We start from the raw sequence: 65835 nt of genomic DNA on the forward strand, positions 1-65835 counted from the left end.
ATTTAATTTCTGCCACTTTAGCATTAAAATAAGAAATAGACATCCCCCTCCCCCACCGTAGACATGTCACAACTCTAGCTGTATTCTGGCTGTTGCTTGTTGATTTACTGGAGACAGAAGGGACTCTGCCTGTTAAGATAGGCAAGAGTTCTATGTAGTTTAAGATCCAGAAGGAATCCACTTAGCACTGATCCCTAAAGTTACTTTACCCTTTAAGTGGCTTTATTTGCTCTCCAGAGCTAGCTTCCCCCTTTAAGAATCCATCAGTGACAGTGGTGGCCGTGAGAATTACTTTCACCTTTACCATATCATAATTTCCAGTACTGATCCCAGGAGTATTGACCTCTTTAAGAGCCCATTAGTGACCCAATTGATGCTGAGATGCATTCCTCTTTAAGAAGCCACCATGGGCTGGATGACCAAATGTTACCTTTTCCTTTAAGGGGTTATTGCTAACCTTCCCTTCAATGTCAGGTTAATATCAACCATTCCTTCAAGAAAAAAGAAACCATGCAGATGTTAGAAAAAGCTCAGGAATTCTCCCATCAACAATCTTCTTTCCTTTTCCTTTCTCTCAATTTTTTTCTTAAGCAACTATTTGTTTTAAATTAAATATCATTCTAAGTTACTTTTCACCAATGTTGCATTTTTCAGAGAGCTTTCAATTGGCATGGACTTTGACACTATTTTTATCTCACTCTCTCAAAAGACACTGCAACATGGGTTCGCGCAGTCCCAGTTGTACAAAATAAGCATTGACAATTCTTAGAAGGCATGCAAAGTGAGACTGCGCTGTCCCTTTAAATAAAGGAGGTTGTATTCCCCTCCCCCTCCACCTCCACCCCCTCACCTACCCGCGACACTTGCTTTCCCTTTGTCCTTCTCACTTTCATTAAAAATGTTTACACGCTCACATCAAGTAGTTCAGTAGGAAATGACACAACGAAGAAGCCTTCAGAGGTAATAAGTCCAACAAAGCGGTGAGGGGACCTTCAAATATTAACAAAAAGTCACCAGTCAGCTACCCACATCCCCTCTCCTATAAACTACCTCTGACCCCAGCTCTAATACCAACCCGTTTGCAGACCACAGGCACCTTTCCCTATGAATCAAAAATAAATATCTGTCAAAATCAGAATTATGTTTTTTTGTTTTAAACACAATCTTCTTTATAGTTAATATTTTGTTTATTTGTAAATACTTTTGAATCAAAAAATGTTTGGAGTTTCTCTATAAATATTGGGTTCGAGGAGGACACAGTTGGACCAGACTTGCTCCAAGAGTTCAATATTCAAATGACCCCTAAAGCTCATAGACTCAGAGAGTTTTACAGCATGGAAAGAGGCCATTCAGCCCATCATGTATGCACTGGTCAACAAAGATCTGGCTACGCTAATCCCATTTTCCAGCGTTTGGCCCATAGCCCTGGAGGCTATGGCAACGCAAGTGAATATCTAAATACTTCTTAAATGTTATGAGAGTTTCTGATTCAACCACCCTTTCAGGCAGTGAGTTCAAGACTTCCACCACCCTCAGGGTGAAAAAGTTTCCCCTCAACTCCCTTCTTAGCCTTCTATCTCTTACCTTAAATCTCTGCCCCCTCGTTATTGACCCCTCTACTAATGGAAAAAGTACCTTCCTATCCACCCTATCTATGGCCCTCATAATCATACACACCTCTATCAATTCCCCTCTCAACCTCCGTTGCTCCAAGGAAAACAACCCCAGCCATATCCAATCTTTCCTCATAGCTCAGACCCTCCAGCCCAGGCAACATCCTGGTAAATCTCCTCTGCACCCCCTCCAGTGCAATCACATCCTTCCTATAATGTGGTGACCAGAACTGCACACAGTACTCCAGTTGTGGCCTAATCAGCTACCAGTTGAAATCCAAATTGAGGCCGCCCTATTTATTTTTAATCTCGAATATTAAGTCATACTTCCTGTTTATGTCCTTTCAAACATTGCAACCCAAGTCATATCTCCCATTGATCTGTGAGGTTCAGTGAGCAGTACATACGGCAGCTATATTCATGCACACCATCCTCAAACGGAATTGTTAAACGGGCCTCATTAAATAAATGACATGGGAAGTGGCTGACACAGAGAGGCTGGTATTTATCACCCATGCCTTAGTAATAGGCAGTGGAGTGACGTGTAAACCAAATCAGGGAAGAGGAATTAACAGAAAATGCTGGAAAAATCTCAGCAGGTCTGGCAGCATCTGTGGAGAGAAACAGACTCCGTATGACCCTTATTCAGACTCGAAACGTTCACTCTGTTTCTCTCCCTCCACAGACGCTGCCAGACCTGCTGAGTTTTCCCAGCATTTTCTGTTTTTGTTTCCGATTTCCAGCTTCCGTGGCGCCGAATTTCAGCGGGGAAGAGGAATTTGGTAGGTTTTCCCCGCACGACCGGTTTTAGCTTTAGTTCTTTAAAGAGAAAATGTCAAACCGACGGCTCTTTAGGGTCACTTACTGCTGGCCCAATGATGACGAGATTTACCGAATTAAATTTCGCAAGTTTACAGCAGTGGCCGGAGTAGAAGTTTGCAACCTCCACACTGGCCGACCCCTTCCCACTCTGTAAACACTGGCAGCCAAGGTAAACAAGGCAAGGTTCTCCTCTCCACCCCATACCCTCTCTGCCCAAGATATATATATATATATTTTTTTTAAACTTATAAAATTTTTTTTTAATAATAAAGTGTGAAAATTACATACAGGTTTTAAGAAACGAACAAGCAAAAATAATTCGCCTAGAAACCTCCGTTAGCGACAGTGGCGATTTAATGCATCTTATCATCATCCTCTGCACCCTCCCCTCTCTCAGTGACCCGTTTAAAATAAAGACAGATGAGGGGGCAATTCCCCTGCCGATTACACCAAGAGCCCACACTGCTGTAAATCACTTGGGATCGCACTGTGTAGGCTGTCTCCCATTCACTGTTCTAGTTCTGGGCGTGAATTTGGAGACTTTTTTTTGCTGTAGTTTAAGAGTAAATTGAAACCACAAGTCCCAGCCTAACCCCACCCCCCCCGGCCCCCTCCCATCTCATTGGCTGTCACAGCGGATACATTCGAAACTAAATGGATTGGCGGCTGTGTTAGAGAGATGGATAGAGGAATGTCAGAGAAATGCAAACGTTCACTCAGTAAAAATCAAACTGGGCAACGGAGATTCCCGAGTTTTTACTCACTAATATCGACATATTTTGCAATCACTTTCAAGGTAAATAAATATGGTCCCCATTTCTTAAAACGATCGGAATTACTGACGCTGAAAATGTCCAACGCCCTCCCCGCAACACCACCCCCCCCCCCAACCCCCCACCTCCCCAAACAATATTCTACATTTTAATGTTTTGTGCTTATTAAAATTCATGAAATCCTGCCGACAGCCATAAAGAAATAAAGACGTAACTAATCTGCCTGCAGATACCCTGGGAAGTCCCAAAACGCTTTACATTACTTCATTGAGCTGTAGTCGTGAGTTCACTGTCACGCTGCCGAATCCTGCACAGAGGTAAAGTTTCACTGAACAATCTCGCCCTGGTACTCGGTCCAGCCAAATGCTCTTTGGCCCATTGGATCAGCGCTTGGTCCTTCAGGGGCTGGCAGGCACGTACAGTATTTACCTATTCTAACAATGGCAAACTTAGCATCTTGCTGTTGCTGCAGGGACATCTTGGCAAAATAACAAAACACTTATATGTCTGTAAATTGAACAAACATTCTTGTTTTTTTGTGTGGTTGTAACTGAGGCAGTAAGCAAAAATTTTTATTCCAATCGTTTCATAATATATATATATTTTTTCTTCTTTTAAAAGTGAGCTCAATATTCAATTTGTCAGTACACCCTGAATAAAGCTAAACCGGGATCTTCAGGAAGCAAGCTTCAGGGTTTTACACTGCTTTCTTTTTAATCATTATTATTTCCGCACTTGTGTATGTTGGTGTGCGCGCACAAGTGTGATGGTGTGTTTATATACAGGTGTCAGCATCTGTAAGTGCAGTTTGAGAATGCACAGGTGTATGCAAATGTGAATGTGCTTTCATATATGCATGCACGTGTGTATGTTAGGGAATGATTATGCAAGTATGTTCACGTGTGTGTATAATTGTGTGTACATTTGGGCACATGTGTATATGGCTGTGTACATGTACACATGTATGTGACTGCATCTGTAAGTGTGTATGTGACTGAGATTGTGAAAACATCTGAGTGTGCAAGTACAAATGTGAGTGTGCAGCTGTGTTCAAAATTCCATTATTCCATTTCCTTGTGCTTTTAGGAGGTCCAAGATTAGCTTTCAACATCAGGGCTAGTGTCAGGGGAAGTCTTAGGCTTTTCAATGAGAGACTTGTACATCTCAGAGTTCAAGAACCTAGGGAAGGAATCCCTGTGCATTAGGCTGTATATCTGTAGCTGAGCGTCCTCAAACATAAGAGGGCATGGATTCATCAAATTCCTGTTGACTATTTCTCGCACACGAGAGTCAAGACTCACCTGCAAATAGCACAAAGAAAAAATAACTGAAGTGCACATTTAATTATTACACAATCTCACTCGAGACTATTCAGCATTGATCTGATGCAGACTTTATACTTCATTTCAGCCCTTTCACAGCCATTCTCATAATTGCCTCTGTCCTAAAGGACATGATGACCTGTATGTAGAAAGTGGACACTGACTGATGGTTGAATACTCATCTGTAAAGGCATCACTATCATCACACACTTGAGCTTCCCTGCAGAGGCCTTGAGTCACTGCTGAGAAGTGAGGCTGAGCTGCCTCAGTCACTGTTTGACACAAACACCCTCCAATGCCCGGTGATTAAAAGCAGTGTCCAACGATGAAATTGAGCCATTCAGATCAGGAAAGCCTCAATCCAGTTCCAACCACAATGGCCAGTCTCATTAATGGTCATCAAAAGACATGGCCAATGGCCAGTGCTATTAATGGTCAGTTACATTAGTGGTGTAAATTGGCAATGATGTTACTATTCAATATCATCAAGTTGTCCCCATAACCAACAGTGCAAAGTACACCATGCCAATGATCACTGCTGTCTGTCATCAGCACTATGAAAGGTTAATATCAATGGTCATCCATTTCGGCAGTGTTAACAAAGATCAGTGTTGTGAATGAACAATATAATGAATGCGCATTGGTCAGTATTATGAATGTCCAGTTCTATGAAAATCTAGTGGTCAGTATGATAGTTCCATCAGTGGTCAGTATTAATAATTAGCCCATAGTCAGTATGAATGGCAATTGCTAGGACTGGTCGGTATTATGAATGGCCAGTGGTCAGTGTTATGGTGAATGCTGACAGAGCAGGTGGTCAGTATTATTAATTGCCAATACTAGTGTTATGAATGACCAATGGTGTCAGTGGTCAGCACTGTTAATGCTAAGTTCTGCCAAAGCTCACTATTATCAATTACCAACTTAGAAAGCATCCTCCATTTACTGTGGTTGTGTGTACCTCCATCTTGATTACAGCATCTGAGTGCTGCAATTAAAGGGATCAGATTTAATTGGCCTCAATGTACCCAGTCTTTGTTTTCTAAAACATGGAAGTTCAGGAATGCAAGCATTTACAAATTTAAAATCTAAAACAGTATCGCATCTTTAGCCAATAGATTATTCCTTATCATTGGCAGGGCGATCCCTGGGAGGGGGATGGGGTGGTGGAATCCTGGCTATTAACAGTCCCAGGGCTAACCATAGGCTGTGCTAGTCATGGTTGGTCCTGATCACTGGCACTATTGTGAAATTATTCATATTTGTATCACTGACAATATTCCTCATTAACAGTCCAGGCAGAAAATAATCACAGATAGCACTCACATCTGTGACAATAATACGAACAAGAGTACTAAATATCAGCAATACTAATTATAGACAGTATTAATCATACACAGTACAAACTTAAACACTAATCCTTTACAGTACTAATTATTGACTGTAATCACATGGTACAAATTGATCAAAACTAATTTATCAATTAAATTTATAACCAATGAGAGTACTCATTAATACAATCAATTATTAACAATAGTATTCATTAATATAACTAATCATAGACAATACTAAATCTTAATCACTAACTGTATAACTCAGTAACATTACTAATTGGCATCAGTAATTATTGATAGTATTAATCTTTGACGGTACTAATCATTGACAGTACTTACCTATACTCACCTTCTCCTTTCAAAATAGAATATATCAGAAGGAAAAGAAATAGCACAATCTCTAACGTTATCTGAGTGCCTTAGTCTTGTGTTTGCCTGCAGGAATTCTCTCACCTCTCTTGGAGACAGTATTGAAATGTAATCTTCGTATATTGTCCTTGCTCTTTCTGCAACCACCTTCGTGTTCTTTTCCTTTTTGAAGTCTTCACATGCTAGCCAAAAGAGCATGTTCTCCTCACTGTACTCCGTCCGCAGAAACTCACGGAAAACGTTTCTGCCGGCTTCAGTCCTCATCACCTTGTCGAAACCCTGAGTCCAGGATGTGATTTCCTCCAGTGAGGGCAGTGGATTGCTAGTTAATAAAAGGAAACAAATGGTTTGGTAAATCGATCCACTCCCACTAAAATTTACCAGTGTAAAGATTGAACTTGGGAATGCCTTAAAATCCTTACTTATTTAAACCATAGAGGTCTCGAGCATCAAAAGAGGCCATTTTGATCCATCATGTCTGTGTTGGCTCTCTGCAAGATCAATCCAACACCCTTTCTACAATCCTGTATATTCCTGTTTCAAGTAATGATCCAGTTGTCTCTTAAGAGATGCAATGATCTCTCCTTTGAACACACCCTGCGGCAAAGCATTTCATACCACTACAGCCCTGTAAAGAAACACTTTGACCTCATTTTCTTTATGATAATGCCTCTTCACTGACTGCCCAAGGGTGAGGAGATGTCTTTGACATTCACTATCAAGACCCTTCCTTATTTTAAAAGTCTCAATTAAATCGCTCCTAGGCCTTCTCTGTGTCAATGGAAATAGTCCCAGGCTCTGAAGTCTCTCCTGATAGCTATAGTTTCCCATCATTAGCATCATCCCAATAAAACTTCACTGTTTGCTCTCTGTAACTTCTGTCCTTTCTGCATTGCGTCCCCAAAACTGCACAAAGTACCCTGCCTGTTACCTAACTAACTACTACTTCTTTACTCTCGTATGTTTTTGCCTCTATTAATGGAACCAAACACACTGCAGACTCTTTAAAAATACTTTCTCTACTTGCATGAGAAACCACAGGGAATTCTACATTTGCACCGCTAGATCTCTCTCTTCAACTCTCCCAGGAGTCACCAACATGACTTCCTGTTGAGTACACACACCCCTTTCTTGTTTTTCTTCCCAAAAGTGCATTATCTCACACTTGCATTTTCCATCTTCCTGCCCATTCTGCCAACCTGTTTACATCTCCCTAAGGTCTTTCACAAATCTCGTGGCTGTTTGTCCAATCTGCTACCTTAGTGTTGTCAACAAGTTGAGATTGTGTGCCCTGCGCTCAAACCCTGATCATCTGTGGATGCAGAGAACAAATGTGGCCTTAGCGTGGCCTCTTGGGTCCATGCCAGTTACTTACCCTAAATCTTCATCTCTGATCCAATGAGCAATGTTTTATCAAAGCTGCTACTGTCTTATACAATCTAAAAGCCTTTCATGAGGCACCTTATTGAATACCCTCTGAAAATCTAAGCACCTACACTAACTCTTTATCTGTTCACCCACATAATAACTTTCAAAGACATTTGCCAAACATAGACAAAAGCAAAATACAGCAGATGCTGGAACTCAGAAAACCAGCAGGTCTGGCAGCCTCCGTGGAGATAGGAACAGAGTTGCCATTTTGGGTCTGTGACCAACTGATTAAAGTTCTGGTGAAAGATCACAGACCTGAAATATTAACTCCAGTTTTCTCTCTCCACATATGCTTCCAAGCCTGCTGCGTATTTCCAGTACTTCCTATTTTTATTTGACAAACACAGCTTGCATTTGACAAACCCATGTTGACTGCCCTTAGTTAACTGATGCATTTCTACATACTCATGCATTTTATCTCTCATTACAGATTCTAAGATTTTGCCCACAATTTGACATCAGAGTAATTGGTATATTGTTAGGGGTTTATCCATCACTCTCTTTTTGAATATATTGCTTCAACCTTTGAGAAGAGAGCTTGTTCTGACGCACAGCACCATGATCAAAGGTTTCTCTATTTAGAACAAAATCAAACATGCTTTTCATATGCTGTATACAATTTCACTACAAATACAAAGCAGAACATTTCTCCCTCTGATTTATACAACACAGATGCTCATTTGGTTTTACATGGTTGAGATTTAGGAGGCAGAATATCTACTAAGTGGCACCATCAAATCATACAGAGTCAACATCCGGGGGGGAGGGCGGGGGTTGAAACCAGTGGCCAGAAGCTTAACTTGGACCAGTCACATCAACACCTTGAGTACAATAGCAGACAGAGGTTAAGTACTCAAGCGGATTCCCTCCTCACCCCTCAAAGCCATGTATACATGTCAAGTCAGGTATGAAAATAAATGCTCTCTGCTTGCCGGGACGGGTGTAACCAATGCAACCACTCAAGAACTCAACACCATCCAGGACAGAGCAGCCCATTTGGTCAGTGCCTCTAGACTCCATATCCACTCCTTTCACTCTAAGCTGTAGTATGTACCAAAAAGAAGAGCTCACTAAACTGATTTTTCCAACATCTCCCAGCCCCATGACCTGTACTCCCAAGAAGGATGAGAACAGCACCACTGCCTTTACGTGCCCCTCTAAATTCCCCTCTTGAGTTGAGTGTACATGGCCATTCCTTCATTGTCCTTAGGTCAATATTCTGGAACTCCCTACCCACCAACGTGGAGGGAGCAGCAGCATCACACGGCTACAGGGATTCAAGGAGAAAGCCCACCATCACTTTCTCAGGGCAACAAGGGGTGGACAATAAATACCTATTTTGCCCACATTCAGCCAACAAATGACAAAAAGACTCCACTTTGAAACAATGAGAGTATTTTGCCTTGAGGGAGTCCATTTCCCTCATCTTTTAGCTCCATGGGGTCCATCCAGCTGTCTGCTTGCCAACAGAGATAATTGGGATCAGGTTGTTGAAGGCTGACACATGCACAATAGCCAGGGTAAGTGATGTATTCCAATGCACGATAAATTATTGCTTGACAGGTAACTTGGCAAGTGGAGGATTTGTAGCAGGTCTTCAGATCTGAGCATTTAGAAAACAATGTGCGAGATCTTAAAACAGCAAAAAGATTTAGCATTTGGGTACACATGACTTTTACCTGTTGATATCCTCTTGTTCCTTCTTTTTCATGAACTGGGTAAGGCCGTTTGTTTCCATTTCTCTCTCAGTTCTGACAAAGGATCACAACCTGAATCGTTAACCTGTCCCTCTTTCCTTCAGGCACTGTCAGGTTTGCTTTACTCCCAGCCCCTTTCCTCTTTTTATATCACCCCTGTTGCTGTTGCTGTGAGGGTGCTTTGATTGGCCAGGCTGGCTCGCCTGTTTATTGAGTGACATACTTGTTTTTGTAATGTGTATGTGGACAAGGGAAAAACAATGATGGGATGTACTCTTGTACAGAACACAAACAAGTCTATAAACAGGTACATAGCTCCACAACTCAACAACACTGCCACTGTTGGAAAGATAATTCCCCAAAGGGGAACTAAATTCAACTGACAGAAACACACTGGAAAGTGGAAAATGTTAAAGAGCTCATCACCAAAGAGCACATGGGACACACTCTCCACTTTAAAATAAGGTTGGTTTTACTTGATGCGCAGTCACTTCAATATGCTTGTGAAAAAAACTTCCCATATTTACTCTTCCTCAAATTGGCCTGGGCTTTTCTTTTTAAAAACAGTTCATTTTTTTGCCTCTCCCTTGCAGGAGATCACATAGTTTTTGTAATGTGTATGTGGACAAGCATGTGGTGGGATGAGCCTTGGGTAGGGGGGACATATATATTCTGACACACGAGGTACTATGAGACAATTGTGCGGGACAGGCTGAGATGGACCAAAGGGTTACTTCCTGTCTATTATGAACCCCATGTTTGTGAAAGGGCTACTCTGACAGCACACTCACCCAAGTCAGAAGGTGTGCATTCAAGCCCCACTCCAGAGACAGGAGCACAAACCCAAGCTGACTCTCCAGTGCCAAACTGAAGGAGGGCTGCACTGTCAGAGGTGTCATATTTTCAATGAGACGTTAAACCCTGACTTTGTCTTCCTCTCGGATTATAGTGTCACGTGGTGAGTATAGCACAGAAGGAGGCCATTCAGCCCATTGGATTGCTCTACAGAGAGCCAGCATGGACTCAGTCAGCCTGCTCCCCGGCTCTATTCCCAGCAAGTTTATTTCCCTCAAGCCTCCATACAATTTCCTTTAGGAATCAGTCATCAGCCCCACTTCCACCACCCTCTTAGGCAGCGAATTCCAGGTCATTACCACTCGCTCCATAAAACAAGTCCTTCCTCACATCCCGCCCATGTCTCTTGCCTAAAACTTTAAAGTTGCATCCCCCTAGTTATTCTACCACCAGCTAAAGAGAACGACTTTTCTTTGTACCTTATCGAAACCTGTCATAATTTTGTGCACTTCTATCAAATCTCCCCTCAATCTCCTTTGCTTCAAGAAGAACAGCCCTAACTTTTCGAACTTGACCTTGTAGTTAAAATCCCTCATCCCTGGAACCATTCTGGTAAATCTCTTCTGCACCCCCATTACATCTTTCCTTAAGTGTGGTTACCAGAACTGAACGCAATACTCTAGTTGTGGTTCAGCACAACTTCCCTGTTGCTGTACTCAATACCCATGTTTATGATGCCCAAGATCCCATGTGCTTTGTTAACCATTATCTCAATGTCCTGACACCTTCAGAAATCTATGCACATGGTCCCTCTGTCCCTGTACACTTTTTACAGCCATGCTATTAAGTCTATGTTGCTTCTCCCTATCGCTTCTGCCAAAGTGCCTTACTTCAAACTTCTCAGTATTAAATTCCATTTGCCATTTGTCTGCCCTTTTTGCTAGCCTAACTATATCCTGTTGCAGTCAGTTTGGGAACACCATTGTCTATCATCCTCCAGTCTGAAAAATAACTATCTACTATGAATCACTGTTTTCCATCCTTAAGCCAATTGTTTATCCAACACTGACCCCATTATTCCATAGGCCTCAGTTTTGTTAACCAGCCTTTTATATGGGGCCTTGGCAAACACTTTCTTAAAGTCCTCATAGACAACATCCATTGCTTTCCCTTCATCAAAACTTCTCTCTTACTTCATCAAAAAATTCAATTAGATTAGTCAGGTACAATCTGCCTTTTACAAATCCATGCTGGCTCTCCTTAATGAAGTCAAATCTCTCCAAGTTCCTGTTAAGTTTTCATGGCTTGTTGTTTCTAAACCCTCACCCATTGCTGATGTTAAATTGAACAGCCTGTAGTTACTGGGAATGTCCTCATACTCTTTCTTGAATAAATGTGTCACATTTGCCATTCTCTAATCCACTAGCATGATTTTTTTCATTCATTCATAGGATGTGGGTGTTGCTGGCTAGGCCATAATTTATTCCCATCCCTAATTACCCTTGAGAAGGCGGTGGTGAGCTGCCTTCTTGAACTGCTGCAGCCCATGTGGTATTGGTACACCCACAGTGTTGTTAGAGAGGGAGTTCCAGGACTTTGACCCAGTGACAGTGAAGGAACAGTGATATATTTCCAAGTCAAGATGGTGTGTGACTTGGAGGTGAACTTCCAGGTGGTGGTGTTCCCACATATCTGCTGCTCTTGTCCTTCTAGATGGTAGTGGTCATGGATTTGGAAGGTGCTGTCAAAGGAGCCTTGGTGAGTTCCTGCAGTGCATCTTGTAGATGGTACACACTACTGCCACTGCATTGATGGTGGAGGGAGTGAATATTTGTGGATGGGGTACATATCAAGTGGGCTCCTTTGTCCTGGATGGTGTCAAACTTCTTGAGTTTTGTTGGAACTGCACTCATCCAAGCAAGTGGAGAGTGTTGCATCACATTCCTGACTTCTGCCTTGTAGATGGTGGACAGGCTTTGAGGAGTCAGGAGTTGAGTTACTCATCACAGCATTCTTAGCCTCTGAACTGCTCTTGCAACCACAGTATTTATATGGCTAGTCCAGTTCAGTTTCCGGTCAATGCTAACCTCCAGCATGTTGACAGTGGGGGAATTCAGTGATGGCATTACCAATAGTTTGTTGGTAGTACAGAACTTGTGTATTGCTGAGAAAAGAGACATGTTATCGCTTTTTGTCTTGCACTCATCAGGGAACTTCACAAGAATACCAATATAAGCGGGGAAAACAACAATTTACACAGTATGAGAAGAGGGTGCTGATTGGTTGGCAAGATGACTCTGATTGGTAGAGGTGATGCCATGGAGCATGCAACAGTTGACGGTGACTGACAATTAATTGCCAGCACTGTTTGAAATTTAAACTAGGTAGTTTGACCCTGATTGGTCAAGGGATTGCCCTGAGGAATGAGTCAGTGAATGGCTGTCACCTACGTTGTTTAGCTGAAACGGGCACAATGTGTTTACATGTTCTTTCTGTCTGCAAGGAACAGGGCCCTGAGAATTAATATTTCGAGCTTCCAGTACACACAAATGCACCACATTGCAAGCCTGACTGACAATCTTAAATTTGTTGTCAATGCAATTCTTAGCACACTGAGGATTATTTAGTAAATGTTGTCCAATCGCAGAATCACATCTAACGTTGGACACTGTGTTTTGAGTTTTACAAGCACGGGCTGGTTGGGTAGGGTCTGTACCTTGCCCCTTGGGAACAGCGGCTGGGACATGTTATAAAAACAAAAAAACTGCGGATGCTGGAAATCCAAAACAAAAACAAAAACAGAATTACCTGGAAAAGCTCAGCAGGTCTGGCAGCATCGGCGGAGAAGAAAAGAGTTGACGTTTCGAGTCCTTCGACAGAACTGTCGAAGGGTCATGAGGACTCGAAACGTCAACTCTTTTCTTCTCCGCCGATGCTGCCAGACCTGCTGAGTTTTTCCAGGTAATTCTGTTTTTGTTTTTGGCTGGGACATGTTGTTTGATACGATCTGCCAGTCTTTGGGATGTACAGCTTACCTAGCATCACACTGGCATTGCAATTCATATACCACATTACTCATTTGTGTGATAAGCAGAATGTCTTTTTGGCTTGACGGCAGCATCCTGTTCATGGTGAATACACTTGTGTTGTTACTGCATAGTAGCAGTGTGAAATAGCTAGCTTCACCTGTTGCTCAAATTTTTGAGATACCTTGCCCTTTCAGGGTAATCTGGGGTAGACTGGGCACTTTTCAAGGCTGAAAGTGATGGCCTTAGGCCCGTTCATGAGTTTGAGCAACGTACAGTGCCAAATGATCTGATTAGGGTAGCTATTAACCTACAGGATGCCTTTGATGCACCTATTTCAGCATTAAGCTTGTGTGGCAAGCAAATGACTCATGCCCTATTTACAAGGTTGCCAATAATATCAACCTTATAGTGCATAGAACTGTAAGAATCCCAACACATATATTGAGCAGTGAAGGTAGGTTTGCAGTAGACCATGGTAGAGAACCCCCCCGGCAGATTTATCAACTAGTACGTCAAGGGAGGGGAGTTCACTTTACTGCTCCATTTCAAAGGTGAATTTGAGCGCAGGATGGACCCCATTAAGACATGTAAGGAAATTATTACATGCAGCTGTGGATTTAAATATCGTGAACGTATCATCCACATATCAGAGATATGTGAGGGGAAGGAGGTTGGGTGTCATTCCATTGAGGTCACGTTTCTCATGGAACACAACAACGATGTTTGTGAAAGCTGAGCCTAGAGGAGGTCCCATGGCAACACCCAATATTTGGGTGCACATGGTGTCATTAAAACTGAACTCAACCGCGTGAGCTGCCGAGTTCATAAGTTCAATGAATACTGATTCATGCAATGGTGGCAGGTCTAGATCGCCATGACATAGCGCTGCAGTAAAACACCTGTGGCTTCCTTAAGTGGAACATTGGTGAATAGGGTAGCAATGTCAAATGAGGACATGGACACAGCATTGCTATTGATATGCAAGTCCCATATGTTCTTCGCAAATATGAAGGAATGCTTCACATTGAAAACTTGCTCAGAACTGGTTCTAACAATTCTCCCAACCATTTGGCCAATTCATGTTGTGCAGAATTGGTCACAGTAAGATAGGGTGTAAAGGGACATCACTTTTGTGCGCCTTGGGCAGCCCATACGTACATGGATACAGCAAGCTGTGAGGACAGACCCTGTCATATATATCAGGCATCAGCTCATCGCTCTTACGTGAGTTCAGCAAGCTGTTCTTTATCTTACTTTCAAGCAGGGCTGTCCGTTCATATTGAGCGGCAGGTCCAATGGATACGAATTTGAACCTGTTATTAAAAGTGGTGTGCATGTTGTTGATATAGCCACATTTCTTAAGGGTGACTATTCCCAACCCTTTGTCAGGTTTACTGATGTGTATGCTTGGGTTGGCCTTAAGGCCTCGCAGCAGTGTAAGACAGTCGCGTTGCATGTGACAGTCATACAGGTCATTTGGAAACCCACAATATGCATGCGCCAGATCAGCTAGATGCACTTTCAAGGATTCAGTGTCTTTAGTGAATGCTAGTTTGTGGCAGGATAGTTGGGAGTAGAGGAGTTCAAACTCAGCAAATATCTCTTCCATTTGATTTGGGGTGAAGGCTTCAAGGTGTCTCTTTTTTCAGCGATCATAATACCATTAAATGCCAATGGGCAATGGTTAGATCCTCTCCTGTTGGAGATGGGGCAGGATTTCCCAACCCTGCCCACTGCTGCGATTGACCAGTCCTGCTGAAAGTCAATGGACTTCCAGCTGGGCCTCTGTATCTCCTGGGGCAGACTACGCCCCTACAGGGCCAGAAGATCCCAGCCTGGTCATTGCCTGACACTTGTCTGGCGTGAATGTTACTTGCCACTTGTCAGCCGAAGCCTGGATTTTGTCCAGGTCTTGCTGCATTTGGACATGGACTGCTTCAGTATCGGAGGAGTCGCGAATGGGGCTGAACATTGTGCAATCATCAGCGAACATCCCCATTTTTGACCTTATGCTGAATGGAAGTGATTGATGAAGCAGCTGAAGATGGTTGGGCCTAGGACACTACCCTGAGGTACTCCTGCAGTGATGTCCTGGAGCTGACCTCCAACAACCATACCCATCTTCCTTTGCGCTAGGCATGGCTCCAACCAGTGGAGAGTTTTCCCCCTGATTCCCATTGGCCCCAGTTTTGCTTGGGCTCCTTGATGCCACACAGCAAATGTTGCCTGGATGTCCAGGGCAGTCACTCGCAGCTCACCTATCTGGGAAAGATTGAAAGGTTAGGGCCAGCACTTCTGCTGACTCCACTCAAACATATTTTAGTGAGCTGGGATGCAAGCCATCCAGACCAGGTGACTTACGCACTCTAAGCATACCCAGCCATTCCAATCATCCTTCCTATTGATTTTCACCTACCTCCGCTCCTTCCATTCCTACCAATATTTTGTCAGCATCCTCTTCCTTAATAAACACTGATACAAAGAACTCATTGAGTGTTCTAGCCTTGCTCTTCACCTCTAAATATCTTTCACTCTATTTGCCCATAATAGTCCCCATCCGACCTCTTATTGCCTGATTACTAGTTACATGCCGGTAGAAAGTTTATAGGTTCCTTTTCATGTGAACTGCCATTCCATTCTCATTTTTTCTCTTTGCATGTCTCACTAATCTTCTTCAATTCCACTCTCAACTTATTATATTTTGCCTGGTTCTTGCTTGAAAAATTCATGTATCATACACCCTCTTTTTTTATTTCATTATATTCTCTACATCACTCATCTTCCAATGAGCCCTGGCATTGGTGCACCTTTCTGCTCATGTTGGAATGTACCGAACCTGTACCTAAAACATCTCCTCCATAAGGATCATCCATTGTTCCATTACAGATTTTCCTGTCAATCTTTGCTTCCGTTTTACTCTGGCTAGATCCCGTCTCATCCCATTGAAATTAGTCCTCTTCCAATTTTGAAGTTCTACTTTATATTGTTCCTTACTCTTCTCCATTACTAATCTAAACCTCATGATACAATGATCACTCTGTGTTTCTCCACAGATCCAGCAATGTCTCCTTTCTAATTGAACTGAGAATGTACTGGTCAAGGAAGTTCTCGTGAACACATTACAGAAACTCTTCCTCCTCGTACCATTTACACTAACATTATCCCATTCAATAGTTGGGTAATTAAAGTCTCCCAATATCTGACTGTATAGTTCTTGCGCATTCTGTGATTTCCCTGCAGATTTGCCCCTCTGTCCCTTTCACTATTTTGAAGTCTTTTGAATATCCTACAGCAGATGTGTTCCAACCCATTTTATTTCTCAACTCTAACCAAATGGACTTTGACCTTGTCTCCTCCAGGACATCCTCTCTTTCTGACACTACAATATATTCCCTAATCAGTACTGCCACCACATCTCCTTTTTGTTCTTTCCTTATCATTTCTGAAAACATTGCATCCTTCAATATTTAACACCCAGTCTTCACCATTTTTAAGCCACGTTTCTGTTACTGCCACAACATCATATTCCCACATGGCTATTAGTGCTTATAGCTCTCCAACCTTATTCACCATACTTTGTGTCTTTACGTAGGGGCACTGTAAACCTGTCTTTGTATTCATTGTAGTCCTTCTCTATTCTGTCCATTCTCTGATATTGGCCAAAGCTCATTCCTTTACACACCTTATTCCTCTTTTCTACTTCTACATACCAGTGCCACTGCCACCCCCACCCCCACCCACCCCACCCCATCCCATCCAAAATGTAGCATTATACTGAAGGACAGGAGAGTTCTCCCTTGCTGTCCTGGCCAATGTTTATCCTCAACCAACATCAAGCATTATGTGAATTACCTGGAAAAACTCAGCAGGTCTGGCAGCATCGGCGGAGAAGAAAAGAGTTGACGTTTCGAGTCCTCATGACCCTTCAATAGAACTGAGTGAATCTAAGGAGAGGAGTGAAATATAAGCTGGTTTAAGGTGGGGGGGGGTGGTCTTGGGTGGGGGGAGAGAAGTGGAGGGGGTGGGGTGTGGTTGTAGGGACAAACAAGCAGTGATAGGAGCAGATAATCAAAAGATGTCACAGACAAAAGAACAAAAGAACACAGAGGTGTTGAAGGTGGTGATATTATCCAAATGAATGTGCTAATTAAGAATGGATGGTAGGGCACTCAAGGTACAGCTCTAGTGGGGGTGAGGTGGAAAGACTAGCAGGGCATAAAAGATTTAAAAATAATGGAAATAGGTGGGAAAAGAAAAATCTATATAAATTATTGGAAAAAAACAAAAGGAAGGGGGAAGAAACAGAAAGGAGGTGGGGATGGAGGAGGGAGCTCAAGATCTAAAGTTGTTGAATTCAATATTCAGTCCAGAAGGCTGTAAAATGCCTAATCGGAAGATGAGGTGCTGTTCCTCCCGTTTGCGTTAGGCTTCACTGGAACAATCCAGCAAGCCAAGGACAGACATGTGGGCAAGAGAGCAGGGATGGAGTGTTAAAATGGCAAGCGACAGGGAGGTTTGGGTCATTCTTGTGGACAGACCACAGGTGTTCTGCAAAGCGGTCGCCCAGTTTACTTTTGGTCTCTCCAATGTAGAGGAGACCGCATTGGGAGCAACGAATGCAGTAGAGTAAGTTGGGGGAAATGCAAGCTAAATGCTGCTTCACTTGAAAGGAGTGTTTGGGCCCTTGGATGTTGAGAGAGGAAGTGAAGGGGCAGGTGTTGCATCTTTTGCGTGGGCATGGGGAGGTGCCATAGGTGGGGATTGAGGAGTAGGGGGTGATGGAGGAGTGGACCAGGGTGTCCTGGAGGGAACGATCCCTACGGAATGCCACCGGGGGGGTGAAGGGAAGATGTGTTTGGTGGTGGCATCATGCTGGAGTTGGCGGAAATGGTGGAGGATGATCCTTTGAATGCGGAGGCTGGTGGGGTGATAAGTGAGGACAAGGGGGACCCTATCTTGTTTCTGGGAGGGAGGAGAAGGCGTGAGGGTGGATGCGCGGGAGATGGGCCACACACGGTTGAGGGCCCTGTCAATGACCGTGGGTGGAAAACCTCGGTTAAGGAAGAAGGAGGACATGTCAGAGGAACTGTTTTTGAAGGTAGCATCATCAGAACAGATGCGACGGAGGCGAAGGAACTGAGAGAATGGGATGGAATCCTTACAGGAAGCGGGGTGTGAGGAGCTGTAGTCGAGGTAGCTGTGGGAATCGGTAGGCTTGTAATGGATATTGGTTATCAGTCTATCACCAGAGATTGAGAGAGAGAGGTCAAGGAAGGGAAGGGAAGTGTCAGAGATGGACCATGTGAAAATGATGGAGGGGTGGAGATTGGAAGCAAAATTAATAAATTTTTCCAAGTCCCAATGAGAGCATGAAGCAGCACTGAAGTAATCATCGATGTACCGGAGAAAGAGTTATGGAAGGGGGCCGGAGTAGGACTGGAACAAGGAATGTTCCACATACCCCATAAAGAGACAGGCATAGCTGGAGCCCATGCGGGTACCCATAGCCACACCTTTTATTTGGAGGAAGTGAGAGGAGTTGAAGGAGAAATTGTTCAGTGTGAGAACAAGTTCAGCCAGACGGAGGAGAGTAGTGGTGGATGGGGATTGTTCGGACCTTTGTTCGAGGAAGAAGCTAAGGGCCCTCAGACCATCCTGGTGGGCGATGGAGGTGTAGACGGATTGGATGTCCATGTTGAAGAGGAAGCGGTTGGGGCCAGGGAACTGGAAATTGTTGATGTGACGTAAGGTATCAGAGGAATCACGGATGTAGGTGGGAAAGGGACTGGACAAGGGGAGAGAGAAGGGAGTCAAGATAACGAGAAATGAGTTCCATGGGGCAGGAGCAAGTTGAAAAGATCGGTCTACCGGGACGGTCCTGTTTGTGGATTTTGGGTAGGAGGTAGAAGCGGGCCGTCCAAGGTTGGGCGACTATCAGGTTGGAAGCTCTGGGAGGAAGATCTCCAGAGGAGATGAGGTCAGTGACAGTCCTGGAAACAATGGCTTGATGTTCAGTGGTGGGGTCATGGTCCAGGGAGAGGTAGGAGAAAGTGTCTGCGAGTTGACGCTCAGCCTCTGCGAGGTAGAGGTCAGTGCGCCAGACAACAACAGCACCACCCTTGTCAGTGGGTTTGATGACAATGTTGGGGTTGGACCTGAGAGAATGGAGTGCAGTAAGTTCAGAGAGAGACAGATTAGAATGGGTGAGAGGAGCAGAGATATTGAGACGACTAAAGTCGCGCCGACAGTTCTCAATGAAAAGATCAAGAGAAGGTAAGAATCCAGAGGGAGGGGTCCAGGTGGAGGGAGAATATTGGACGTGGGTAAAAGGATCCGTTGAATGGGGAGAGGACTCCTGCCCAAAGAAGTGAGCACGGAGACGAAGACGGCGGAAGAAGAGTTCAGCATCGTGCCGAGCCTGAAATTCATTGAGAGGAGGGCATAGGGGTATGAAACTAAGTCCTTTGCTGAGCACTGAACGTTCAGCATCGGAGAGTGGAAGGTCAGGGAGTATAGTGAATACACGGCCGGGGCTGGGATTGGAAGATGGGGTGGGGACAGGCAGGGGTGGAGGGTCCTAGATGGATGTTGGTGTCAATGAGTTGTTGGAGCTTGTGTTCCTTAGCACTTGAGAGAAAGACAAAAAGTTTGTTGTTGAGGCGTAGGATGAAACGAAGAATAAAATGAAACTGGAGGCACGCGCAGCTTTGAAAAAGGGTACGGCGATGCTGCTGGAGGGAGAGGTCGAGTGTGTTCATATGGCGGCGCATGGCACTGAGTGTGGATCTCAGACTGTGACGGGAACAGCAGTCCGACAAATGTTTTATGTCCCGGAGATATCTGTAATCCTGGGTGGGTTCGAAACATGAGGGGTGGAATTTCAGTTGAAATCCACGTGGGGTAAGTCGGAGACGTAGGCAGTCACTGAGAAAGGAGATATGGTTGTGAAAGCGGGTTTTAGTAAACACCTTGTCAAACACCAGGAGAGAAATGGAAAGCAATGAAGGTGAGCAAGGCAAAAGAGATATACGGAAATCTTGTCACAGAGACGAACAGAACTTCTTCAAGGTAGGCATTCCTTGAAGAGGAGCGGCAGTCAATTAAACAAAGATAAAAACAAAAAACAGCAGATGCTGGAAATCCAAAACAGAAACAGAAATACCTGGAAAAACTCAGCAGGTCTGGCAACATCAGCTTTTCTTCTCCGCCGATGCTGCCAGACCTGCTGAGTTTTTCCAGGTAATTCTGTTTCTGTTTTGGATTGCCAGCATCTGCAGTTTTTTGTTTTTATCAAACATTATCTGGCCATTTATCTAATTGCTGTTTGTGGGGCCTTGCTGCATGATAATTAGCTGCTTGTTTCCCTCCACTACATTGGTGACTACACTTCAGAAGCTAAAAGTGCTTTTGGACGTCCCGAGGTCATGAAAGGTGCTATAAAAATGCAAGTCTTTCTTTTTCCCTTACTTCAGTGAGGATCAGGGCCCTCTCTTCATTGCTGCTCACTGACCCTCAGCTGCAGGAGTGTAGGTCTGTGGCTTGGATCAATGAGGATGGAAGAATGGGCATCATGCAAAGGAACAAGTCAGGTTTTACTTTTTTTCTGGTCAAATCGCATGTGAATTCTGAGTGCTGAAACTCAAGCACTGCTAGCCAGGTCTATATTTGAAGTATTTCCTGAGTAATTTGACACACAGCAACCTCTGGTAACTATTATTTCATAAACACCTTCATCAATCAAAGCAAAACATGTTTGGCAACACATTCTGGGGCTCCCTACACGCTGCACCATCCTTGCAGCAAATTCATCAACTGCTCCTTCAAAAACCCATCCTTTTAAAAAAAAGGAAGACCTTGCATTTATATAACATTTTTCACGACCACCGGACATCTCAAAGTACTTTAGGGCCATGGTATATTTTTTGAATTGTAGTCATGTTGTGACTACGCTTCAAAAAGGCAGTGCAGCTGAGGAAACTGATTGCAGACTTGGAGTTTGGTGAGAGGGGGATTTTGGTGAGGGGGTGGAGGAGGTGCTTGTTTCCTTTTTCTATCTTTCCCACCCTGTAGGAATTGGCTATTGCTCTACTACAGGGAAAGGAACTAATGTTTGTTGAGTATCTGGTGAGTGGATAAGGTCTGTTCTATTCCCAAGCTTTAAAATAATATACAAATTGATGGTAGAGTTAATAAAATATATTATAAAGCAACATAAATAAGTGAATAATATAATTAAGTAATTATTTAAATCATATTAAGGATGGCAGGACAGGTAATGTGTCAAAGCTGCAGTATGTGGGATCTCCTAGATAACATTGTGATCCAGGGCAAACACATCTGTAGTAAGTGTTTGCGGCTTGAGGAACTTTGGCTCAGAGTCATTGAGCTGGAGGCTGAGCTGCAGACACTATGACACATCAGGGAGAGGGAAAGTTACCTGGATGATGTGTACCAGGAGGCACCAGTAAGACACTGCTTAGGATAGGGTCTTCTGACTTGGTCAGTGGTCAAGGACAGGAGGGTGCGACGGCAAGTGAGGCAGGTCAGGGGACCCAGAGATCAGGAGTATAAGCCTCTGCAGCTGTCTAATAGGTTTGAGATTCTCTTAGCTTGTTTGGATGAGTGCAGGAGGCTGTAGGGTGGATGAGCAAACTGACCATGATACAGGAAGCAATTCAAGTGGGGAGAGCAAAACGGAATGTCTTGGTAGTAGGTGACAGTATAGTGAGGGGGATTGGCACTGTTCTCTGCAGCAAAGATTCCAAATGGCTCTGTTGCCTGCCCAATGCCAGGGTTCAGGGCATCTGCTCAGGGCTGGAGAGGAACTTGCAGTGGGAGGAGGAGGATCCAGTTGTCATGGTCCATATAGGTACCAATGACATAGGTAGAACTAGGAAAGAGGTTCTGCATAGAGATTATGAGGAGCTAGGTGCTAAATTGAAAAGCAGAACCTCAAAGGTTATAATCTCTGGATTATTACCTGAGCCACGTGCAAATTGGAATAAGGTACATAAATTAGAGATGAACACATGGCTCAAGGACTAGTGTGAGTGAAGTGGGTTTGAGCTGGTGAGGCACTGGCACCAGTACCGGGGAAAGTGGGGGCTGTACAGTTGGGACAGTTTACACCTGAACCATGTGTTAGACCAGTGTTCTTGCAAACTGCATAACTAGGGAAGTAGAGAAGGTTTTAAACTAAATAGCGGGGGCAAGGGATCAAATGTAGAAAGAGAAGAGACAAGGTAAGAGAGGAAAATAGTAATATGGGAAATGAACGTTGGAGAATGGCAGGAAGGGACAGAGAGAAAAAATATGCCTAAATATGCACCAATAATCAAGACCAGATGTCACAAAGATATCAAAAACACAAAACTAAAGGCTCTGTAATTGAATGTGCATAGTTTTCATAACAAAGTAAATGAATTGATAATGCACATTGAAGTAAATAAGTACGATCTGATAACCACTATGAATGTGGCTGCCAGATGACAAGGATTGGGTCCTGAATATTGAGGGATATATGACCTTCAAGAAGAATAGGAAGCTGGGTAAAGGTGGAGGGGTAGCACTACTAATTAAGAATGGCATTTGTGCAATAGTTAAAGATGACCTTGGTTCAGGAGATCAGGAAGCAGAATCGGTTTGGGTGAAGATGAGGAATAGTAGGGGAAAGAGGTCATCAGCGGGAGTGGTCTACGGCCCCCTAACAGTAACCACAATGTAGGACAAAGTATACAAGAAGAAATATTGGATGTTGTGATAAAGGGACGACAATAATCATGGGTGACTAATCTACATACAAACTGGAAGAATCAGATTGGCAGTAGTAGTCTGGATGAGGAGTTTATAGAATGCTTTCAAGATAGTTCCTTAAAGCAGCACTTTCTGGAACCAACCAAAGAGCAGGTTATATCAGTCTTAGTATTGTGTAATGTGACAGGATTAATTAATGACCTGAGTGAAGGCATCCCTAGGTAGCAATGACCACAATATGATTGAATTTACATACAGTTTGAAAGGGAGGAGAGTGGGTCTAAGATTCATATTTTAAACTTAAACAAGGGCAACTATGTGGCCATGAAAGCTGAGCTAGCTGAAGTGAATTGAGATACTAGGCTAGGAGATATGTCAATAGAGAAGCAGTGGCAGATATCTAAGGGGATTTTTCAGAATACTGAGATTAAGTATATTCCTACTATAAAGAAAAATTCCAATGGGAGGACCCACTATCTGTGGTTAACTAAAGAAGTTAAGGAAAGCATCAAACTTAAGGAAATAACATATAACTGCGCAAAGATGAGTGGCAGGTCAGATAATTGGTCAAGATATAAAGAATGGCAGAGAATGACTAAAAGGTTAATGAGGAGAAAGAAATTAGGGTATGAGAGGAAGCTAGCTAGAAATATAAAAATGGATAGCAAGAGTTTCTACAGGTATTTAAATCGGAAAAGAATGGGTAAAGTGATTGTTGGTTCTCTTGAGAGTGAGAATGGGGGGTTAATAGTAGATAATAAGAAAATGGCAGATGAAATAAACAAACATTTTGCTCTGTCTTTACTATAGGAGATATAAAACATTCCAGTAGCAGCTGTAAATCAGGAGGTGGAGGGGAGAGAGGAAATTTGTGTAATTACAATCACTAGGGAAGCAGGACTGAGCAAACAGATGGAGCTGTGGATTCAGATGAACTTCATCGTAGGGTATAAAAAAGGAGGCTAATGAGGTAATAGATGCATTCGTGTTAATTTTCCAAAATTCGCTACATTCTGGCAAGGTTCCATCAGACTGGAAAGTAGCAAACATAACTCTTCAAGAAGGGAGGGAGACAGTAAACAGGAAACTAAAGGCCAGTTAGTTTGATGTCTGTGGTGGGGAAGGTGTTAGAGATGATCATTAAAGAGGTTATAGCTAAGTATTTAGAAAAGCACAAGGCCACCGGAAAGAGTCCACATGGTTTGGTGAAAGGGAAATCATGTTTAACCAATTTATTAGAGTTCTTTGAATGGGTAACATGTGAAGGAGTAAAGGGGGGCCTGTAGATGTACTGCACTTGGATTTCCAGAAGGCATTTGATAAGGTGCCACATCAAAGGTTATTGTGGAAAATAGAAGCTCATGGTGTAGGGGGTGACATACTAGTCTGGATAGAGGATTGGCTAGCTGATAGAAAACTGAGAGTATGCATAAATGGGTCTTTGTCTGATTGGCAGGATGTGACTAGTGGAGTCCCACAGGGACCTGTGCTGGGGCCTCAACTTTTTACAATTTACATCAATGACTTAGATGAGGGGAGCAAAGACATAGCAACTAAATTTGCAGATGACACAAAGATAGGTAGGTTAAGTGAGTGGGAAAACATCTGGCAGATGGAGCATAATGTGGGAAAATGAGTTGTTCACTTTGGCAGGAAGAATAAAAAGGCAGAGTATTAATTAAGTGGAGAAAGACTGCAGAATTCTGAGGTGCAGAGGGAACCAGATGTTCTCGTACATGAGTCACAAAATGTTAGTATGCAGGTACAGCAAGTAATCAAGGAGGCTGATGGAATGCTATCCTTTATTACTAGAGGAATTGAAAATAAATGTAGGATGTTATACAGGTTCGGTTATACAGGTCATTGGTGAGACTGCATCTCAAATACTGTTTGCAGTTTTGATCTCCTTCTATAAGGAAGGTTGCAAATGCATTGGAGGTGGTTCAGAGGAAGTTTGCTGGATTGATACCTGGAATGAGTGGGTTGTCTTATGAGGAAAGGTTAGACAGACTGGGCTTGTTTCCACTAAATGTTTGAAGAGTGAGGGGTGCCTTGATTGAAGTATATTAGATCCTGAACGGTATTGACAAGGTGGTCGTGGAAAGGATGTTTCCTCTTGTGGGTGAGTCCAAAACTAGGGGGCACTGTTTTAAAATTAGGGGTCGCCCTTTTAGGACAGAGATGAGAAGAAATTTTTTCTCTGAGGGTTGTGCGACTTTGGAACTGCTTCAGAAGGCAATGGAGGCGGGGCTACTGAATATTTTTAAGGCAGAGGTAAATAGATTCTGATGAAGAGTCATACGGACTCGAAATGCTAACTCTGTCTTCCTCACCACAGATGCTGTCAGACTTGCTGAGTTTTTCCAGCAATTTTTGTTTTTGTTTCAGATTTCCAGCATCCGCAGTATTTTGCTTTTAAATAGATTCTTGTTAGGTAAGGGAATAAAAGGATACCGGGGGTAGACGGGAATGTAGAACACAGAACACAAACAGATCAGCCATGATCTTATTGATTGGTGGAGCAGGCTCAAGGGGCCCCTGCTCCTATTTCATATATTCATAAGATGTATGAAATATGATAGCTAATTTGCACACAGCAAACTCCCACAAACAGCAAAGTGTTAGTGACCAGATAACTTGTTTTCATTGTGATGTTGATTGGGAAATAAATATTAGCCAGGATACCGGGGATAACTCCCCCGGTCTTCCTCAAAATATTGCCATGGGATCTTTTACATCCACCTGAGAAGACAGACAGGGCCTCAGTTTAAGTCAGATCTCGTTCGAGAAGCTAGCACCTCTGTCAGTGTGACTCTCCCTCAGTATTACACTGCTTTGTCGGCCATGATTTTTGTGCTGAAGTCCTGGAGTGGGACATGAACCTGGAACCTTGCGATTCAGAGGTGAGTGTGGTCCCAAGTGAGCCATGGTTGACACACAATTATTTATTTATTTAGTATAAAACATGCAGCTGTCAGTGAATTACAGATGGGGTGATACAGACCGAGGGAGAAGGTGCACTAAAACAGACTTAAGACAGACTTTGTCTCTTTATTATACATACATCAATGCTCTCTCCGATGCGTCTGTTTTTTACACTCAGGTGTTTCCTATCCAAACTCTGGGTCCAACCTCTCTTTTTTAAAAATGTATAAAAGGAGAGGGAAATTCTCCTTTCAGTTTAGCTTTGAACTGACCAGATCATTTTCTGAAATAAGCCAAGATTTCAATGATCTCGAGAAGCCACAGAAAATCTAACTGACACTGGGAGTCACTTTCAAAAAGAGTTATGGGTCTCACAGTTAAAATTACATTAAGGTTTCAGAGAGGGTGCTGGGAAGATTTACCAGAATGGTACCAAGGATGACAGGCAGTTATGTGGAGAGATTGGAGAAGTTGGGATTGTTCTCCTTAGAGCAGGGAGGGTTATGGGGAATAAAAACAGAAAATGCTGGGAAAACTCGGCAGGTCTGGCAGCATCCAAGGAGAGAGAAACAGTTAACATTTCGAGTCTGTATGAATCTTAAGTCATATGAACTCGAGCCGCTAACTCTGTTTCTCTCTCCATAGATGCTGCCAGACCTGCTGAGTTTTTCCAGCATTTTCTGTTTTTATTTCAGATTTCCAGCATCCGCAGTATTTTGCTTTTGTTTTAGGGTTATGGGGAAATTTGATGTTGAAAATTATGAAGGGTTTTGACAGAGTAAATGAGGAGAATCTATTTTCACTGGTCAATAACCAGAGAACACAGATTTCAAATCCAGGAATACCCCATTTTAAGTAGTAGATACGTTCTGAGAAACCACTACTTATGGTAAAATGACTCATATGGAAGATTTAAATGCATGTGATATCAGGAGGTGCAATTGCAACCAAAGATTTTCGGCCCCAATACATGACATAACGATGATCAACTTCCTGGGCTGAATGAGAGTGTGATTGGCCATGGGCCGCTCCTCTGTCAGGCACTGGCATTGCCATGGAACATGTGGAGTCCTCGGTAAGGGTCCAGAAGACTGCATTGGCTGGCAGCAGGAGGACCATGTTCCAAAACCTACACCAACAGCACTTTCCAAGGTAGGTGCCACTGCTTAAAATGGGGGATCGCTGTAAAACAGGGGAAATGAGGAGGAGTTTGTGTTATGCAGTGTGTTGTGATCTGGGATGCACTGCCTGAAAAGACAATAGTAACTTTCAAAAAAAAATTGAATGTATTTTTGAAAAGGAGAAATTTGCAGGGCCAGAGGAATCTCATATTAGAGATTATTTTCAGGGAACATGCTTAGAGATTAATATACGTAGAGATATTGTAATAAAAGAACTGAGTTTAAATTAAACAAGTGCCCAGGTCTTAGACAAGTGTAGGAAAGGAAATTGGAGATACATTAGTTTTAATCTTTTGAGCCCTGTTGGATTCAAGGCTAGTACCCAAGGCTTACAAAGTACATTTACTCAAGAAAAGAATGGGCAAGCAACAAATTAGTTTTTTAAAAATTCTTTCACGGGCTGTGAGCATCGTTGGCTCAGTCAACATTTATTGCCCATCCCTAATTGTCCTTGAGAAGGAGCTGGTGAGCTGCCTTCTTGAACCGCTGCGGTCCATCTGGTGTAGGTACTACAGGGTTTTGATAGAGTAAATGAGGAGAAACTGTTCTCACTGGTCAATAACCAGAGAACACAGATTTCACATCCAGGAATACCCAATTTTCAGTAGTAGATACGTTCTGAGAAACCACTACTTAAAGTAAAATGACTCATATGGAAGATTTAAATGTATGTGATATCAGGATATCACCAAAGATTTTCGGCCCCAATACGTAACATAAAGATGTTCCTGTTAGGAAGGGAATTCCAGGATTTTGACCCAGCGACAGTAAAGGAACAACAGTATGGTTCCAAATCAGGATGGTATGTGACTTGGTGGGGTACTTCCAGGTGGCGGTGTTCCCTGCATCTGTTGCCCTATCTTTTTAGGTGGTAGAGGTCATGGCTTTGGAAGGTGCTGTCGAACGAACATTGGTGAGTTCCTGCAGTGCATCTTGTAGATGGTACACACTGCCAAATGCTGCCTTGATGTCAAGGGCAGTCAATCTCACCTCACCTTTGAGTTCAGCTCATTTATCCATGTGTTGGAATGAATCAAATTGGCTGAAGACTTGCATCTGTGGTGCTGGAGAACTCGGGGGAGGCCGAGACGGGTCATCCACTCAGCACTTCTGACTGAAATGGCTGCAAGTGCTTCAGCCTTGTCTCTAAGACAGCAAGTTTAATGTCACTATTGGAAAAGTTTCCAGAATCTATTATCAGAACCAAAGTGAACACTTGGAAAAGTATCAACTGATTTGGGATGATTGGCATGGATTTGTTTAACCTAGCTAATCGAGCTATGATGCAGTGGATACAGGAGAATCAACAGATATCAGATTCAAGTGATTTTCATATGAGCATTTGTAAAGATTTTGAACAAGATGACTGCTCATGAAAAGTAGATCTGAATTCATGTTTAGCTCATCGTGCTTCTGCCAGCTCTTTGCTAGATCTATCCAATTGGTTTGACTCCCTGCTTTCTCCCCATAGCCCAGCAGATGTTTTCCCTTCAAGTATTTATCCAAATCTCTTGTGAATGTTACTATTGAATCTGATTCCACTGCCCTCTTGGGCAGTGAGTTCCAGATCATAACAACCTGTTGTTTAAATAAATTCATCAAGTCGTCTCACATTCTGTTGCCAATTTCATTAAATCGGCGTTGTCTGGTTACCTACCCATCTGCCACTGGAACCAGTTTCCTCTTTATTTACTCGATCAAAATCCCTTGCGATGTTGAACATCTCTATCGACTCTCCACTGAAGCTTCTCTGCCCCAAGGAGAACAATCCAAGCTTCTCCAGTCTGTCTGCATGATTGAAGCCTCTCCCATTCTAGTAAACCTCCCCTGCTCTTTCTTCAAGGCCTTGACATCCTTCCTGAAGCGTGGTGCCCAGAACTGAACACAATTCTCTAGCTGAGGCCTAACTGATGTTTTTTTAAAGGTTTGGCATAACGTCCTTGCTTTTGTCCTCAAATCCTCGATTATTAAAGCCAAGGATCCAATATGCCTTTTTAATGGTCTTCTCAACTTGTCCTGCCAACTTCAAAGATTTGTATGTGTATAGCCCCAGGTCCCTCAGTCCTTGGGATTATTAGTCCAAAAACATAATCACTATACCATCACAGCTAGTAAATGTGTTTGTGAATAATTCCCCTTTCAGATTCAAGCGCTGTTTCGCTCAAGGCACTGAGCAAATAATCCAGGTTGACAATTCAGTCTGGCACTTTGGGCTTTCTGTAGAGTTGGAGGTTCTTTCTTTCAGGAGGAATGTTAAACTGAGCTCTCTTTGATTGATCAGTTACATGTTAAACCTTGCACTATATGAAGAGCAAAGAATTATCCTGGTGTCTCAGTCTTCATTCCTTATCGCCAGATGATGGGATTAACTAACCATCAATCCTGTTTGTGGAATCAAATGAAACCAAAATGGCTGCCATGTTCAGCTGCCGAGCAACAGTACACAAAGTACAACTGGACATTTCTAAGGGATGTGATGAGGCACTATAAAATTGTAATCCTTTTGTTTCCTTTCTAACAATACTTCAACCGTGTCTTTGTATAATATCACTGGGAACTCTGGCCAGAGAAGGTTGTCACAAATCTTTCTTATACAATTATACAATCTTTCTTCATAAAATGACTGGGGGCAGCAGAATTTTTCCGCAGTGTCCTGGAACAATATTTATCCCTCAACCAATATCACTAAAAACAGATTATCTAGTCATTATTTCATTGTTGTTTGTGGGAATTTGCTGTCAGCAAATTGGCTGTTGCATTTCCCACTTTACAACAGTTTCTACACTTCAAAAAAAAAGTTCAATGGTAAAGCTCCTTGGGACATCAGGAAGTGATAGAAAATCACCAGATACATGCAAACTCTGTACTCTTTTAGCAGAATTCATGCCCCACACCATTCAGGGTTAACAATACACAGCAACAAGCAGAGTATCACTGGGGGAGCTGGATGTTTGTGGAGAGAAATAACTGTGGTTGAGGAAACCCAAATATTTCGGTGGGGGGGGATTGGTGGGGAATAAAAATGTAAAACTCCTACAGTCTGGAAAGTAAACGCAGCTGGAAGATCTTAACTTCGCCAAAACCAATAAATGTCCTCATTAAACAGTTTCCGCTCGACTGGACAGCAATGTGGATCACTGAGCTGCTTCGACTAGTTAACAGAAGGAAGTATTCGACAGGACGCAAAGCCCTTTCAATTCCCTGCTCAGTTCCTTGCTGTGTATCAGCAGCACCTATTGAAGGAGCACACATTTCCTGCCTGCCGGTCATTTAGCCACTCTCCTGTCAGAACCTTTGCTCCTCTATTACCAGGCGGCTTCCATTTTCTACTGGGAGTCATTAGGAGTGAAATGTGCCAGCATCAGAACACCCAGACTGAAGACAGACCACCCACAGTCATTCATTTCACAGACCATGGACAAATCCATACTGCCGCCCTAAGACCCCCCTGAAACTATCCTTGCCTCAACTCACCTGCTGCCGAAACAGTCAGCCATGCCTTTGTCACTTGGACCATTCTGTCCTGGCTGGCCTTCCATCTTCCACCTTTCATAACCTGCAGCTCATCCAAAACTCTGCTGGCTGTGTCCTCATTCTCACCAAGTCCCTTCTACCCTTCCCCTCCCCTGTGCTCACTGACCTACAATGGTTGCTAGTCCAGCGGCACCCATTTTAAAATGTCTATCCTTGTTTTCAAGCCCCATCGTGGCTTTGCGCTTCCCTATTTCGCTAATCCCCTCCAGACCCTACAGATCAGATCTCTGCACTCATCTAATTCCAGCCTTTTCCACCGTTGGCAGCCGAGCCTTTAGCTACCTGAGCTCTAAGCTCTAAAATTCCCTTCCTAAACTTCCTCGTCTCTCATTCCTCCTTTAAGACTTTACTTAGAACTTGGCTCTTTGACCAAGTTTTAGGTCATCTGCCCTAAATATCTTCTACTGTAGCTTGGTTTCAAACTTTGTTGGCTAATGCTCCTGTGACGTTTGACTATGTTAGGGCTGCTCTATGAACGGGGGCAGTTGCTATCATGGACTCTCCTTAACCCATTTCATGAACTGAAGAGGATCTCTTGGGTTTTCACCTGTTACCTTGGGAAATCCACACCTATGCTGCCCAATACACAGTGCACCTTTGATCGATTCCTTTCATAGCTAAGCCAGTTTCATCATCCCAAGGAACTCTGAAGTCATCGTGTTGCACAAAATATTTGCTTATCTCATTTGGCGATTGCCATCTAATCTTCATGCATTGAAATCACCTTGCGAGATGTTAGTATTTATATGGGCCATGGTAGCGTTGTGGTTGTGTTACTAGACCGATAATCCAGGGAGCACAAGTTCAAATCTCACTGTAGCAGATTGAGAATTCGTGTTCAGTTTAAAAATTTGGTACAGTAAAAATGACCATGAGGCTGTCCAATTCTGGTAGAAGCAAAAACAAAAATGACTGAAAAAACTCAGCAGGTCTGACAGCATCTGCGGAGAGGAACACAGTCAACATTTCAAGTCTGTATGACTCTTCAACAGAACTGAAGGCAATTCTGGTAGATCCAGCTGGTTCACTGATGTTCTTTATCCTGTCTGTCCTATTGATTCCAGACCTACAACAATGGGAAGAATGGTCTCCTTCTGTGTTGTAAGGCTCTAGTAGCAGGTGAGGTGATGCTTTTGTATTTATATCGTATTTCCTCCCAGGATGTGGCCAGTGTTGGCAAACTTGTCTATGTCTCATTGCCTTGGGGTGCTGGTGGGCCTTCCAAGCAGTTATTGTGAACACAATGGAATGGATTATTTGACCAGTTCACCGGGGCAATAAGAATCAACAAAGTAGCGTGGAAGTGGCATATGGTTGGGTGTGGGTAGCAGATTCCCTTACCTGAAGGAATTAAGTGAACCAGTTGTGATTTTTACGACAATCCAACAAACACAAATTGTTAATTTTATTTGGAACCAACTCAGGTTTATTGCATTCAGTTTCACAACTTACCGTGGCAAGATTTGCAGCTGTAACCTCTGGAGTACTGGTGCAGTAAGCAGACACATGGACACATTTCAAATAAAGGGTCTAACCTCTTTATTAAAATAATGGATGGGGAGATTTTAACTCATTTACTAACTTACTTTTTTTTTGAATTAAGATCACAGAGTGACTCCAATTCTCATAGCCAACCATATGTAGAGCTTTCCTGAAGGGGCTGACCTCTCTCTGACTTCCTGGTCCATTTTCTCAGACAACCCCATCACCCCTCCCCTTTTCTTCTTTATTCTTTCTTGGGATGTGGGTGTCACTGGCAAGGCCAACATTTGTTGCCCATCCCTAATTGTTCTTGATTTCTGAGGGCAGTTAAGATCAACCCACATTACCGTGAATGTGGAGTCACATGTAGACCAGACCAGGTAAGAATGGCAGATTTCTTGCCCTGAAGGATATTAGTGAACCAGGTGGGTTTTTATGACAATTGATGATAGTTTCATGATCACCATTACTGAGACTAGCTTTATATTCCAGGTTTTTTTATTTATTAATTAAATTTGTGGTGGGCTTTGAACACATGTCTCCAGAGTATTAGCCTGGGCCTCTGGATTATCAGTCCAGTGTCACTGGCCAGAATTTTCCAGCGCTCCCCCCCGCCCCCCCTCCCCCCCACTGCAACCATGGGTTCACCCACGGCAGATGCAACAGGCCATTCAACTTTCCATTCCCTTCGGCGGCTCCCGAAGATCCTGCCAGTGGGAGGGGCTGGAAAATCCCGCCAGTTATCACTATCCCACCATACCCCCACAGCATGTTTCCATGCAAGTGCATGAGATGAAACACCTCCCTTTTACCTTCTCGCTCTCTTGAGCATCCACGGCTCCAAACAGTCCTTCCAGGCGAAACAGCAAATTCTATGTACTTCTTTCAATCTAGTACACTGGCTTTGCTGCTCACAACGTGGTCCCCTCTACACTGGGGAGACTAAATGTGGATTGGGTTACCACTTTTCGGAGTACCTCAGCTTAATCTGCAATCGTGGCCCCAAGCTTCAGTGGCCCGCCATTTTAATTCTCCACCTTTCTCCCACTCTGACCTCAGAAAACAAGTGTCAAAACAACTATCTTAGTTCAGAAGTATTCGACATAAACACAGCAACTTGGGAGTAAAAACCCTGAAACATTGAAATATATGAAAAGGGTTTTCTTATAAAATACTGAAAGCTTGAACTATATCCATTGGGCCAACCGTAAATGGTGGTCAAATAACCAGAGGGGGAGGCTCCACAAATACAGGACAAGTCAGATCCAATCAAATACCCCCATTGGTCTTTCTTTACTCTTTCATGGGATGTGGGCATCACTGACATGGCCTACATTTGTTGCTCATCCCTAATTGCCCTTGAACTGAATGGCTTGTTAGGCCATTTCAGAGGGCAATTAAGAGTCAGACACATTGCTATGGATCTAAAATCACATGTTGGCCAGATTGGATAAGGACGGCAGATAGATTGGAAAATAGCACATGTAACTCCTTTATTCAAAAAGGGAGAGAGGCAGAAAGCAGGAAAATACAGGCCAGTTAGGCTAACATCTGTCATAGGGAAAATATTGGAAGCTATTATTAAAGATGTTAAGGCAGGGCACTTGGATAAATTCAAGGCAATCAGGCAGAGTCAACATGGTTTTGTGAAAGGGAAATCATGTTTAACCAATTTATTGGAGCTCTTTGAAGGAGTCACATTTGCTGTGGATAAATGGCAACTGGTGGATGTACTGTACTTAGAATTCCAGAAGGCATTTGATAAAAGGCTATTATGGAAAATAGAAGCTCATGGTATAGGGGGTAACATATTGGCATGGATAGAAGATTGGCTGGCTAACAGGAAACAGAGGGTAGGCATAAATGGGTCTTTTTTCTGGTTGGCAGGAACGTGACGAGTGGTGTGCCACAGGGATCAATGCTGGGGCCTCAACTTTTTGCAATATATATATATATATGACTTGGATGACAAGGCAGAAGGTATTGGTGCTAAATTTGCTGATGATAAAAAGAAAGGTAGGAAAGTAAGTTGTGATGAGGACACAAGGAGGCTACATGGGAACATACCTGTAAATGGGTGAGTGAGTGGGCAAAGATCCGGCAGAGTTTACTGTGGGAAAATGCGAAATTGTCCATTTTGGCAGGAAGAATAAAAAAGAAGCTTATTATCTAAATGGTGAGAGATTGCAGAGCTCTGAGATTCCGAGGGATCGGGTGTTCTAGCACATGAATCACAAAAGGTTAGTATGCAAGTACAGCAAGTCATTAGGAAAGCTAATGGAATGTTATTTGTTTATTGTGAGGGGAATTGAATATAAAAATAGGGAGGTGATCCTCCAGCTGTACAGGGCACTGGTGAGACCACAACTGAAATACTGTGTACAGTGTTGGTCTCCTTATTTAAGGAAGGATGTAAACGCATTAGAAGTAGTTCAGAGAAGGTTTACTAAACTAATACCAGGAAGGGGCAGGTTGCCTTATGAGGGAAGGTTGGGCAGGCTAGGCTTGTAACTGCTAGAGTTTAGAAGAGAAAGAGGCAACTTGATTGAAAGGGGTCTTGACAGGGTGGATGTGGAGAGGATTTTTCTCCTTGTGGGAGCATCTAGGTCTAGGGGTCACTATTTAAAAATTTAAAAATGGGCTCGCCAGAGATGAGAAGAAATTTTTTCTTTCAGAGGGTAGTGAGTCACTGGAACCTTCTTCCCCAAAAGGCAGCGGAAGCTGAGCCTTTGAATGTTTTCAAGGCAGAACTAGATAGATTCTTGATAGATAAAGGGGGGTGAAAAGATATCTGGGGTAGGCAGGAGGTTACAGTCAGACCAGCCATGATCTTACTGAATGACGAAGCAGGCTTGAAGTGGCCTACTCCTAACTCGCGTGTAAGTGTGTAAGAATATTTCCTTCCCTAAATTAGTGAACCAGATGGATTTTCATAACAATTGGTGATAGTTTCATGGTCACCATTACTGAGACTAGCTTTATATTCCAGATTTATTAATCGAATTTAAATTTCAACAGCTGTTGTGGTGGGATTTGAACCCATGCACCCAGAACATTAGCTCAGGGATCTGGATTATTAGTCCAGTGACATTACCACTGTCACCATTTCCCCACGACTATTCAGACTCATCAGGAAAATGACGAAAGGTTTTGCTGACAGTGCTACCAATCAGCACTTACACAGCAGTAACCTGCTCACTGATGCTGAGTTCAGGCTCTACCAGGGCCACTCAGCTCCTGATCCCATTACAGCCTTGGTCCAAACATAGACAAAAGAGCTGAACTCAAGAGGTGAGGTGTGAGTGACTGCCCTTCACTTCAAGGCAGCATTTGACTGAATGTGGCATCAAAACTGGAGTCAGTGAGAATCGGGGGAAAACTTTCCACTGGTTGCAGTCATGTGTAGCACAAAGGGAGATTGGAATTGTTGTTGAAAGCCAATCACCACAGAACCAGGACATCACTGCAGGAGTTCCTCAGGGAGTGTCCTATGGACCCAACCATCTTCATCTGCTTCATCATTAACCTTTCATCTAACATAATGTCAGAAGTTAAGATGTTCGCTGATGATTGCACAGTGTTCAGTGTCATTTGTAACTCCTCAGACACTGAAGCAGTCCATGTCTGCATGTGGAAAGCTCTGACAACATTCAGGCTTGGGCTGATAAGTGGCAAGTCACATTCAAACCACTCAAGTGCCCGGCAATGACCATCGCCAACAAGAGAGAATCTAACCAACTTCCCTTGTCATTTAATGACATTACATCAGTGAGTCCTCTACCATCAACATCCTGGGGGTTACCAGTGACCAGAAACTGAACTGGACTAGTCATATAAATACTGTGACTACAAGATTAGGTAAGAGGCTGTGATTTCTGCAGAGAGTAACTCACCTCCCGACTCCCCAAGCCTTTCTACCATCTACAAGGCACAAGTCAGGAATGTGATGGAATATTCTCCACTTGTCTGGGAGCTCCAACAACAATTAAAAAGCTTGGCACTGTCCAAGACAAAGCAGCCCGCTTGATTGGCACCCCATTCACCACCTTCAACATTCACTCCCTCCACCACCAAAACACAGTGTGCACCATATACAAGGTACATAGCATCAACTCACCAGTGCTCCTTCGATAGCATCTCCCAAACTCACGACCACTACTACCTAGAAGGACAAGGGCAGCAGATAGATGGGAACACCGCCCCCTGCAAGTCCCCTTCCAAGTCACTCACCATCCTGACTTGGAAATATATCACCGTTCCTTCACTGTCGCTGAGCCAAAATACTGGAACTCCCTTCCTAACAGCACTGTGGGTGTACCTACACCACATGGACTGCAGCGGTTCAAGAAGGCAGCTCACCACCACCTTCTCAAGGGCAACTAGGATTGGGCCATAAATATTGGCCCAGCCAGCAACTTTTACATCCCATGAGCAATTAAAAAATGAAATACCGACCGACAGTGTAGAAACACAACACAGCAGGAGGGCATTTGGCTTAGTTCAATCCTCTAAGTCTGTGCTAGCTCGTTGAAATGCTATCATAATAAGTCCCACTTCCCTTGTTCTCTCCTACATAACCTTGAAAATTTCTCCTTCTAATCCCTCTATTTAACTCCCTTTGAAAGTCACTATTGAAACTGCTTCCACCGCCCTTTCAGGCAGCTCATTCCAGATCACTACAACTCACTGTGTAAAGAATGGGTTAAGTGTTTGGCAGTACTACAACTGTGTGGGGAGAGAATGAGCAATCCACCGTATTCATAATGGCCTTACAAATCAATGATCTGTCAAGTTGCACCTCAATTTTCCATGATTACCACAAAAGATTTTTAAATGAAGACGTGTGCATTTTTTAAAGCACTTTATTACATCTCAGAACCATAGAGTTAACAGCACAAATGGAGGCCAAATGAGAAAATGATCAAATCATCTGTTGGTGATACAAAAATGAAACACAGCTGCTGGAGACCTGAAATAAAAACAGCAAATACTGAAAATACTCAGCACCTCTGGCAGCATCTGTGAAGAGAGAATCAAAGATAAGGTTTCAGGTCTGTAACGTCCTGAAGATCAGCTGCAGACCTGAAACACTACCTTGGTTTCTCTCCGCACAGATGCTGCCACATCTGTCAGTGATATTGACTGAGGTTAGGACACTGCGAGAACTCTTCTTTGAGTAGTGGCTGAGCGAGCTTTTCCATCCATCCAAGAGGGCAGATGGGGCCTCATTTAATGTTTTACCCGAAAGACAGCACCACCCACCAGTGCAGCACTCCCTCTGTACCGCACTGAAACGTCAACCTGGGCTGTGGGCCCATGTCTCTGGTGCTTGAACCCTCAGCCTTTGGATTTAGATGCAAACACACATTCAATCCACTAAGCCTCAGGTTACACTGCAGAGAGATGGGAGAAGATAGGGCGAGGGACGTGGTTTTGGGCAAGGAAGAAAGAGAGAGAGAAAGGGATTGACAGGAGAGAGAAAGTGAGAAATTAAGAGAAAAAGGAAAGGAGGAAGGAAGACAGGTAGGAGTGAGGCTGAGACAAGTGACAGAATGATAGGAGAGAGAGAGAGTGAGATAGTGAATGAGCGAGAAAGGGAAGAGAAGAAGAAACATGAAAGTCATGAGTTAGAGAGAGAAAATGAGCACAGAGAGAGAGAGAGAGAGAGAGAGAGAACACTTTTCAAAAATGATTCTTGTAGACCTTTTGGGAATTTCTTTTTTCTGTTCCAATGAGCTTATGTAACAAAACACTGGGAAATCATTAACAGCTGGAAGCAGCTGTGCTTAATGAGAGAAATGAATCCACTTTTTGTCATTTTTTTTTAAACACCAAGACACTGACACATCTGCTGCTCCCTCAGGAGCTGTCTGACATTCCTTCTTCACAGCCCAAGTGAAAGGATGTATGGTCAGTGCATCCCTGCCAACTTCAATGGGGTAAGTATGGATCTGGGCCAGATAAATTGGAATCATAGGTTGGCAAGCGAAACTGGAGCTGAACAGTGGGCTGCCTTTAAAGAAGAGAGAGTTCTGTTGCAGTCGAAGCATATTTCCACATAGGGGAAAGGTTGGGCAAACAAATCCAGAGTTCTCTGGATGACGAAAGAGGTATGGAATAAGATGAAGAATAAGAAGCGTGCATATGACAAAATGTCAGGCGGATAATACAACTGAGAACCAGGCTGAATATAAAAGGTCCAGAGGGGAATTGAAAAAGCAAATGAGAAAAGCAACGAGAGAGTATGAGAAGAGACTGGCAGCTAACACACAAGGGAATCCAAAAGTCTTCCGTAGGCATATAAAACAGTAATAAAAGGGCTGGGGCCAATTAGGGACCAAAGTGGGGATTGATGTATGGAGACAGAGGGAATGGCTGAGGAATCAAATGGATATTTTGCACATGTCTTTACCAAGGAAGAAGATGCTGCACAGGTTATGCTGAAAGAGGAGGTCAGTCAGATACTCGAAGGGTTTAAAATTGATAAGGATAAGATATTGGATAGGCTGTCTGTAACATAAAGTTGAAAGGCACCATGACTGGATGAGGTGCATCCACGGAAACGGAGGGAAGTGATAGTGAAAATTGTGGAGGCACTGACCATAAATTTTCAGGCTTCCTTAGACTCGGGGGCAGAGGTTGGTAGGGTGGGGGATGGTGACAGTGGTGCCAGAGGACTGGAGACTTGCAAACGTTACATCCTTGTTCACTGGCGGGGTGGGGACTGGTGGTGGTGGGGTCTAGAACCAGGGGACATAGTCTCAGAATAAGGGGCAGATCATTTAGGACTGAAATAAGGAGGAATTTCTTCACTCAGGTGGTTGCGAATCTTTGAAATCCCCTGCGCCCCCCCCCCCCCAGAGGGATCTGGAAGCTCAGTCCTTGAGTAGGTTCAAAACTGAGATTGATAAGTTTCTATGTAAGGGATAAGGGGATAGTGCAGGAAAGTGGTTTTGAAGTAGAAGATCAGCCACGATCTCATTGAATGGTGGAGCAGGCTCGAGGGGCTGAATGGCCTACTCCTGCTCCTATTTCTTATGTTCAAAATATAGTGTAAGGGTAAGCTCAGCAACTACAGGCCGCTCACTTTAACCTCAATGGTGGGGAAGCTTCTACAGAACAATAATTCAGGACAAAGTTAATAGTCACTTGGGCAAATGTGGGTTAATTAAGGAAAGCCAGCGAGAATAGCAGGCCAGCAACTCATTAATATTGTTGCACAAGGGATGTTATGTGAGCGAGTTAAGTCTTCCATTAATATGACTAAATTAATTAGGTTTGTGGACAATTAAGAATTGGTTGGATGGACAGTAACCAAGACTGCCCTTTGGGTTCAGCTGAAGGCTGCTCTGAGGCAAAAGCTATAGGTACTATTAAAAAAAAACAATGGAACACATTGGACTGACCTCTCTTCAGTGGATTCAATGGTCTCCACGGTAGTTTCCATTTTAGTTTCTTCTGTAGGTCTGCCTGCTGTCTCCTCTCTCTCTTCTTTCCTAGCAGAGAGACTGGAAAGAGAAAATACACATCATTTCATCAAGGCAAAGTAGACGTTGGTACGGAGGACAACATATTTATTGGCTTTACCTTTCCAGCTTTTGTTCCCAAGTTAGTGTTGATCCTCACTGCTGTGCAGAGTGGAGTTGGGGAGGACATAAGTTACCACAAAAGCAGTAACAGGTGCTTGCATTTACACAGAATCTTAATATAGAAAAACAAGTCCCAGGGAACTTTACAGAGGTGCAATGGACACCAGGACAAAGGAAGAGAAATTTCTATGGCTGGTCATTAGCTGAGCTATTGAGGTGGAGTTTGAAGAGGATTTTGAAAGTTGGCTTGTTAACTTGGGAACATTTTCTCCCTCCAGACTTTGAGATGAATTTCTGCAAGGGTTCTTCTGGTGGTCCACTATAATTGTGGCAGAAGATATTTATGAATATGTGAGGAGGAGACCAATGACATTAGCAACATGTGGGGAGGGAGCCGGTTATCAATGGCACTAGTGTATGGGAAGAGGGGTGGGTGGCAGAGAGCATTTGAAGGCAGATAACCATGTGATGAAACCTCCCAGGGCACAGATCCCTGGCTTGTGATGTCCCTCAATGCCTTCAGTCTGCTCATTCCTTCTACAATCCCAGTCTTGCTGTGACCCATCCACTCTTTCTCGATTTACCTCTGCTGCACGATGAGCTTATCAATAAAAGAAAAGAAGGATCTTTGATTTTAGGAAGCTCCAACAGGCAATTTTTGGATTGACTTTTAAAGTGGCTCAGTGTTTCATTTACTTCTTTGCTTCAGATCAAGCACCGATTGGAACAGTCCAATCAACAGCGACAACAACTTACATTTATATAGCACCTTTAATATAATGAAATGTCCCAAGCTACCTCACAGGAGCATTCTAAAACAAAGTGTGACACTGAGGAGATATTAGGTACGATGAAAAGAGGTTTTAAGAAGTGTCTTAAGGGAGGAAAGTGAGGTAGAGAGGTGGAGAGGTTTAGGGAGAGAATTCCAGAGTTTGGGGTCCAGGCAGCTGAAGGCACGGCCGCCAACAGTGGAGTGATTAAAATTGGGGATGCTCAAGAGGCCAGAATTAGAGGAGCACAGATATCTCGGAGGGTTGTGGGGTTGGAGGAAATTACAGAGATAGAGAGCAGCAAGGCCATGGAGCGATTTGAAAACAAGGAGGAGAATTTTAAAATCAACATGTTGCTTGACTAATGTAGGTCAGTGAGCATAGGGGAATTGGACTTGGTGCGAGTTAAGACACAGGCAGCAGAGTTTTGGATGACCTCAAGTTTATGGAGGGTAGAATGTGGGAGACCAGCTAAGAGTGCATTGGGATAGTCGAGTCTAGAGGCAATGAAGGCATGAATGAGGGTTTTGACAGCAGATGAACCGATACAGAGACATAATCAGGTGATGTTACAAAGGTGGAAATAGGTGGTCTTGATGACGGTGTAAATATGGGGTCAGAAGCTCATCTCAGGATCAAATGTGACACCAAAGTTGCGAACAGACTGGCTTAATCTCAGACTGTTTCCAGGGAGGGGGATGGAGTTGGTAATTAGGGAATGGTGTTTGGAGCAGGCACTGTAAACAATGGCTTCAGTCTTCCCAATGTTTAATTGGAGGCTATTTCTATTTATCTTAGCACTGGATGTCAAATAAGCAGCCTAATAATTTAGTAACAGCGGAGGAGTGGAGAGAGGTGGTGGTGAGGCAGAGCTGGGTGTTGTCGGTGTACATGTGAAAACTGACACCCTGCCTTCAGATGAGGAGCAACATGGGGGCAGAATTTTGACCCCCTCTCCGTCGGGCTGGCTGGGTGGGGTGGGCGGACTCAGGTGAGAAGCCTGTGATCGGGGCTGGACCGCGATTTTACGTGAAACACAAGCAGCGCCTGTGTGGCAGTGCAGGGGAAGAGGGCAAGCACCAACTTCCCACGTGCACGAGGGTGCTTGCTTCACAATCTCCCTTTGGTGCTGAGCTACCTCAAGGAGATGAAGAGTTTTCAAAGAAAATAAGAAATGTTTTAAAAATGTAATAAAACACGTCCCCTCATATGACTCCGTCACGTGAGTAGGGACATGTTACAAATGATATTTAAAAGATTTTATTTCATTTTTATTTGATGCTGGGAACCTCATCTCGCCCATGGATGAGGTTTCCAAAAAAAAGTGCAAGGGCCGCTTGGCCTTTTCACCTGCCTGTCAACTGTAAGGTTGCACGGCAAAAAAAATTGTTCCAATTACCTTGTCAATGGCCTTTTAATGGTGGGCGGGTGTGCTGCTGATTCCCTTGTGCGCCCACCAACTGAAATATCGCGTGGGTGCGCACTGATGTCAGGATGCTCGCCCAATGTCAACGCGCGTCATGTTACGCTCAAGCGGGGTCAGGTGTCCGCTCGTCCACCGAGGTAAAAATTCTGCCCTTGTAGATGAGAAATAGGAAGGGGACAAGGTTGGATCCTTCAGGGGCACCAGAGGCAACAGCGTAGGGGGAGGAAGAGAAGCCATTGCAAATGGTTCCCTGGCTACAATTAGATAGTTAAGAATGGAACCACGTGAGAGCAATCCCACCCAGATGGACCTCACCAAGTGGAGAGGAGGATGGTGTAGGTGGTCAGCCATGTCAAAGACTGCAGATAGGCCAAGGAGGATGAGGAGGGAAGATTTACCACAGTCACAGTCACATACGATGTCTCTTGTGCCTTCAGTAAGAACTGTTTCAATACTGTGGCAGGGGCAGGAATCAGTTTCCTTGTTTTGCTGAGCTCTGTTGAACTTTCTAGCAATTTCCTTTCCAGGCAAATCTCTGCCAGAGACTGAGGTGACCTGCAAAAGATTTATTTTTAATCCAGAGATGTAGGGATCCTCATCCTTGACACATTTTTGATCAATGGACCACCCAGAATTCAAATTGGGCAAAAATTGGTATCATCAGGAGGACTAAGTGGCAACTTTGAAATTGGTTGTGAAGGCAAATGGCTAATTGTTGGTGCTTTGGGGGTCCATATAAATATTGTCTAAAGACATAGACGTCTCAAGTATTAGGGATTGTCACAATGGGCAACAGGTTTTTAACTACCTGTCTGTGCCACTGAACAAAGTGCATGAGATTCTATAGAGTCTACAGCATGGAAACAGGCCATTCGGCCCAGCTGGTCAATGCCAGTGCTTATGTTCCACACGAGCATCCTCCCACCCCTACTTCATTTCACTATAAAGGCAAATACTTGTTGCCCTTGTGTTATCATTCAGAAATTAGTGTGCTAGCCTGGCTGCGTACAGGAAAGAGTAACGCAACCGGCAGAATGTCTGGGCCGCACTGAGGTCAGGAATGGAGGTGGATGGGGTGTAAAAGTGCCAGCCTTGACTGGTGCGCTGGTTTCCCCATTGCCAGCACCAGCCATGTCAGAGGAGGCAAGTTCAGGGTCCAGGAAGGCTGCCCACTCCTATGCAGTGCAGTCAATTAGATTCATTAAGAATCGTGTTAAGGGCAGATAAAGGAAGGATTTTCCAGTCACCCTCCAGACAGGGGGGAGCAGTTTAACTATCTGGAGGTGGGCACCATGTGGCATTCTGTGGTGTCAGTGCTCCAGGCAGCCTTACAGGCCCTCCCCACCTGCCTGGGTGCGGTAAAGCCGAAGGTCACCCTTAGAGGGATGTGAAGTGAAAGTTCAGCTCGGTGCGCGCGAGTTGAGTTGACCTACCATGAACAGCTGCAGCAACAGCACCAGCAGAAGCAGCAAGTGTTCGGCCTCTGATTGGGCGATGCTCGTGGGTCAGTGCCATCTCCTTCATTTCTCGTTTCTGCCCTCTTCCCCATTTCTGTTCGTTCGGATCCCAAACACTTTAAAAAAAACAGAGAAATAAAAAGGTTCTAATTAAAATGGTCAAGGTGCAGGGACTTGCTAGGGTTAAACAACTGACTTTTTCATTCATTCTCAGGGTCTGCGCATCGTTGACAAGTCTGGCTTTTATTCCAAATCTGCGACCCCCACCACCTAGAACAAGGGCACAGGCACATGGGAACACCACCACTAGAAAGATTCCCCTCCTAGCCGCTCACCATACTGACTTGGAAATATATCGGCCGTTCCTTCGCTGACACTGGGTCAAAATCCTGGAACTCCCTCCCTAACAGCACTGTGGGTGTACCTACAACTCATGGACTGCAGAGGTTCAAGAAGGCAGCTCTCCACCACCTTCTCAAGGGGAATTAGGGATGGGCAACAACAAATGCTGGCTTAGTCAGCCATGCCCACATCACACGAACATGTATAAAAAATATATTGTGCATCCCTAATTGCCCCAGAGAAAGCAGTGGTGTCACCTTGTTTGTAGCTTGGTTCAACTGAGTGGTTTGCTTGGCCAGTTCAGGGAGCAAGTCGAGTCAGCCACGTTGCTGTGGGCCGGGAGTCACAGGCAGGGTGAAGACAGGCGAATTTCCTTTTAAAAGACATGAGCTAACAGACTGGGTTTATATGACAATCCAGTAGTTTCGCTATTACTGATACTGGCTTTTTATTCCAGATTTATTAAATTAACTGAATTTAAATTTCTCAGCTGCTGTGGTGGGAGTTGAATTAATGTCTCCAGATCATTTGTCCAGGCCTCTGGATTACTCGTCCAGTAGCATAACCAATTTGCTCTTGTACCCATACCATATAAACCTGTGACCTGTTGTAGTTGGGAGTTAACACACTGACCTTTCAACTGTGACCTGGGATAGCTCAGTGAAAACATTGATCTTTCAACCCTTGAATTTGGTCTGAATCCAGCCCTGACACCTATGGTGTAAGTCTCCAGTTTTTATTGAGTGAACTAAATTTGTGGCAGTCTGAGTCCTGTTCACATTGGGTGAATGGACAAAGCATCAAACTGCTTGGACTTGAGCAATGATTGGCATTAAAACTATTAGCGTCAGTCAGAGAGGGGTTATACCTTCCTCGGGGTGCTTGATGCCGAGGTAGGATCTGCGAAAGGTAGCATGAAACTCACTTGGGAAACATGAACAAAACCCATCTACACAATATACAAAGGATGATGCAATTTCCATCTATATAGCACCTTTCACAGCATTCCTTAGGACATCCTAAATGCCTTTAACAGCCAAGTAAGTGTGTTTGCTTTGAAGCGTTGCAATGTAGGAAAACACGGCAGCTCAACCTGCGCATATCGAGGTCCCACCTCTCTCTCTCCCCTCCCCAAACTGATGTAACGGGGGCAGGGCAGGTCAGCAGCCCGACATCATGACCCTGGTCCAGACCACGGCCATGCAGCTAACGTTACTGAATTAGAGAGCGAGGTAAGTGAAGGAGACGCCTGTCTCAGGTAAAACAGGCTTCCAATACATTATTGCCCGTTCCCGCAGAAACCCAACTTCACAGCCAGTGTGTTTATGCAGCTTTACTCTGGAAAACAGTTCCAACGTGGTGCTTTTCGAAAGCGTGTCCAATTTCTCTAAAACATCGCAATCTCATTAATGTCGGTGTTCTGATGAGACAAAGAGGGAGAATCTCTCCCTAATGATTTGGTAACTAGGGACCTGGTTTTCAGATAATCACCAAAACAATGTGAGCAGGGAGAACTTATTAATCTAATTAGAAAGAATTATTGTAGGATGGACACCAGGAGAGCCAATAATAGATTCTAAAAAGGAATCTGAAAAAGATTGGAAGTGGTGTGAGAGAAAGGGACAGCTCTTTTAACAATGTGCCACAGGCACGATGGGCTAAATTGTGTCCTTCAATGTCAAAGAATTAATTGATTCCCTAATGTCACAAAGGAATTATTTTCTGGTCACTGGTCGCAACACTGTTGAATATAACACACTGGGAGTTATTGTGTATAATGCTCCTCCAAGTCTCACAGACCTGACTTGGAACTATATCGCCATTCCTCCAGTGTTGCTGGGCCAAATTCCTGGACCTGTCTTCCTAACATCAGCACTGCGGGTCAAGAGGGCAGCTCACTACCACCTTCTCAAGGGCAACAAGGAATGGGCAACAAATGCTGGCCAGCAATGCTCACATCCCAAAAGGACACTTTTTTTTTTTACCTGGCTACTGGTGTTAATCCAGCTCCTGTCATTCAGCAACCCCTCCTCCAGCACCTGTGTTACTGACAGAATCTCTGCTCAGAATTGTTCCAGCACAGGGAAGGCCATTCGGCCCATCATGTCTGCATCGGCTCTCTGAATGAGCAATGCTCCTGGTGCCAGTCCCTGACCTTTTCCCTGTAGCCCTGCACATTTTTCCTTTTCAGTTAACAATCCAATTCCCTTTAGAATGCCTCGATTGAACCTGCCTCCAATACACTCTCAGGCAGCGCTTTCCAGGTCCTAACCACACCCTGCATGAAAAAGTTTCTCCTCCTTTCTCCATTGCTTCTTTTGCCAATTACCTTAAATCTGTGCCCTCTGGTTCTCGATCCTTCCACCAGTGGGAATAATTTTTTCCCTTTCTACCTCTGTCCAGTCCCCTCATGATTTTGAATACTTCAATCAAATCTATATTGTGCTCCAATTGAACCCCCGGCATGTGTAGCCTTTAGGGGAGGAGTTCCAGATTTCTAGTACCTCTTTGTATGAAGTTGTGCTTCCTTATATAACCGCTAAACAGCCTATCTCCAATCTTAAAGTCATGTCCCTGATTCTGGATTCCACCACCAGGGGAAATAGTGACTCCGTATTGAGCCAATCAAATCCCTTCGATGTGGATCAGCCTTTTGAAACTCAAGGACTATAATGGATCTCTGCAATGGCCCAACGAGGAAAGAGGGAAGGAAAGCTCTTTCTTCCAGTTGGCATGTAGCCACCTCCATTGCGTGGCTGCTAGTGCATTTTGGGAAGGACAGCATCGTGCCGGCTTTTGATGCTCGTTCACCCCTTAACATCCTGCCGACTGTCAGTGCTCAGGTAACCCCAGGTCTGTTGGTGCCTGTGTACTTTACCTCAGCAAAGGAATCTGCGCCCCCCAGCAGCAGGTGGGAAGGGAAGAGAGAGAAAATGTGGAGCCTTATTTTCACCAAACTTTACCTCTGATTGAGAAACTAGACTCATCAAATTTAGGAAAAAATAAAAATTGGAAAATAGCGACACACGGGTGAGGGGTAGAGTAGTTCAGCGATTTTGTTACTGGACTATTAATCTAGAAACCTAGGCTAATACTCAAGAATGTGAGTCCAAATCCCACCAATAGCATCGGAATTATTTAAATAAAAAGCTGGTCTCAGACAAAATGACCGTGAAGCCATCAGATTATCGTTAAAACTCAATGGGTTCACTTGTCGACTTTACTTGGTCTGGGTCTCTTTGTGACTCTAGACTCATGTAAACGTATTGGACTCTTAACTCCCCTCCGAGTTGGCCTTGCAAGCCACTCAGATGGGCAACAAATGCCAGTGACACCTTCTTCCCAAATAAATGCCAGCCAGCCAGCTAGTCAGTTAGAGAAGATAATTCAGCTTTGATTCTTGAAGATATTTGTTGGGGATTTTAGATTTGGGTCAAGCAGTGAGATTGTTTTGTCTTCTCCTCCCCCTCCCCCAACCTCCACCCACCACCCCCCACCACCCCCCCCAACCCTTCCCCATCATTCAAAGGTCATCTTTTTCTGTCCCCACCCCATCAAGCCCACCAAATGTTCAAGCTCGCCCTTCAGTTGCTCACTATTGAATGGGTAGCATCAGTAACAGCAGTACATTAACAAGGTCTGACAGTCCCTGAAGTTTCTATCTGCTGCTAAACCCAGGGAGGCACTAATCATTATGGAAACACATTGTACATCACCCTGGAAAGATCAATTCCAACTGGGTCAGGATGAGCTGCGGCTTTACCCATCAACGATCATATTCAGTTTTCCCCTCTCTCACACCTGTTCTTTCTCTGACTGCACAACATCATACAACAACTTGCATTCATGTATCGCCTTCAGCATAATAAAACATCTCACGGTGCCTCACAGGAACGTTAACAGACACAATCCGACACCAAACCAAGTAAAGCAATATTCGGGTCGGGTGCCCAAAGGCTTGGTCAAAGACGTTAGGTTTTAAGGAGCATCTTAAAGGAGGAGAGAGATGTAGAGAGGTACTGGGGGTGTGAGTTGTTGTAATTCCAGACCTTAGGGCCCAGACAGTGAAGACTCAACCACCAATGATGGAGCAGTTAAAATTTGGGATGCTCAAAAGGGAAGAATTGGAGGAGTGTAGAGATCTTGAAAGGTTGTTGGGCTGGAGGAGCTTACAGTTTTAAGGAGGGAGTCTCAAACACACACAGCCTCACTCTGACATAAATATCCTGTCACATACTCAGAGAGTGCCACACAAAAGTACACACACACAATCTCACAGCATACAATATACACTCATTCAGAACTAAACAATTACCCATTACTCATTCAAACACACACAGCACACAGACACACACACTCACACACACACACACACAAAGTGACGATTGTGGCTAAACACTTAGCATTCCCCTGACATCAGAATCACAGTCAGTTTGAAGTTAGTTGTTGGATGAAGAAGGTGGTGGTGGGATGTGAGAACAGACTGGGACTATTTGCTTGCATTACAGATACAGACTGATGGGCTGAATGGCCTGTCTCTGTGTTTAAATTCCTATGCATTTCTCTCTTAAAATGGTTAAACAGCAGAGGGAGGAAAAGAGGTTAAGAGGTTAAATATTACTCGAATAATAATTTCTTGGGTACTCAGAGTAAACATACTGTATACACTCCAGTCTCCATCAGGTACCTATTTACTACCTTTTGGCTGTTCTCTCCCTGATACAGACTCTCTCACATATATAACTTCTCCCATACATATAGATTGTCTCATAAAGTGCACACATTATTTTTAAAGAAAGGACTTACATTTATATGGCTCTCTTCATAACCTCAGGACATCCCAAAGCGCCTTACAGCCAATTAAGTATTTTTGAAGTGTAGTTCCTGTTGTAACGTAGGAAATGCAGCAGCCAATTGTGGGACTTGAACCTTCTGACTCAGAGGCGAGTCTTCACCATTGTCCGCCTTCTCTTGTACTCTGCTGCACAATTATACTGATATATACACACACTCGTATACACAATTGTCCAGTCACTCTGTTTTGCAAACTCTGATGTACACACGTAGATGTTTTCAGGCGAAACATGGTTCTAAAGCATTCCTTTTCTCTCAGCAATTCCGATTTTGGGTCTGACACCTTGAAAAGATGATACTAAAATGTTTTCTGCACTATCACCTGTAGAACCATAGAGGTTTGCTGTACAGACAGAGGCCATTTGGCCCTTTGTGTCTCTGTTGGCCTTTTGCTTGAACAACCCAAGACTGATCCCACTGCTCCAAACGCTTTACCATTTCTGTTTTAACTTTTCTTGAAAAAACAATACAATGGTTTCTGTCTCAAACACTCCCTGTGCTGAGCCTTAGGTGCAGCAACAATTAATCCTCTGTGTAAAGTAACATCTCATAACCCCTCTTCTCACGCCCTCAAGTAACAATTTTAAATTTTGATGCTCCCTTGTCACAGGCAACCCAATCAAAGAAAACAACCTTTCCTTATTCAGGAACAAACCCTTCATTTTTAAAAATCTTCCCTGCTCCAGTGAAAATATTCCCAGTATCTATAGTATCTCCTCAGTTTCACAGTCCTAGTATCTCACTGATGGATCCACACTGCATGCACTCTATGGATTGAAGTGCCTTTTATAATGGGCAGCACAAAACTACACCCAGTCATATAACGATGGCTAATGCTTTGTACCATTGATCTGGTGCCTATCCTCCCAATTATAAAGCCCCATGCAGAGCCAAGGAAAACTGCAACACCACCACATGACAACTTTGGCACCTTTGCCTGAACTCTCAGACTGTCAGCAGACCTGAACTTCAGAGGATGCCATCATTAGCACGATCCATTAATGCCTCTAACGCTGTAGGAGAATTCCCAAAAGTTGTCTGGCACAGCAGCAACATCTAGATCTGACCTTCTGATTAACAATACCTTTCTGAATACAACTCCCACACTGACAATCCACAGAAAGGTCAGTCTGAACAAATGCAGTGCGTTACCTTGGCTGCCAGCACTAACGATCTTAAGCGCGAGAACATAGGGCACTGCTCCGGAGAACTCCAGCCGAGCACAGGTCCAACTGGGCTTCTGCCTGTCTCGGTGTGGAGTGGGCATGTCGGAGCCCTGCTCTTCTCCAAAGGCTGGAAAGGCACAGGCCCAGGTGTTGGGGGGACTGATCTCATCCAGCACAGCCTCCAGAGCATCACTCAGTCTCCTAGCTCTCATTCTGACAGGATTAAGCAAGCAGAATTTACAGGTCTGGAGGGAGGGGATTGTCCTCTTTAACTGTTAAATAGCAACTAACTGGAGGAGGGCCAGGTTGGGTTCTGTGCACAGTCATTTCACTGACAGTAAGAATCCCAGTCAAAGCATTTTCAGAAATAAAAAATCAGATTTCTTTTCTAATGAATCTTTGGCTCTTACAGACTGAGGCAAAACATGACAAAAATATTACACACACACGTCACACACACACACACACACACACACACACACATCACATACACACACACACACACACACACACACACACACACTCACGTCACATACACACACACATGTCACACACACACACACACATCACATACACACACACACACACACACGTCACACACACTCACGTCACATACACACACATGTCTCACACACACACACACACACATCACATACACACACACACACACATCACACACACTCACGTCACATACACACACACACACACGTCACACACACACACACACACACACATCATATACACACACATCACATACACACACACACACACACACGTCACACACACTCACGTCACATACACACACATTCACGTCACACGCACATACATACACATTCACATCACACATACACACATTCACGCTCACATCACATACACACACACGCACATACATTCACGTCACACATTCACATTCACGTCACACACGCACACATTCACGCTCACATCACACGCACACACACACACACATACATTCACGTCACACACACACACACACACACACACACATTCATGTCACACACATGCACACACATTCAGGTCACACACACACACACACAGACACACATACACACGCACACAGACACACATACACACATACACAGACACACGTACACACACACACATTCAAGACACACACACACTGACATACTCAGTCTCGCTTCTACTCACACACTCATTTCGGGAGTTACAATTAATGACGATTGCATTAAAATCAGAGAACGCTCTGGTACAAGGCTATTTGGTCCTTCCACATGTCAGCCGCGTATTCTTATTCCACAACTCCTTTGCCTTTAATGACCCCCTCTCCCCCCACCCCGCCTCCGGCTCACGAGTGCAGCTGAGGTTTGGGACCCACTCGAGGTTAGGCCTCAATAATCAGGGTGAAATGTGGGTGGCTGTTTGTTAGGCCTCCAGAAGCAACTTCAATTTCCCTCCTCCGCATGCAGGCAGCTTGTTTTTTTGCCGGGTTTTGAGGGCCATCGATTAGGCCTCAGCCCGGCAGGTGCAGACCTCGATCCATCCTCCCTACTTGCTAATCTCTACATTAGACCCTGAAACTGGGATTAGACCCCTTGCTAACAGATGCAAGGAGAGTTAAAACCTACCCGGTTCGGAGGGGCTTGATAGGGTAGACCCTGAGAGATTGTTTCCGCTGGTCGGAGAATCTAAAACACGGGGGTTGGGGGTTGGAGGGGGGGGCACAGTCTCAGGATAAGGAGCCAATCATTTAGGACTGAGATGAGGGGAAATTTCTTCACTCAAAGGGTTGTGAATCTTTGGAATTCTGTACCCCAGAGGATTGTGGATGCTCCATCGTTGAATACATTTAAGACCGGGATAGACAGATTTTTGGTCTCTTAGGCAATTAAGAGATATGGAGAGTGGGCAGGAAAATGGAGTTAAAACCCAAGATCAGCTATGATCATACCGAATAGTCTCGACAGGCCTTATGGTCTACTCCTGCTCCTATTTCTTGAGTTCTTGTGGCTGTTTATAGGTGGCCATAATGGAACCAATATGGAGTTGATGTATTTCAGGTCCCCACTGGGTTGGTTCTTTTTGCCTGAAAACAAGTGCCACAAGGTCCAATCCCTAGCCCACAATTCCCCACTCCCTTATCTCCCTCAGTCTTTCCTCCCTGTAATAACCAATGTCTGTCTAAGAAGAGGAAAGATTCTGGACAGTATGGAAATTACAACATAGAATGAGACTGTTTGGTCCATCACACCTGTACTAAATCTAGCCCTTTAACTGGGACTATTAACTCTAAACCTGCCTCCCTATCATTTGACTCTATCCCTGTATGTTAATAAGCACGTGTTGTTTCTCTTCTCCTCTCAGAGAAGGTACGAGAAGAATGTTCCTCACTACAAGGTGATGACTCGGCGGAGGAGCAGCTTATTGAAGACTGTCTCCGGAGGCTTGAGCATGTAATCAGAAGTGCCGCCTTTCGATTGAGATGTTGAACCAAATTCCCATTTGTGTCCTGGGTGGATGTAAAAGATCCCGTGGCACTATCTGAAGAACAGGTGAGCTCTTCCTGGTGGCCTGTCCAGTATTTAGCCCTCAACCAACACCACAAACACACCTGGTTATTTCTCTAATTGCTGTTTGTGGGAGCTCGCTGTGTCGAAATTGGCTGCCATGTTTCTTATATTAGATTCGTGAAGAAGTGATTCCCGATATCGCTCGTGGACGGTCTCACTCCAATTCTGAGCTTATGTCTCCTTGTTTCCCCAGCAAAGGAAATGGTTTCTGCGTGTCTGCCCTATCAGATCCTTTCACCATTTTAAACGTGCCAACCAGATCACCCCTTAATCTTCTCAGCTCAAGAGAATACAAGACAACTAGCTCTTATAATTTGTAAGCCTTTAGCAGGAATAGTGACCTCACAGAATGAGCGAGTAGCCAGAAAATGGGTTTGGTTTGAAAAGCTGGAAACAGGAAATGAAGTGTTGATAGAATGGGGGTGGGTCTACACTCTGGCCTCTCTTTCCACAGTCACTGCTGGGCCCAGTGTTCCTGGCTTTCCGTCTCTCTTATTTCAGTTTGCTGCATTTGAAATTATTTCCTTTTTTCTGACTCCACATTTCCTCTTTCCCCATCACTTCTCAAAATCTTGCTCGGCTAGTTTCAAATAACTTTTGTTCTATCAATATCCTTCCACTGCCTCACTGACATTTGCTTCCTTCGTCATCCACCAGCTTTCTCTGTGTTCCAGCCTTTGAACAGGCCTTTCCCTGGCCATTAGCATTACAGAATGATATAGCCCCCATGAGGTCTCATGGAAGCAGGTCAAACGTGGGCAAGGAAACCTCCTGCTGATCACCACATACCACACCCCCCCTCAGCTGATGAATCAGTGCTCCCCCATGTTGAACACCACTTTGAGGAAGCATTGAGGGTGGCAGGGGTGCAGAATGTACTCTGGTGGGGGACTTCAATGTCCATTGCCAAGAGTGGCTCGGTAGCACAACCACTACCGAGCTGGCCGAGTCCTAAAAGACATCACTGCAAGACTTTGCCTACAGTTGGTGGTGAGGGAAACAACATGAGGGAAAAACGTACTTGACCTCATCCTCACCAACCTGCCAGCCACAGGAGCAGCACCAGGCACACCTAAATATGAAGTGGCAACCTGGTGAAGCTACAACACAGGGCCACTTGCATGCCAAACAGCATAAGCAGCGAGTGATAGACAGAGCTAAGCAACCCCACAACCAACGGATCAGATCTAAGCTCTGCAGTCCTGCCACATCCAGTTGTGAATAGTGGTGGACAATTAAACAACTCACTGGACGAGGAGGCTCCACAAATACCCCCATCCCCAATGATGGAGGAGCCCAGCACATCAGTATTTGCCACGATCTTCAGCCAGAAGTGCTGAGTGGATGATCCATCTCGGCCTCCTCCAGAGGCCATCCAGGACATCACTGCAGGAGTTCCTCAGAGTTGTGTCCTAGGCCCAACCATCTTCAACTGCTTCATCAATGACCTTCCCTCCATCATAAGGTCAGAAGCGGGGATGTTCGCTGATGATTGCACAATGTTTAGCACCATTTGCAACTCCTCAGATACTGAAGCAGTCCATGTCCAAATGTAGCCAGACCTGGGCAATATTCAGGCTGACAAGTGGCAAGTAACATTCGTGCCACACAAGTGCCAGGCAATGACCATCTCCAACAAGAGAGAATCCAACCACTGGCCCTTGCCATTCAATGGCATTACCATCACTGAATCCCCCATTATCAACATCCTGGGGGTTACCATTGACCAAAAACTGAACTGGACCAGCCATATAAATACCACTTGCCTGGATGAGTGCAGCTCCCACAACACTCAAGAAGCTTGACACCATCCAGGACAAAGCAACCCGCTTGATTGGCACCCCCTTCACAAACTTTCACTCCCTCCACCAATGACACACAGAGGAAGCAATGTGTACCATCTACAAGATACACTGCAGAAACTCACCAAGGCTCCTTAGGCAGCACTTTTCAAACCCATGACCACTATCATCTAGAAGGACAAGGGCAGCAGATAGGTGGGAACCCACCAACTGAAAGTTCCCCTTCAAGCCATTCAACATCCTGACTTGGAAATATATCGCTGTTCCTTCACTGTCGCTTGGTCAAAATCCTGGAACTCCCTCCCTAACAGCATTGTGGGTGTACCTACAGCACATGGACTGCAGTGGTTCAAGAAGGCAGCTCAGCACCACCTCCTCAAGGGCAATTAGGGATGGGCAATAAATGCTGGCCCAGCCAGTGATGCCCACATCTCGTAAATGAATTCTAAAAAATGAGGCCAGTTGGTACATCGTGTATGTTCAGTCTCCTTGAAGAAGTTATCCAATTAGATGCACCCCCCCCACTCTGTCTCCACAGCCCTGCAAACTATATATTTTAATCAGGCTTTTATCCATTTCCCTTTAGAACGTTATTATTGAATCTGCTTCCGCTGCTCTTTCAGGAAATTCCCAACAATTCATTTCCCCTTTTGAATTTTTTATCTTAAATTCAACCCATACCTCCTCTCTGACAACCTCCCTGACCCTTGCACCTCCTTCCTTCCCCTCAGTTTGCTTAACCCTATTAAGGGGCTCATTTTGGCACCAGTTCCCGATTCTGACAAAGGATCTACACTGATCATTGGCCCAGAATTCCCCGAAAGGTGTACTTAAGGAATGGCACTAGCTTGTCTCAGTTTCGATGGGAGGCCCATCCAATAAACGTTGGTGTCCTTTTTGAAGCCAGCCCCTCAAGTATTCAGGCAAAACTCCTGCAAAATCAACCTCGATGTGCTGGACACTGTGTCCGGATGGTCGAAAACCACCTTCCCCACTAGGCCTTGTTTTCTCAACTCTCAAATTGCCAGAGTTCCAGACAAGTCAAAGAAAACACTTCAACGGTACAAGTTCTCCTTGAAGAGTGGCAGCATTGGCATTAATGACTTGGGAGGAGCTTGCTACCAATTGTTCAAAATGGCAACAACTTGTCTATCAACATTCGCATCACACTTTGAGCCACAATGTCTTAATGGTGAGGCAGAGCAGTGACAGAGAAGGGAAGAAAAGGAAGCAAATCCTACGCTCCGGATCGCACTGCCTCATGGGATGTCCTGCCCCATGTTCCCAAGGGTCTGCGGGTCGAGAATTGGCCTGTCCAGTCACATGAAGACCCACGGCAGGAACTCGCGACCCGAGTATATGTCATCCTCGAATTGAGAAGGATGGTGTAAAAAAAGCAGAGGAAATTCCAGCACAAGTCACTTCCACCTATTTGTAAGCGAAACTCAAGTTTCCTCAACCTTTTGTGCCAGTTTCATGAAACCTCTCCCAGAACTGTCCACTACTTAATAACATAACTCCACCCCATGCAAAGGACCAATAAACACAAATTTCCTGCATTTACACCAGTGCTGAGCAGGTGAAAATTTACCCTATGAAACTTTTGGCCTTATTGAACCCCAACTCAAATTCCTGGTGTTTTCTGGTGATTTATTTTAAAGTCATTTTCTTAATGATTATTCCCTGACTGCGATCCACACTTTTTATCGGGATCCAACACCTCGTTTTCATGAAATCAGAATAAGTTATGTTAAAAATGATAAAGCTGTCATTTCCACAATTGGATTTTCTCAAGCAGACTGTGCCCTATGTACAGACATGTGAGCTTTATATCTTTACACTAATTTTCATACAGAGAAGGAAACTGTTGTGATTTTCCCATGGACGTCATTGTTTACATTGAACTCCACTTGTTCAGGTTCTCTTTATCCTACTGCCACATAGCACAACAGGAGGCCATTCTGCCCATCATACCCATTTGAAAGGTGTCTGTGCTCCTCCTTACACCACCCCGATTTTCATTATTGGCAGCTGTGCCTTTACTTTTCTAGGCCCTAAGCTCTGGAATTCCCTCTCTAAACCTCTTCGACTCTGCACCACCCTCTCATCCTTTTATGATGCTCCTCAAAACCTCGCACCTTGGCCAAGCTTTTGGTCATTTTTCCTAATGTCTCCAACTTGCTCTCTCGGTGTCAAATTTTGTTTGATAAAGTTCCCTGTGAATCGCCTTGGGATGTTTTTACAACGTTAAAGGTGCTATAGAAATCCAAGTTGTTGTTGCAGTCCCACTCCTCCACATTTTTCCCCATAGCCTGGAAAATTTTCAGGCAGCGCGTTCCAGCACCAGTAAAAGTTTCAGGTAATTTTGGTGAGTTGCCGACAGCGAGAATTTCGGTGTAAACCTGAGGGAACTCAAGGCCCAAGTTACGTCGCCTTTCCCTTGGCTAGTACTCCTGGTATTTTTTTCGGACAGTGTCAACTCAGTTCCCAATTAATTCACAACTAAAACACACGTAAAAACTGCGCATCCTGTGGTACTGAAGCATCTTCACTTCCAATATTTCCAAACAAAGCAGATAAGACAGCACGCCAAGGAGCTCACATCCCACCATGGCAACTGGAGAATTCAAATTCAGTTCATTAAATAAATCTGGAATAAAAAGCTCGTATAGTAACGGTGACCACATTACTGGATTGTCCCAAAGGCCCATCTGGTTCACTAAAGGCCTTTAGGGAAGGAAATCTGCTGTCCTTACTCGGTCTGGCCTACATGTGACTCCAGACCCACAGCAATGTGCCCGGCCCTTAACTGCCCTCTGAAATGGCCTAGCAAGCCATTCAGTTGTATAAGGATGGACAATAAATGGCTGTCCTGCCAGCGACTCTCACGTCCCGTGAGTGAATGAAAAATAACCTACGACCAACGTCATATTCAAAGGAAACCTTAACTGAAGGAGTGCAGCAGAGGGTGGGTAATGGAAACTACCCCGCTGAGGGAGTAGCAGGTTCCTGATCCAGGTTAGCTCTGCAGGAAAGAGGTAGCTTTTCTTACACCCGGGAGTGTCATACCTGACCTGGGAGCGCTTGATGTTGTCAACAGGTACTGGTATGGAAAAAGAGTGTTCCATTTGTAAGAAAAACATCCCTCTCTCTGACAGAGGTGGGGGGGGTTAGGGCAAGGGGTGAGGGTGGGGGTGGGGGTGGGAGTGGGAGTGGAATTAAACACAGGAGAACCGAGTGAACTATTTCAATTTCAATTCAAGGAGGCAATGAGCCAGCACTTACTATTTGTGATCAGTGTGCAGAACATGGATATTATTTTCCAACAAATAACAGGACTTCAGAGTGAAAGTAGGAACTTTCATCGAAGACCTACTCAAATTCACCCTCACCTACCCCAGTGGGGTGGAATTCAGAGTGTTCGCTCCCTCCAACCATAAACTCCACACCGATGTTGCAACAGCAAAACCTTGAATTTATGTACCGCCTTTAAGGTTACAAAACATCTCAAGGTACTTCACAAGATTGAATATTAAACAAAATTTAAGACTGAGAGAGTGAATATTAAAGGCAGTGACTCGTGGGGTACCTCAGGAATCGTTGCTGGGACCCCAGCTATTCACAATATAGATTAATGATTTAGATGAGGGAACTAAATGTAATATCTCCAAATTTGCAGATGACACAAAGCTGGATGGGAGGGTGAGCTGTGAGGAGGATGCAGAGATGCTTCAGTGTGATTTGGACAAGCTGAGTGAGTGGGCAAATGCATGGCAGATACAGTATAATGTGGATAAATGTGAGGTTATCCATTTTGGTAGCAAAAACAGGAAGGCAGATTATTATCTGAATGGCTATAAATTAAGAGAGGGGAATGTGCAATGAGACCTGGGGGTCCTCGTACATCAATCACTGAAGGTAAGCATGCAGGTGCAGCAGGCGGTAAAGAAGGCAAATGGTATGTTGTCCTTCATAGCCAAAGGATTCGAGTACAGGAGCAGGGATGTCATGCAATTATACAGGGCCTTGGTGAGACTACACCTGGAATATTGTGTGCAGTTTTGGTCTCCTTATCTGAGAAAGGATGCTCTTGCTATAGAGGGAGTGCAGCGAAGGTTTACCCGACTGATTCCTGGGATGGCGGGACTGACATATGAGGAGAGATTGAGTTGGTTAGGATTATATTCGCTGGAGTTCAGAGGAATGAGGAGGGATCTCATCGAAACCTATAAAATTCTAACAGGACTAGGCAGGGTAGATGCAGGAAAGATGTTCCCGATGGTGGGGGAATCCAGAACCAGGGGTCACAGTCTGAGGATATGGGGTAGACCATTTAGGACTGAGATGAGGAGAAATTTCTTCACCCAGAGAGTGGTGAGCCTGGGAATTCATTACCACAGAAAGTAGTTGAGGCCAAAACTTTGTATGTTTTCAAGAAGGAGCTAGATATAGCTCTTGGGGCGAAAGGGATCAAAGGATATTGCGAGAAAGTGGGAGCAGGTTATTGAGTTGGATGATCAGCCATGATCATAATGAATGGCGGAGCAGGCTCGAAGGGCCGAATGGCCTACTCCTGCTCCTATTTTCTATGTTTCTATGTAAGTAAAATATAAGACTGAGAAAGTGAGTAGGAAACAAAACATAAGACTGAGTGAGTATTAAACAAAATTTAAGAGAAAGCCTCCAGAAGAGATATTAGGTCAGGTGGCTAAAAGTTTGGTAAAGAGTAGGTTTTAAGGAGAACGAGTGAAAGAGGGACAGAGACAGAGAGAGAGTGATAAAAAATTCCAGAGTTTAGGGCCCAGGCACCTGTTATCATGACCACACCAATGGTGGAGTGGTGAAAATTCAAGGTGCACTAGCTACAAAATGGAGCATCAAGAAATGGTCGAAAATTTTTTGATGATCAAGTTCCTATAGCTGCGAGTCAACTTTCTGCTTTTGTACACCTGAACTTATTAGTGCATTTTTCACCATCAGAAACTGAGATTCAGGCCGTGATCTTTTCAGCTTTCACAACGATTCTGGAACCAGATCTGAATTCGGTCTTCATCTAGAGCCAGTTTCTGAGCAAGTTCTTCATGAACTTCAATCCCTGGGTAACAATTCAGCTGAATTTCTTTTTCTATTACTTCAACCTGCTAAAAGGGCAGAATTCATCACAAAAACAAAATTACCTAGAAAAACTCAGCAGGTCTGGCAGCATCTGCGGAGTGGGACACAATTGATGTTTCGAGTCCGAATGACCCTTCAACAGAACTATGTAAAAATAGAAAAGAGGTGAAATAAAAGTTGGTTTAAGGGGGCGGGGGGGGGCGGTGGAATCCAATTTCCTGCCCTCTCACAACTCTTTCTCCGGTACATCGATGATTACTTCGGTGCTGCTTCATGCTCTCGTATGGACCTGGAAAAATTATTAATTTTGCTTCCAATTTCCACCCCCCCATCATTTTCACATGGTCCATCTCTGACACTTCCCTTCCCTTCCTTGACCTCTCTGTCTCAATTTCTGGTGATAGACTGTCCACCAATATCCATTACAAGCCTACCGACTCCCACAGCTACCTCGACTACAGCTCCTCACACCCCGCTTCCTGTAAGGACTCCATCCCATTCTCTCAGTTCCTTCGCCTCCGTCGCATCTGTTCTGATGATGCTACCTTCAAAAGCAGTTCCTCTGACATGTCCTCCTTCTTCCTTAACTGAGGTTTTCCACCCACGGTGGTTGACAGGGCCCTCAACTATGTCTGGCCCATCTCCCACGCATCCGCCCTCACGCCTTCTCCTCCCTCCCAGAAACATGATGGGGTCCCCCTTGTCCTCACTTATTACCCCACCAGCCTCCGCATTCAAAGGATCATCCTCTGCAATTTCCGCCAACTCCAGCATGATGCCACCACCAAACACATCTTCCCTTCACCTCCCCCCAGCGGCATTCCAAAGGGATCATTCCCTCCGGGACACCCTGGTCCACTCCTCCATCAACCCCTACACCTGAACCCCCTCCTATGGCACCTTCCCATGCAACCACAGAAGGTGCAACACCTGCCCCTTTACTTCCCCTCTCCTCACTGTCCAAGAGCCCAAACACTCCTTTCAAGTGAAGCAGCATTTCACTTGCACTTCCCTCAATTTAGTCTACTGCATTTGTTGCTCCCAATGTGGTTTCCTCTACATTGGAGAGACCAAACGCAGACTGGGTGACCGCTTTGCAGAACACCTTTGGTCTGTCCGCAAGCATGACCCAGACCTCCCTGTCGCTTGCCATTTCAACACTCCACCCTGCTCTCATGCCCACATGTCCGTCCTTGGCCTGCTGCATTGTTCCAGTGAAGCTCAACGCAAACTGGAGGAACAGCACCTCATCTTCCGACTTGGCACTTTACAGCCTTCCGGACTGAATATTGAGTTCAACAATTTTAGATCATGAACTTTATCCTCCATCCCCACCCCCTTCCCGATTTTCCCCATCTTTATTGCTTTTTCCAATAATTTATATAGATTTTTCTTTTCCCACCTACTTCCTTTATTTTTAAGGTTATGTCTATCCATTGTTTTATCTCTACCTTTTAGCCTATTTTGATTCCTTCCCCACCCCACCCCCACTAGGGCTATCTGTACCTTGCTCGTCCTGCTTTCTACCCTTAATTAGCACATTCCTTTAGATAATATCACCACCTTCAACACCTCTTTGTTCTTTTGTCTGTGACATCTTTTGGTTATCTCCACCTATCACTGGCCCTCTATCCAGCTCTACTTGTCCCACCCCCCCACCCTTAAACCAGCTTATATTTCACCTCTTTTCTATTTTTACTTAGTTCTGTTGAAGGGTCATTCGGACTCGAAACGTTAACTGTGTTCCTCTCCGCAGATGCTGCCAGACTTGCTGAGTTTTTCCAGGTATTTTTGTTTTTGTTTTGGATTTCCAGCATCCGCAGTTTTTTGCTTTTATCGCAGGATTCATCAGCCTGTTTCAGGTCTTGCCTGATTTCTTCCTCGGTGAACTCAAGGGCAAAGATAATCAAGCAGACTCCAAACAGGAGCCAGGTCACCATCACCTGACTAATACCCAATGTACGAATCACTCTCTTTAACTCTGCTGTGTAATGGTGGGGTGGGGCGGGTGAGAGTGGAGTATAAACTGCAACATTATCGCTGATTATCTTTGTCATGTTGCATCACAGAGTAGTGAGGTCCGGTTGGTAACCTGAACCCACCGATTTCCTGTTGCACTGGAAGGAGGGAATATTTTTTCCCTCAGAGTGTTATGAGTCTTTGGATGACTCTTCCTCAAAGGGCCAGTGGGAGCAGAATCTTTGAATATTTTTAAGGCAGAGATGGATAAATCCTTGATAAGCAAGGGAGTGAAAGGTTAGCGCAGATAGGCAGGAATTTGGATTTGGGGTTAATACCAGATCGGCCATGATCTTATTGAATGGTGGAGCAGGCTTGAGGGGCCGAGTGGCCTACTCCTGATCCTAATTCGTATGTTTGTATGGAGAGAGATAGAGCTGGAGAAACAGCCAGAGGCATCACAACAGGGGGGAAGGGTTTAGACACATACAGCACCAGGAGGGGAGGCCATTCAGCCCAACATGTGTATGCCTGCTTTTTGAAGTAGCGAACCAATTTGCCCCACTCCATCCTGCTCCTTCCAAATTTTCAAGCTCATTGGGAATTCTCTTTTCAATGTTACTATAGAACCTGCATCCACATTTCAAGCAGCACATTCCAGATCACAATAACTCACCGAATAAAAGAATGTTTCCTCATGTTGCCTCTGATTCCGTTGTCTTAGATCTGCGTTATCTGCTTCCTGACTCTCCTGCCACTAGACACTGTTTCTCCTTATTTAGTCTGTCAAAAGCCCTCCTAATTTTGAACGCCTCTGTTAAATCTCCCCTTGATCTTCTCTGCTCTGAGGAGAATAATCCCAGCTTCTCCAGTCTCGGCACGAAACTGAAGTCCCTCATCCCTGGTACCACTCCTGTAAATCTCCTCTGCACCCTCTCTAAAGCCTGAACATCCTCCCTGAAGGGTGCTCTCCAGATCTGAACACAACACTCCAGCTGAGGCCTAACTAGTAATTTAGAAAGATTCGGCATAATCTCTTTGCTATTGTGGTCTACTCCTCTACTAATAAAACCAAGGATTCCATCTGCTTTTAAACATCCTTCTTAACTTGTCCTGCTGCTTTTAATAAAGAAAGGACATCCAACTTAAGCAACAAAATGGATGGCAGGACAGAGAAATTTGGTCTTTAGGTATAGGCTAAAGAAGTGGGTTGGACCCGAAGAAAAGGCAAAAAGAATCTAACAGGGTCAAATGCAGGAATACGGATGTTATTTGTTAAAGATTTTAGGTTTGTAGTTCATAACTGTTTTACAGTTGGGAACATAGCAGAAGTTGCCTTTAGAGATTGCCCCACCATTCAGTAAGGTCATGGCTGATCTGACTGTCGGCTTAACTCACTTTCCTGTTTGACCCCCATAATCCTTGACTCCCTTGTCAAAGAAAAATCTGTCCAGTTCAGCCTTGAATATATTCCATGACCCAGCAACAATGAATGTTTTGGACACCTCCGAAGAGACTGGGCATTGAAGGGACGATGGTGAGGTCCCTGTTCCTACTTTCTCTTTCGCTGTCGGTTGCCTGTTTTTCAGGCAAGCTGGTCTGAGGGAGGAGACCATTGAAAATTGCCGCACCTAAAAAGACAATTAGATCATTTCCTTTAAAAAGAAAAGAGAAATATTTGGGGGTAACTGGGATCAACTAAATTAATTCTTTGAGTCTGCTGCAGGAATGTTCTACAATTATAAGGACCTCCTGGGCTGGTTTCCAAGCACTTCTTGGAAGACAACATTTAATTTCTTCTTTCATGGGATATGGATGTTGTGTGTAAACCTGCATTTGTTGCCAATCCCTAATTGCCCTATGAATTGTGTATTTCAGAGGGCAGTTAAGACTTGACCACCTTACTGTGGATTTGGAGTCACATGTAGACCAGACATCCTTCACTGTAGGGCATTTTTACAACATCCAATAATAGTTCCTTGGTCACCATTACTAAGACTAGCTTCAATTCTAGATTTCCTTTTATTATCAATTGAATTTAATTTCCATCAGAAGCTGTGGTGGGATTTGACCCCAGAGCAGTAACCTGAGCCTCTAGGTTACTGGCCCGGTGATATTACTGCGATAGCACCATCTCCCCCTGTGAATGGAGAGGAACCTGAATGTTATGGAGAAACCAGACCAAAAGAAAACAATGTGGAATAAAACCCATTGCCGAGAAAACACATTTTGGAACAGACATTTTTAACCACCCTGTTATTTTTTTTGTTCTAAGGTAGATGCTCCATTTTGAAAAAGGTAAACTTGTTTATACACCATGACAAATTGTCTTTAGGGGGCATTATCAAAGAGTGCTTAAAATATACCACACTTAATGGTTCCAGTGAGATTGGACATCTTAATTAGGACATATTAATTAAAGATGTTTAAATAAACAACCATTGCAGCTTGTGCCCTTGTGAGTAACCTTTATGGAGGTTTTTTTCATCTTCCCTCATATTCCCTTTCTGTTGTGTATTAAATCAGTAACTTCCACGCAAGGATTTAAACTGAGGGGTCAAGAATGAGGCGCCATGGATACAAAAAGAAAGACTGGCCTTTCTGTAGCATCTTTCACAGCTTCGGGATGTGCCAAAGTGCCCTCGGGCCAATGGAGTATTTTTAAAAAGTATCCACTCTTGCAACAAAGGAACCAGTTTGTGCACAATGAACTCCTAAACAAAGCAATAATGACCATATAATCTATTTATAGTGATGGTGATTGGGGGATAAACATTGTCCAGTCCACCAGGGATAACACCCCTGCTTGTCTTTGAAGTCGAGGGATCTTTAAAATCCACCCAAGAGGGCAGGTGGAGCCTCGGTTTAACATGTCATCCAAAAGATAGCACCTCTGACAGTGCAGCCCTCCCTCAGCGCTACAAATGTCAGTCTCAAGTTTTTCCAAGTGGGGCTGGTCAACTCACAGCTTTCTGGCTCAGGGCTGCCCACTGAGTCATCAGTTTACAAGGTTAAAGGCCAGAGATTTAGAATAGAGGGCAGGGAAAATTTCTACATGTGGAAAGTTGTGGGGCCGTGGGAGTTAGAGGTTAAAGCAGAATACCAATGTTTGAGATTATGTTGGAATGGGAGATGAAGGGAATGGGAGGATGGTGGAATAAATGTGATTAGAACTATTTGTTCACCTGGAGTATGAACACAGAAATGGTCTGGTTGCACATTGTAATTATCATGAAAGGGCAGTGGAAGCAAATAGGAACATTCAGAAGGGAATTGGATAAAGTTTGAAGGGGAAAGAAATTAAAGGATTGTGGGAAGAGGGAAGTGATTGGCAGCTCAGCCAAAGAGCTGGCACAGGCACGATGGGCCAAATAGCCTCCTTCTGTGCTGCATCATTCTGTGATTCTATATACAATTCTCCTGTGGGGTAGAACTGTAACATCAAGCAAACAATTTTATTTTTCCACAGCTTCAGCTTCAACAAGAGATGCAAACAGTTAAAGCACTTTGGTGCTGTGTGTGGTCGTCACAGCAATGATAAAGGGGTGTTTATTGCAGTAAATGTACAGGTAACGTGACACAACAAGGGGCAGAAACAAGGCCTTGTTGTGCCAGTATGTTATGAATGTAAGACGGGCGCAAAAAGGCCAAACTTCAGGGATTTAACATGTTACAATCTAAAGATGACTGGCAAACGTTCGACTAGAGATTGAGTCATTTCTTCAGGTGGCCCTGGTGTTAGCCGAAAATAGGGATTAGACCCTTTAACCATGTAAACGAGAGGGTCAAGCCCCTCAGAGAAATTCGAGTGCAGGTTCTGGGCCTTTCCTGGCCAGCAGGGTTCTTTAGTGGTTGCTAAGGCCCAAACATCAGCAGTTAACTACCACAAACATTTAAGAATAATTATTTTCTGTGTGTGTGTATGTCTGTATGTCTCTTAATCAGCCTGTGTGTGTATGTGTCTGTGTCTGTCTGTCTGTCTCTCCATGTGTGTGTGTGTGTCCGTGTGTGTTTGTGTATATTTGTGTCTGTGTGTCTGTCTCTCCATCTGTGATTGTGTCTGTGTGTGTTTGTGTATATGTGTGTCTCTGCCTCTCCATCTGTGTGTGTGTGCATGTGTGTGTCTATCTGTGTGTGTCTGTGCGTGTTCCTGTATATGTGTGTGCCTGTGTATGTATGTAGCTGTGTGTGTTTGTGTATATGTGCATCTGTCTCACGATGTGTGTGTGTCTGTGTGTGTGTGTCTGTGCATGTTTGTGTATATGTGTGTGTCTGTGTGTATCTGTGTGTATTTGTGTATATGTGTGTGTCTGTGTATCTCTGCCTCTCCATCTGTGTGTGTGTGTGTCTGTGCATGTTTGTGTATATGTGTGTGTCTATGTGTGTGTCTGGGTGTGTGTGTCTGTGTCTGTGTGTGTGTGTGTCTGTGTATGTGTGTGTGTGTGTGTCTGTGTGTGTGTATGTATCTCTGTGTGTCTGTATGTGTGTGTGTGTGTGTGTGTCTGTGTGTGTGTGAGTGTGTGTCTGTGTGTGTATGTCTGTGTGTGTGTCTGTGTGTGTCTGTGTGTCTGTGTGTGTGTGTCTGTGTGCGTGTGTGCATGTGTGTGTGTGTGAATGTGTCTGTGTGTGTCTGTATGTGTGTGTGTATATGTGTGTGTGTCTGTGTGTGTGTGTCTGTGTGCGTGTGTGCGTCTGTGTGTGTGAGTGTGTCTGTGTGTGTCAGTGTGTGTGTGTGTGTCTGTGTGTGTG

General features: G+C 44.2%; 1 protein-coding gene across 1 annotated transcript; it reads right to left on the bottom strand.

Annotated features, from left to right (window-relative positions):
- Window positions 1-4305: 4305 nt before the first annotated feature.
- Window positions 4306-43409, bottom strand: LOC121288904 (regulator of G-protein signaling 17-like). The gene is made up of 5 exons (XM_041207754.1): window positions 43279-43409; window positions 39496-39568; window positions 16531-16550; window positions 6318-6555; window positions 4306-4509 (listed from the first exon to the last, which is right to left on the bottom strand). Exons 1-5 carry the CDS (start codon window positions 43392-43394, stop codon window positions 4306-4308), a joined length of 651 nt encoding a protein of 216 aa, XP_041063688.1. The 5' UTR covers window positions 43395-43409.
- Between the last annotated feature and the right edge of the window lie 22426 nt (window positions 43410-65835).

This window comes from Carcharodon carcharias, chromosome 2 (genome assembly GCF_017639515.1).
Source record: "Carcharodon carcharias isolate sCarCar2 chromosome 2, sCarCar2.pri, whole genome shotgun sequence".
In the NCBI taxonomy this organism is placed as follows: Eukaryota; Metazoa; Chordata; class Chondrichthyes; order Lamniformes; family Lamnidae; genus Carcharodon; species Carcharodon carcharias.

Bases quoted from the DNA above. Each gene is read 5' to 3' on its own strand.
- LOC121288904 (XM_041207754.1), bottom strand. From the start codon at position 43,394: ATGGGGAAGAGGGCAGAAACGAGAAATGAAGGAGATGGCACTGACCCA. The intron at 39,569-43,278 runs GTAGGTCAACTC...TTCTCTTTCCAG, and splicing joins TGTTGCTGCAGCTGTTCATG to TCTCTCTGCTAGGAAAGAAG. The intron at 16,551-39,495 runs GTGGAGACCATT...TCAGAAAGAGAG, and splicing joins AAACTAAAATGGAAACTACC to GATGTCCTGGAGGAGACAAG.